This window comes from Haemaphysalis longicornis, unplaced genomic scaffold (genome assembly GCF_048455015.1).
Source record: "Haemaphysalis longicornis isolate Haplotype H1 unplaced genomic scaffold, Haemaphysalis longicornis Haplotype H1 scaffold_25, whole genome shotgun sequence".
Classification (NCBI taxonomy): Eukaryota; Metazoa; Arthropoda; class Arachnida; order Ixodida; family Ixodidae; genus Haemaphysalis; species Haemaphysalis longicornis.
This window is the reverse complement of record NW_027526314.1, coordinates 2,664,623-2,736,711: the sequence shown is the minus strand read 5'-3', so window position 1 is coordinate 2,736,711 and position 72,089 is coordinate 2,664,623. Positions and strand designations below refer to the sequence as shown.

Here is a 72,089-nt window from a genome sequence, read left to right as displayed (position 1 = left end):
GCGGCGCAGCTAGCTGACGAGCTCCGAGAACTCGGACCAGCGACGACTGATGGAGGGGGCCCGGACGGCCATCCAGCACCAAGACACCTTGGACTAGGATGCCTCCCTCGAGGGAGAGGCCCTGACAACATCCTCCCGCCCACAGCACAATAAAATGTCGGCCTATCTCTTCTTCCTCTCTATATCCCACTTTGCCTCATCTTATCCGCCCCCCCCCCTACACTCCCTTTACTCTCACCAGCCACTTAACCTCCATCCCCCCCAAGGTAGGTAACGCAGTTGTGGACCCGCTAACCACTAACATTTCTCGATGATTCCAGGAATAGACAGGCAGACCACAATTTTCGCGCTTACGTAGCCAAGGAAAAAAGCCGCCCGCGTCTTCCCACGGGGGGAACTCGAGTAAATGCGTCGCATCTACTCGAGGCAAGCAAAGCATCACGTCAAGCGAAAGCCAAGCAAAGACGCCCTTGACTGAATTCCGAACGCGCGCTCAGCCGCTTATATACGTTGAAGGGACTGCGTAAGCCGGTCCCAGTCGACGACGTTGGCGTACTTGTAAAGCGGCGAGGACCCTAGGTGTTTGAGCCAAGCGCGGATGTTGCTTCGCCGGAGAACGGCACACCGGTTATATGCGCAGCGCGCCCGAAGGAGAGGTAACCGCGGAAGAGAGAGTACTGCACATGCGCCGGCCCCAGCGCGTCTGCCGCGGCTATGACGCAACGTGCCGCGGCTATGACGCAACACAATCCAACACAATCCACTTTAATCCAATCCAATCCAATCCAATCCAAATCCAATCCAAGCCAAGCCAATCCAAGCCAATCCAATCCAAGCCAATCCAATCGAATCCAATCCAATGCCCCTCGCGAGAGAGTGTTCGCTTTCGCCTCGACTCGACGCGCATGCGCAGTGAGCGTGCGGACTACGGACGCCAACGCGGGTGACATCGTGAGTTACTTAAATGCTCTGCATTTAAAACTGTCGTCTCAAAAACATATTTTCTTGGTATTTTTTTGTGCTAACAGTATACGGCAAAACTAAAAGCTTAACCAACTCTGTTGTTGAATAAAGCTTATAACTGGTCGTGACACATGGCTAGTGTGGATTGGGCTAGTGGGAAGCGAAGAGTATAAATTTAGTCACCATGATATCCCAACTTCTTTGACGTGCAAAGCCGGCCGGACCGACTCCACGGTACGCCGAACACGTCTGTAGGTACAAACATTCCAGTAACAAATTTTTAGCTACAAAAATTCCATTTGCTTACCACACTCTTTCAACGCGAAGACAGTCCGGGCAGCGTGCTTCCGTAAGAAGCATCTACAACAAAAAGAGTCCGCGCACTGAACCTAAGCCAAAATACAGAAAAAAAGCCGACACAAAAGGAATAACTAAGACAGCCTCAGCGCCCTGACTACGACCGCTCTCACGATCGGCGAGGCGACTCGTTTTAAATGCAGAGCATTTTAGTAACTCACGATGTCACCCGCGTTGGCGTCCGTAGTCCGCATCACTTCGTAGTCCGCACCCTACACTATATAAAGAAATAATACCTTCCGGCGCCAGGTTTCGATCCCACGACTCTGCGGGCGGAACGCAAGGTACACGCCACTTTACCGACTGCTCCACGGAGCCGACACAGAATGGAAGGTTTACGCACGCGCCTTATGTCCTTGACTCATTCAACCGTCGGCCACAGGTGCGCCCTCTCCCCCGCGTCCTCCTCGCCTTCTCTCCGCTCGCAACACCCTCTCTCGCCGCGTTCGGTTCGCGTTCCTGTGGTGGCGCGATTTCGGCGCTATAACACTCCCTCGCGAAGGGCATTGGATTGGATTCGATTGGATTGGATTGGCTTGGTTTGGATTGGATTTGGATTGGGTAGGATTAAAGTGGATTGTGTTGGATTGTGTTGCGTCATAGCCGCGCCACGTTGCGTCGTAGCCTCTCCACGTTGCGTAATAGCCGCGGCAGGGGGTTCACGGCACGTTTCACGTTTCACCATCGACTTCATCGACAATGTCTACGCTGGAAGACAACAATTACAACAACAACAACCAATACGTAATCCATAAGACTTGCAGGCACGCCCCCCGCGGAAATGCTCTGCATTTGATCGTGCCCCTCGCGAGGGGGATGTTTACTGCTCGTTTTTTTGCATGACTAGAGAGGCACGCGTGAACAATTTGATGCGTTTTGCGACCCCCCCCCCCTACACGCTTCAACCATGCAGAACAACGGTTTTCCGCAATGGACACCTCGTAATCACGCACATTTTCAATAAAACGTAGTAATGAAAACTCTGCAGTGCATGAGTTTCATGTATTAAACGCTTCAATGCAGTTTGAGCGTTACACTAGACATGATTTTATTAAGTGTGTATTCGGGACCAGCTGACGCATAAGGGTACATCCCCACATATAGCCTGTGGCATTCGCAACTGAACACCACCTTTTGACAATGTATGAAACCCACTTGAAAGTCATTCCGGACGCACTGAGAAACTTACATGTGTACCTACAAATGATATGTACAGTTGATTACGAGTTTCATGTTCTTGTGTGCCCAGCGGCGTAGCCAGAAATTTATTTTGGGGGGAGGGAAAAATAGTGCATATGTTTTATCGAACGTGGGGTTTTGCGGCTTTCATTGTAATTTTCAGGGTTTGTTTTGTTTAACTGGCCACGGTGCCCGGTGGAGGCGTCGCCTATGCACGCTGAGCGCGCAACGACCGGCCAGCCGCCAGTTCCCCGAACCCGCACCCAGCTCTGCCTTCCCTCCACGCACCGGCGGAGGGCAAAAGAAGGCCCACACGCCCCTCGATCGCGCTCTCGTCACCCGCAGTCGTCGGAGACACCGTAGGAGACGAGACTACCGTTGTAACCATCCACGCCGACCAGCGAGCCCGCAGCAGCACTTTGAGTTCGCCCCCACAGCCCTGCAGCATGCGTGAACATCATCGTGCACCAGAACGAGTCCCGAGCTTCCGGGGCCAACAGAGCAATTGCGCACCCCGTGCATCCCGGCACAGAGCGAGAGTCTCCGAGGCCCAGCGCCAGCCGCCTTCCTGACCCGCAAAGAACCCATTCCCGTTTGACCCCTTCCCGTTTGAACCCATTCCCGAAACGCCCTTCCCGCTTGACCCGTCCCGTGTGCGCCCGTTCCCGATACGACCTTCCCGCTTGGGCGCTTCCTGTTTCAGCCCGTTCCCAAAACGCCCTTCCCGTTACAACCCGCTCCCAAAGCGCCCTTCTCATTTGAACCCGCATCGTTCCAACCCATTTGTATTTCTGAAAATATGCGTTACCGTCTTCGAAACTGTTCTCCAAAATGTGCTTTCAAGCAACGGGTCATGCACTGAAAACTTGTATGCAGGAAATTTTCCGGAATCGACCGATGTTTCCGGCCGATAAAAGTTTCTGAATGCCTTAGGCCGATACTTCCCTTTCTACTAAAGATACCCAATATCTTGAGTAATGCACGCATTGGATTTTTCTGCAGTTTGTGTTCGTACGTGCAGCAGAAATTTATTTATCAGCCACTCGTATGCTCAGTGTTTGGAGCGTAGCTTTGTCTTCGGGTTCGAGAGATCTAGATCAAAGATGTCCGTAGGAGAGACTTTAAAAAAGACAAAAACATGTGCATAAATCTGAGAATTGGCTACTAATGCCTTTCCTGCGTGAGTAATTGGCAGAATTTTTATTTATTTACCGATACTTTACGGCCTGGTCGGGCTCATGCAGGAGTGAACATAAAACACATCAGTATTGGTTGCCGTAGTTTAAAAACACCCAACACAAATAAGTAAAAGACATAAATATGTAATAGACGCAAAGAGGTCCGAACGCAAAGGGGTCCGAACAACGATATGAATTCGTAATGTATTCCAATTTTAAAACACCACGATTCAACCAGAACACACATTTCCAATACGCGGGGAAAATTTTTCTAACGATACCGAGTTCCTGTTCGTTCAGTTAACTTATTCCAGTAAGAAATTGCACGAGGAAACAAAGAGAACTTTCGAATAGTAATTCAGCTGATTGGCTGCCTATATTCTTACTATGATGTCTTCTCGCTAAATGTCTGAAAGGCCCTTGGAGGTAGTATTCCCGCGACAATTTTAAGTTTCTGTATTAAAAAAAAATTAGGCTAGAGACGACCCTGCGCTGCTTAAGTTTCTGAAGGTTTGCTCTATTATGCAAATTGAATATACTAGAGTGACGGGAATAAACAGAATCAATAAAACGCAAAGCTAAGTTTATAATTTTCGCCGCTTCTCATGACTGCGATTTTTTGTTAGCCAGATGTGACATATGTGTCCAGATACACAGGGTTACTTTATTTTTATACATGTTTTTATCTTTTATAGTTTTCATCTGTTTCTTTTCGACATTGATGTACACTTGAGCTATTATAACGATTAAATGTGTTAGTCCGCCAAATACAATTTCTGTCATATTGAGGGTGTTTTTGCGATTTTTTATTTGTGCTTCCGCGGCGCTTTTCTGGACTTATTGATTTTATCATTTTTGGTAACGGAGTATCGGATAGTTTTGATTTATTTAGTTCACTTTTAACATTCGTTGTCTTTTTTGGAGGGGGGGGGGTTTCAAATATTTGTTTTTATTAGTTATTTACTCGTCCTTTGAGGAATATCTTGAAGCTTGAGTTAAAGTTAGTTCTAGAGTGTGGATAAAATATATGTTTGTGTATAAACCTTTGGTTGATCGTGTGTTAGTAGTTCCTCTTCAGACTCTTTCGGGACACGGCCATGATAGCGTCGGTGGATCTAAAGAAGCTAGAGACGAGAGTCAGTCGACCGAACAAGTGCAAACGAGGGCAGATGCAGGGCGACCCTCGCGACCTAAATACATTTAGTTAAGTGCATTTAGGTATTTTGCTGTTTTCGTTTTCATAAGCAACGTGTTTGTTAATTTGCTCATTTGTTGTTAATTTGTTAATTGGTGTGTTAATTTAAAAGATTTGTTTGTTAATTTGTTAATTGTTAATTTGTTTGTGAGGCTTTGTTAATTTAAAAGATTAAAATATCTGTTAATTGGTATGACTTGAATTGTAACCAAATGAAAAACAATGTGAAAATGTTTTTATAACGTTTCATAAACTGGGTACGTTATTCCGGGAACGGACCAAAAAGGAAAATACGAAACGGAAGGTTCTTTCGCCCCGGGTTGAAATGGGAAGGAACAAACGGGAAGGTTGAAATGGTAATGGGTTCAAACGGGAACGGGCCAAGTGGGAAAGGGCGAAACGGGAAGGTCGTTTTGCGCCGGGTTGAAACGGGACGGAACAAGCGGGAAGGGCGAAATGGGAATGGGTTCAAACGGGAACCTCTCGTGTTGCTTCTTTGACCCTCTGCTCCGTGAGGACCTACCTAGTTGGTAGCGTAACGCTATCCTCTTATCGGGGGCGTCACAGTGCCCCGCGGCGACGCGCTACGAGGCAACGCCAGAGTAAATCACGCGCCTTCGTGCGTTCGCTGATGAGGCCATCACTTCGTGAAAAGCAGAAGGTATGCGCCGTCCCTCAGAAGACTGCAGTTTGTCCTGCGCACAAATTTCGCATTAGGGAGTATCGTAATCGTCAGCCACATTTTTCTCCGCGCTGCCATCTTCGAACTTCGCAAGGATTGATTCTGTAAAATAAAAAAAAACTTAGTTTATATCTTACTAGGCAAGTTCGCAGTAATCGACATGTGAAGCGAACGATGTGTATGTTCGTGGTTTTCGTTTGGTCGGGAAAAATTGGCATCTAGCCCAGGTGAGGATACTGAGAGGCCTCTGGGGGGCGAAAGGGGGGGGGGTTGTTTTCACACATTGAGAAGGTGGGTAGGGTGGCCCACTTTGTAGGCTCGCCAGAGCTAGTTAAGAAGACAGTAGGCTCCCGAAGCGAACCACAAAGATTTCGCGACCCTATATATTGCATATGTTCACGCCGGGCCCGGGACACTTCAACGAACGCCGTTTTGGCGAACGCCATTTTATCGAATCAGCGGGGCCCGTTTCATCGAACCCGCCAAGGTGGCTCAGGGGCTAAGGCTTTGCGCTGCTGAGCACGAGGTCACGGGTTCGATTCCCGGCCGCGGCGGTTGCTTTTCTGGTGTAGGTGAAAAGCAAAAACGTCCGTGTGTACGAGATATCGGCGCACGTCAAAGATACCCAGGTGGTCAAAATTAATCCGGAGCCCTCCACTACGGCGCGCCTCATCTCCCGCGTTGCGTCGGCGCGTTAAACCCTACAATCAATCATCAAACCGTTTCATCGGAAAGCACGCACTGCCAGCGGTGCATGAAAACGTTTGACACTTTTTCGGCCATCTTGCGGCTGCTTTCAGACCATATGATGACTTCATCCCTCGTCACCCTTACCCAGTTCAGAGCCTTTTGGTAATGAGTCCTCAATGATAACCAGTACACGTCGTGTCCTGCCAAAACGATTTAGCGCAGCAAACTAACAAAGATTACACAGGAGCATACAATAAATTGGGTTTTTAAAACGAAATGAGTGGTGTAAAAAATGACGCAGGTGGGAGAAAACTGGACAGATAACCCACTCAAGCATTCAATCGTTCAGTCAATCTTTCAGGTTACGAGCTATCACCCTTAGGAAACCTTTGACTGGCATCTGTCGGCGATTCAGGCAAATGCGCATGATGCTGTCTTCTCGTGCAGCGATTGCTCTTTTTTGCTTTGGCGGCTTCTGGCTTCGTAGCAAGGACAAGGTAAATATAAATGGTAGCGAAGCTTCGGGCGAAAAGCGGTTCAGAACCTATTGCCAGCGACATCAGCATGGGGGCTGATGGGAGTGGCGATTGAAGCGCGACTAGGTGAGGAGGAACAAACACTAGTAACAGAAAACTAAGTTTTGTTCACCAATAAAACAATATTTATATTTTACGAACGATATTTATTTCTGAATCACACTTATTTAGACCCGCCGCGGTGGCTCAGTGGCTAAGGCGTTGATTTTGCGCTGCTGAGCGTTGCGCTGCTGAGCACAAGGTCGCGGGTTCGATTCCCGGCCGCGGCGGCCGCTTTTCTGATGGAGGCGAAAAGCAAAAACGCCCGTGTGTACGAGATTTAGGCGCACGTTAAAGATCCCCAGGTGGTCAAAATTAATCCGGAGCCCTCCACTACGGCGCGCCTCATCGCCTGCGTTGCGGCGGCGCGTTAAACCCCACAATCCATCTATCCACATTTATTTAGGCAGAGTGTGTAAATAATTTATGAAAATGCTGTTCATTCTCAAAAACCTTTTTTGTAGCGCCCTCTGAAGAATGGCAGATGTCATTGCTCTGTGATGCAGTCCTTGTAGTGTTCGGAAAGGCGCTCCTAAAGTTCGTCTGCTGGGAAACGCCCCTCGCGTGTTTAGGTGGTGCGCATTTGCATTTGTTTTTCCTTTTAAATTTGGTGTGCACTTAATTTTTGCTGTGCGTGGAGTTGCGAGGTGCGTTGTATCATCGGTGTACACTTTTAGTACCGTGCCCGGCGGGCACGGTGAACTACGGGACGATGCTGCCAACGGTTGGAGCGGAGCGCTTTCCTCGGCACATACGGAAACGATGTGCTGTAAAATGTTGCAACAGCAACTCCCGTGCGCCTGGCGTTTTACTCCACCATTTTGCTCTCATTTCCACAGGTAACGCGAAACTGTAGTACTGTTAATACGTGCACGGGGGTTGTGTAAGGGGACGTGGTGGTGCTTCGAAAAAAAAAATGGGCCAAGCTTTGTTATGTCACAGTTATCTCTTGATTTCACCTCAGGCTGGCTCGGAGCAAGTGGTGTCAAGTACTCTATGACTTCTCAGCGTAGTACCACTCGAATTTAAACGAGTCGCTTTAATTGTCTATCTCAGTGTCTTCTCTATTGCATTACAACGCTTGTAGTGCTCGTTGCTTCCCGCACTTGTATGCGCAAGCATTATTTCCATCGTAGTACTGTGTTGTGCTGCTCCGTGCTGCGCGGCTGCCAGATCTTTCCTGCTATGTGCTTTTACATACTGCCGTCGCTTTCGTTTGAATTGACCAATTTTTCCTCTTTTTACTTATCTGTTGCGACATTTGCCTAATAATGCAACCAGAAAATTGCAGGCGTGAATGCTGAGTGAACTTCTGTAGAAACACATGTCCACTTGATAAGACGCCGGGACAGCTGCGGTGTGCTCCCTGCACTTTTGTGAATCGGCATTCCTGCGGCCCGGTTTTCTGCGTCAAGATGCAGTGCCTAGTTCTTTTCTGTTGTTTTGAAGTAGTTCTGCTGTTGGCGCTTTCATTGCTCATAATGCTATGTGTTACGGGTAAAGTCCAGTTTTCGGCGCGTAAGGAAAATCATAATGCATGTAGTGCCTACAAACATTTTGTACTTATTGTATACGTGCTGATTTTGTGCAGTGTGGCAAATTTGTTGTATGTTTATCCTGGAATAAAATTCAAATGTCTTGATTATATAGCATGACTATGCGTTATTTCTTCTCTTAGAACAGAAGTACACAAACTGAGCAAGCATTATATAACCTTGATCTATACTTATAGCACGCACGCAACCTGCGTATGTGCTACCCAATTAAACCCAGCAGTGGCGTTGGTAGAAATTGGTATCGGGTTAAGGAGTGGGCACGTTTTTCATATGAAAGGGGGGCCGGGGAGAGTGGTCAAATGTCATTTTGTGCTCTGTATCCCAAGACAGAAAAAAAATTCCGGTCGGGGGGGGGGGGGGGGGGTACGTTTGCCAACTACTGCAATCAAAATAAACAACTGGTGGCTTTTATACAGCCGTGGAAGACATGACTACAAAATAAAGGTTCAGAGAGGATGCAAGATGTTTTTATAAACACCGAGGCGAATCATACGACAGTATGCTAAAGTACGTTTCTCTATAGTCACGAGTATAAGCTGGCGTTGACTTGAAGCACACACGCCAAGGGCTCGCCAACTTGCGTCAGATGGCAATGACATGAGCCCTCAGCGATCAGAGGCCTGCTAAGGCTATTTTGAAGTCAAATTTTCCCGCTTATGCCACCAAAATGACGTCACTTTCTGACCGGATCTTGGGTCACATCCTGTTTATTTTTTGCTCCGCCGGAAGTGTTCCCTCCTCACACAGATGGCGCTAAGTCCCATGAACAGCTTAAGAGCCGCCATTTTCTGAACGTATGGGCTTCTATGGAAGCTTCGCTACCAGTTATATTTACCTTGGCAAGGATTCTATTTTGCCTTCAGTCGCTGGATGTTCTTGCTGAAGGCAGCTGAGGCAACGGCTGAAACCGGGGTGTGACTAGCCCACAACTTTGAAGAATCGACTGCAGCTCTTCACGGCCTTGTTTTCCCGTGGCTGCCCTAGGCAGAGCACAACTGTGGAGGAATCGTGGAGGCGTCCGAAACACAACACCGCCCGGCAGTTGACGTGCTTTCCTCTTACGATTTAATTCTTCTCAAACCACGAAAGTAGCTGCGACGGCGCTGTGGGGAACTCATTCTTTATGCCGCCGAACGCCTGAAAAAAAAAAGAGCAAATACAAATACTCCGTACATTACTCGGCGGATTCTTGTGGCAGGAACGCAAGCGCGCAGAGTTGCCTTACAAAGATCGAGAAATCGTCGCCACTTGCCTAAAATGCCTGCAGGCCAACCTTCTGAACACGCCTGAACACGTTTTGAGATAATTGAAAAAAAAAACAGCCTAGGTTCACGGCAAACAGAGTTAAGACGCATCCCCTGCAGGGTCCGTAAGGCCCGCACTTCTAGAAAAACTTGCGCTGAACTTTCTTGACGTAAGGCGTGGCCATCCAAGCAGGGCTTCGGTTTTCCACGGATTGTCGTAGTGAACTCCATTGCAGTGTATGCCAACGTTTAGGGGTAAAATATCTGCTATATATACCACCAAACACGTGCAAAGTTGCAAATCACGCGATATCAGCAGAAAAGTTGGCGTCGTCGGCAGTGTTGACCTTGAACGAAAAATCCGCGCGAGCTAAAAATCCTTTACCGCTACTTTTCGGTGCCCATTGAAACATCCCGGGACCAGGCGCTGCCCCAGCGGATGGCGTGCGAGAGCAGCGGAAAGCTCCCACCTTTCGGAAAGCTTTCGTGGGATGCCTACGGGGCTTGCTAACGTTATCGCGTTACGCGCTTAAAGGAGCCATGATGACAAATTACAAGTTGGGTTTATTAGAAAGACTGATTAGTCCCGATAACAATGATACCAATATCATCGCAATGTTCGAACAAATAACGGAGATATGAAAGAAAACGTGTGAAGCAGTCGCGACCCCCTAGCCAATTTCCCGCAACTTTTCTATGACGTCACGGAACCTTGTTTGTGCGATTGGCGGCCGCCTAACTCACCTGTCGCGACGACACATGACTGGACGTCTGTAATGGGGCCTCTAGTTCCATTTGACCGCATCACTTGAATGCTAACGTGCAGTTAACGCACTGAAAATTATGTTTTATTGTTGACCCGTATGACGTCATTCTCGCTCATAACACGTCACTGTGGCGCAAAATTTGAAAGTTTTTAAATACTTATTGCTTTTTCTTTTCGTTAGAAAAACACCTTTTGTGGCTCTAATGGACCTGAGGGAAATACTGAATCCTAGTTCTTTCAAATTAAACGAAGTTGTATTTTCTCTTCATACCCACCGCGGTGGCTCAGTGGCTAAGGCGTTGCGCTGCTGAGCACGAGGTCGCCGGTTCGATTCCCGGCCGCGGCGGCCGCTTTTCTGATGGAGGCGAAAAGCAAAAACGCCCGTGTATACGAGATTTCGGCGCACGTTAAAGATCCCCATACGGCGCGCCTCATTGTCTGCGTTAATTGCGCCGGCGCGTTAAACCCTACAACAATCAATCAATTTTCTCTTCATGGCTCCTTTAAAGGTGAAGCTTGAGCGTCGTCCAAATTTTAGCCTCCTTTTCTGATGGAGGCGAACTCCGCTCGAGCCAACGTGATTTGCCCCCCGAGTAGGTGTGAGACGCCGGCGGGCGGGCTGCTGCGTTTAATAACGGAAAGGTTCTTTTATTTATCGAGCGGGGTATACGCTGGCTGTCCTTTTCAATTTCGAACGAACGACTGCGCCCTTCGCTCTTTGGGCCGCGCGAGTGATCGGGCTCCGCCGTGAAAGGGAGCGTCGGCGCCTGTTACAGCCTGCCTCCGCGATCGGGTCAAGAGATTTGTCGCCCAGTGGGCGGAATGAACGCGCCCCCAGCGAGGACATTAATGCAATTGTCGCCTTATCGCGGCCGCCTGTCTCCCATCCGGCAGCCTGTCCGCAGAAGCACCTCTGGACACTCAGATTGTCGCTCATTTCCCGAGCGCTGGGTCGGAGGATAAACTGCGGTGGATGCGTGGCCGCGTCTTTCTCGGTTTCTCCCTCCTTGGCATCTTGATTTCGCCCTCTCCCGCTGAGACAGCTGCCGAACGGCGCGGCGGTAAAGCAGCTGCGGGAAGAACGTTTATCTCGTGCCCAGCACAGCGGTCAACGGCCGCCCCAAGTGACGTAAACTTTCATGGTCACCCTGTTTACTGCGACTTGCTTCGTCCAGGGTGTGTGCACGCGCGCTGTGTACATGTGGAGCGGGATGAGATGTTGCTTGGACCGATAAACCGTTGCCGCGGAAGCCGCGGAGTTCTTCTTTTACTTCGCATTCTTGTCTTGCCGTCGTGCCAAAAGCTTGCCGTCGAAGATCACCGCTGCATCTGCGTTCTCGTCCTTATACGGAGCGCGATTTCTGCATTTGAGTGCCTGTTTTCATTCATCATCCCTCCTCCCAGTATTCGTTAGATCTGCCTCTATAAGATAGCTGCGCGCGCTGCGCGGTTCAATCGAACGCTGGAACAGCGATAGGCGCACGAATAAGAGAAACAAATGCTAAGACTGCGAAACATGTGTTGAGCGTGTTCACCTAAGTAGGCAGGGAGAGTGCGTGATGATATCGTGCACAGTGAGATAAGGTTGTGCGGCCGTGGTGCCACTATAGAATCCCATATCGGACGAAGGCGTCTTTCTTCGTTCTCATCCAGAAACATAATCTGCGCTACAGCTCGTGAATGCTATCGTTAAAGTCCTTCGCAGCGTCGACTAAGGCAGCAGATTTCATCAAACACTCCGTTGTAAAGGCGTTGAAGAGGGGCATCATGAATGCGTCGTCCACAAATGGGACATCCAACGAATGTGCCTAACCTTGCATAGATCGAGACATATCTCTCGTGCGTGAGCTTTTGGCGACAGAAACGAGGCCGGTGTGGCGGGCCCTGAGGCCTGCTGTTGCCTCGGAGGGGGGGGGGGGGTACTATACCACCTTCAATACTATACCACCTTCAAAAGTACTATACCACCTTCAATCATATTTCATTCGAAAACGGCCATTAGAAATTATGCTGCGGGTGAAACCTTACCCCAGCTCCTAAAGCTTCTCCTGCAAAAGGACCTACTACAAAATTGAACTGATTTAGACTCCTGCCCACACTGGTCTTGGGGGTACAGAGGCGGCACACACGACAGCCCGAGCCCTCACCTCCCGAGCGTGCCCCACCTCTGTGGCCTCTCGCAGAGCCAAATCAGGCGGATATAGCCTATTGAGCTAAGATGAAATTACAGCAAATTATCGCCACTCTCGCCTCAACTAACTCCCGGCCAACCCCTCAGTGTCTTCCTACAGAAGTGCGACTGTGGAGGCTCGCGCAACTGAATACCTCCCCAGAAGGGCTTTCCTTCATCCCATACATTTCTCAATATATCCATCTCCTTTTTGCCCACTATGCGGAGGCAAGGCCATGATACACCGACACACGTGGGCCTGTCTATACGATCCCCTACCCCAAGTCACTTCCTCGGAGCTCTTGTAGGCAGCGCTTAGCTGTTCCGACCGGACACACACACGATCGCCTTAGGTCGGGCTACAAAGGTAGCCGCTAGGCTCCGGCCGCCCGCCACCCCTGTTGCCGCTCTCTCTCTCTCTCTCTCTCTCTCTCTCTCTCTCTCTCTCTCTATATATATATATATATATATATATATATATATATATATATATATATATATATATATATAGAAAGAAATGCCGGCAGTCTACACCGCCAAAGAAGGCATAGGGGAATGGTTAGACTTTTTTTTTACCGTTATTGACGTTACATTATTTTTATTAATTACGTGAGAATGAAAGAAAGAAAAACACGCGCCCAGAGTGGGGACCGAACCTTCTCCCCGTGTAGTCTGAGTGGCGCTGGCTACCACCCTCACGCGTCAGATACACTTGTAGTAAATATAAATACCCCAGAAAGTGAAGCAGAACACAGTCGCCCAGATAGCCGAATTGGTAAGGCATTGGAGATCTAATCGAAAGGCGTGGGTTCGGTCCCCACTCTGGGCGCGTGTTTTTCTTTCTTTCTTTATCACGTAATTAATAAAAATAATGTAACGTCAATAACGGTAAAAAAAAAGTCTAACCACTCCCCTATGCCTTCTTTGGCGTTGTAGACTGCCGGCATTTCTTTCTATATTTCCTAACGAGCCCCTCATTTCCAAACCTATATATATATATATATATATATATATATATATATATATATATATATATATATATATATATATATATATATATATATATATATATATATCGCTGGCTTTCTCGCTCTTACGCCAGCAGCGGTACGTTAAAAGAAGAAAAAAGACAAATCAGCTTTTGAGAAAGAGTACCTTGCTATTATTTGGATCATTTATACGTTCATTGCATACGTTTGCACAGACTTAGGTATTTATACACAGACAGCCAGCAAGCACACAGTAATGCACGCATTCCAGCTCGATGTCGTAACAATCCCTTATCTCCGCGACGACTCCTGACTCACTCCTCCGCAGTTGGCTAGGCAAGCCGCTGGCTGATAAAATCTTCAATGAAAATGACGCATCACGTTGTGATCCTATACAGCTCCTACGGGGCGCAATAAAACCGCGGAAAACACACTCACCGATCAGATAACGGTTCCTGCAGGAATCCGTCGCGGAGTCCTCGGTCACGTTCCACAGGAATCATAACAGCGGGCCCATTTTACATCGTAGCGAAATATCATAGCGCGAAAAAAATATCAAAAAACGAATTCAGGGTTATCAGCAATTGGAGAGACATTTATCATCGTCGTCGTTGTTGTCGTGGTCATTATCATCATCAGTTAGATCCATCCTTAGCGGCCAAATGTTACGTTTCTTTTTTTTGACTGACATCCGAGGCTCAGAAAACGCTGCTAGCGTATTGGCGGAAACTCTTCCCCGATCCACTGCAAACCGACCAGGGTGGGAGAAGTAAGCTTTGATCCCCACATGGTTGTTTCGGTTAACATATTTGTGTAGGATGGTCCGAATGAGCCGCACTTCTGCCCTGAGGCTGCGTGCACGGTGCAAGGTTGGAAAAGGAAAGCACTGCTTAAAGCGTAATATGGCATCTCTTATTGCACTTGTGTAGCTTATAACCCTGGTGGTAACTCGCTCGCAAAGATTCTTTACACAAAGCGCATGCACTGGTGAGGGTGGGGCTTTGACTTTTTCAAGCGGGCCTTCATGCCTGAAAGTTGCTGCTGAAAAGACTTGCTGTATAGAGACCTCCGCGCTGTGGTATGCATCGTCACGCCTGTGTGAAAGAGCCACAAGCGAGTGAAACCTATCCTGAGTGCATAAAAAAAATATTTAAAGGACGTTGTACGCTTATGCTCAACCGGGTTCGCTGCAAAAGAGGCAGCCAACCTGAAAGTGAACAGGAAGAAAGGCCTCCAGCCAGCATCCCCGCGAAGCGTCCCTCGCCCCACACCGTATACAAAGGCGCACAAAATACGGTGGGGGGTCGTCGACGTCGTCGACCGAGGAGGCAGCGCCCAAAAGGGCGGCAAGGCCAGTCGCGCCGCCGACAACGCGGCCAGCACGAGGGACTTGTAGCCTGCTCTCACGCTGACGGGATATGACGTTTCCGACAACGTCAGCTTGCTGACCACGCAGCCAGTGCGCTAGAACGAACCGACCCCAGCGGATGGATGGATGTGAACATTTATGCACTGATATATTACGGAGAGGTAGCTTGGAGAGAGCCGTCCCTATTGGATAGCACCCTCTTCACAAAACTAGGTGGAGTCCCTATTCGGGGACCCCATTGGTCGTGACCGCTGTCCGAGCACGCTGAACCAAGGCCTGTTGAGCCGGTAGGTCCTGGCAGCCGAGCAGGGCCGCCTCCCAGTCCTCTCTTTTGGGGTGGGGATTAGGGGGAAGGGAAGGGTTTGTCTGACATGCCTATACCTTGTGGTAGGTGTCGGCCACCTCCCCACAGTACTGACAGAGGCCAGTGAAAGAAGGTTCGAAGTGTTTCATGACAGCAGGGCACAGCAGCGTATTTGTATAGAGGCGGATAAGTGTTCGCTCGTTGGCCTTGCCTTACCCCATGAGGGGGGTAGGGTATAGACGATGTTTCTCCCTGTATTGGGCGGAGATGTCTTTAAATGATAGTAGTGGATAACTATCTGGCTCTGGGTCCTCTGGGTTTACGCCGGGTGCCCGGTAGTTGAGTGCGCGGGCGGCTGAGTTGGCAGCCTGGTTCCCTGGTAAGCCCTGGTGACCTGGAGTCCAAATGAGATATCGGGGTGCAGCGCGCGGCGACAACGGAGAGACTGCAGTGACGCTGAACGTAGTACGTGTGGTGAGCGCACGAACTGCGCGCGTGCACGCGATGACGCGAGCAGCTGTCGCTGGTCCGGCAGGCCGGCGTGGTCCGGAAGCGTGCCTGCCCTCTCGGCTCGGCTGGTTACAACTATCACGTACTACGCTGGCCACCAAGGCCGCCGCCCCGAGCAAATACTTGCCCGCACTAGTTCATGCTGTATGGTCGGGACCCGCATCACGAAGAGATGGATGACGAGAGGGATTGCTTTATAACAGGGGCGGATCATCAGATTCTCACGTTGGTGAGAAGCCACGTGCGAAATTAGTACAAAGTAAAACGACACGCTATTGTACTAGAGATTATGATCCCCGTCGTTTTAAGGGACATTGATGTATTTTGAGTAGAACCATCATCGCCAGCCTCTTTACGCGCATACTTCAGGACGAAGGCCTTTGCCATAAACGTGCAACCATACCTGTCATGCTGCGTCCAAATCAATTCTTCGTCCCAAAATTTTCTCTAATGATCCAGCCACCGAGTTTTATCTGAACCCGTCCCTGGGCCGTTGTTCTGTTACTCGGGTGGTGGTCCGCTTCTGTCAATACTCTGCATTACTAGTCCGGCCCAATCCCTTAGTAAGAACGAAAATCAAATTGACAGTGCGTACGTGTCTTAACGTGTCGAAAGACTTCGATAGAGTCTCTCATTTAGAGCTAATTAAAAAGTTAGTGCATACCAAAGTATACAAGATACAACAATGAAATCGTGCATTCCTTACGGGAAGAACACAGTACGTACAAATTCTCGGGAGTTCCGCAAAGGTCTGTGCTAGAATCAGCCATTATTAATGCTAATGATATTGCGGAGTGTAATAATGATATAAACGAGCGAGGAGTTTTTTAGTAAAGAAATAAACGACCAAGCAATTCAAAAATTCACAATACTCTGTAAAAAGTTAAACTCGGGTGCGACGTTAAAAATGAAAATCAAAGCAGCTTAAAAACAGTAGTTTTTCGTGTCTCTCTTCACTAAATAAACGCTGGGTCCTACTACACTTGCCGTAGTTAGACAAACGATTTAATCGTACCTATTTTTGAAAGAACATCTCGAGAAAATTTGTTTTCCGGCAGAAAAACTGGATTTTGAGCAGGAAGCTTAGGCTTCGTTAAAAAACGTCAACTGCCTACATATATCTGATATGGCTAACTTAAAAATATGCGTGTGATATGGTATTCTTACGAAAACTGATTGACCTAAAATATTGGGAGTGTAACAGAGATCAGCTCTGTCTCGTTACTCGTGAACTGATGCCGGAACAAAAATGTTGCATGTGCTTAACTTACCTTCCTTACACGAACGGCGCCGCCTAGCCAGACGGTTCCGCTTCTTGCTTTCTAACGCAAAAACTGCGATATTAAGAGCTGAAACAAACCACAGCACTACAAGCTACACACATCGAGATAATTACGTAATGTCTCAAGCACAGGTTAAGGCACATAAATTAGAATTTTTTCCCAGAAGAACAAAACAACGAAGTTTATTACCAACAACAGTTATTCAAAGACAGTTACACAATTTGAAAACAAGCTGAAGCGAATCGTGTGCCGAACGAAACTCTCTTCATTACAGAAGATGTTTATTATTACTAACGTTGCCGTTATGTAGGTATTGTTGCTACTATGTATCATGTGTCCTATGTACAGTCGTGAAAAATGTTAACAATAACGAAGAAGCGGGTGCCTGCTTATGCACGGACCGGCCGACTCCGATAGCCACCGGCGCATCTTCCGCGGATGATAGCCGTTGCTCTCCAGGCTAACTTTCTGCACTTGGAAGCTCCAGCGCATGCGCACAGCCTCTCTGACTACCTAGGACGCTATAGCAAACGGCCGCTCTGGGCATACGCTGGCAACTCGTTCTCTGTTAACATTTTTGATGACTGTACACAGGTTCAATAAGAAAATATTTTGTGTAATTTGTGTACATTGTTTATAAGGCACATTGTTATTTTCAGTTTTTGGTGCCGTACGTCACCCCTGTAACGACCTCCCGGCAAACAGTTTGGGGGAGTCCTAAACTTTGCGGAAACTCCCAAATGGGGATTGTCGAATGCTGAAGCCACTCAGCTATGCAGCCTTTAAAGTCGGCTTCACTACTCCCACGCGCGCATTTTTAGGAATACTTCTCCGGGCGTCCTATAAGCAGTCATATGCCAAAGTTGTAATGCCCTAGTACCTCCATTAAACATCTCAAGACCCCGTGTATCCCTCAGAGACGACACATATCAAGCCCCCTAAAGCCGAGTTCACTGCTAGACAAATGAACTGCTGAGGAGGGAGACTATTTCAGGGATAATTTACGAAGGGATATCCAGGGGGCAGCAGAAGTGGCTTCCTGATCTGAAGACGCCCCCAACTTTTTTTTTGTGCTAAATAAACTTCTTGCTCTCTATAAAGCATCATTAAATACATCCAAAAGCCTCTACGTATCCCTCCGGGGTAACTATACATCGACTGTCTTTAAAGACAGCTGAACTGCCATGCCCAATTGGATGGCAGGGAAGAAGTTTTTCGGGAGCAATAAGGAGGTTGGAATCAAAGTATGAAGGCCCTAGAGCCTTTTATAAAAGCGTGCTCGCTTGCGGCGAAATTGCGACACATCAATGGTGATGGATGGCCAGACAGGTTTCCTATACGAGTCCACAGGGAAATGTTTAAGCACCTAAAAAATAAACGTAAAGAACAAGATACGAACGTTAGGACATACCCTGAGTGGGATGTGGTTCAGCCCCCTGAGTTACAAACAAAGCGCATTAGCTCCTTACCAGACGGCGTTCCCACATACTGTGTGGCTGTTCACAGTGTACACCCTATTCCACCCGATTGTGTTTTGCCTGTCAAGCTCTACACAGCCAATGCTGAAATTTTATAGCACGCTGCGTAGCCTGGCACGTGCAAGGCACGAGTAGCTGCCGCGTGCGCAAAAAAAATGAATAAAGTACAAGCAGTCGTGTAAGTATGGTCGCCCATCAGTCGGCTCTTGAGGAGTTCACTTATCTCCCCCCTTTTTTTTTGTGCTAGTGGCTGTTTTTCGCACTGAACAACACCTGCTTTATTAGGTAGGGGTTATGCATGAATTTAAACCACCTGACTGATATGAAGTTGGCACCTAATTCAGCTTCCAAAAGCAGTTTCTTTCACTAACTTTGGCACGATCAATACTTGCTTTGCAAGCCCTCACAGAAAACAGTCTCAAAAGGGACCGCTCATTGTGATAAACAGCCTGTGGCGGTTCTCCCTTGAACGGACATGTATACCCGGAAATATTTCCAAGAAACAAAGCAGTACGCACCACCCCATCATCACTAGAGTCCACGATTACAGGAGAGCTGTCACTCCCGGAGCTGCTGCTATCCCTTCGTTTGGAAGGTTTCGTCCTTGTCGATGCCTTCGTTGCGGCTGCAACCCTCTTTTTTGGTGGGGCCTGAGCTGTTTCTCCATCGTCTGGATCGAGCTCCGCCTTAGCGTCCCGATTGTCTGCATCGGGCGTAGCCTTCTTTGCCGGTCTTCGGCTGGTACCTTTTGTGGGCTTTGGTTCCCACTCGATCTTTGGTTTTATACGCCCGCCAGTCACTGACGGTTCAGTTTCAGTCTTCTTGGATGTCCCCTGGGAGCAACGTGGTAAGACGAAGATGAAACGTGCACTTTTTTAACGTCTTATAGTTGCCCTATTCCACGGAGTATTTACAGCATCTAGATGTTCGCTACAGCAAGGCCATTCTTGTAATCAAAAACGTATATAATAGTAGTCCCAAGTAATTGGAGGTGGATCGCGTGTACTGTAGCAATTTTTAGCCTTAGCGGTCGTCGTATCCACTGGAGTTTTGTTGCTCAAGCTACCCCTCGGGAACCGAACGCTTATGCCACTGCACGTTATGTTGAAGACTAGCACGCCACCGCTTCCGCACCACTGTGGTGTCCGGCGGATCCAACAGAATGACGTGTCGTGACTGAGGCACACGGATTTGCTCTGCGCTTAAAGGGGCCATGAAGACAAAATGCAAGTTTGGTTCATTCCAAATATTGCCTCGTTAGAATCATGCTGACAACTTTTAACGTAAACTTCACTCAAATAAGCTGTATAATTAGAAACAATCGAATGGCCATGCGACCCACTAGCTCATTTCCCGCAACAGAACCTATGATGTCATACCAGCCAGCTCTGCGATTGGCGGAGGCTGGAAAAAGCAAAAGCAAATTAGTGACAACTTATAAGCTTGCCGAATGAGTTATTAGCGCTTCAATTTAGGGCACATTCTTTTTATATAAGTAAGAATGGTGGGACAAACAGTGGAAGTTACGAAAGCACACGTAAACATAGAAGTGCCGATGCGTAGTGCTGTTGGTACTGCGCGCACTATGCTTCGTTTAGATGCACAGCACTGCGGGGCTTTGGGGTTGTCTCAGACAACACTGGCCGATTGACGCAAGCGATGGTGTCTTACGTGACCATATTTGTCGAGCGAGCACCATGTTTCACGAAACGATTATTTTCTCCATGAACAAAAACAAGCCAGGTTTAAATACGGTCACAAACAAACCAAAGGCAGAAAACGCCTTGCCGCGGTCTGGTGGCGCCATCTAGGTTGACTAACAGTAAGCAAGTCTCCGCTCTACCCGAAGTTTAGCAGTTCTGATGATGGCATTGCCACGGCCGCTGGATGAGAGCGCACGCAAGGTGCGGCCTGCCGCATCACCCGGAATTCAACGGGCGAGGGCGTGAGTGGCGGTGTTTACGTTTGCCGCCGCTCGACTCCCTCGTGGCGCTAGCGTTCGGGGCTCGTTTCTGGACGGATGGGGCGGTCCCCGTAGGCGAGCGCTTGCGCCGACTCAGACACAGGCAGCGCACGGGTTTTAAAGATATGGTTGTCCCTCCCGGGCTACTCAACCGCGAAAACTGTCTGTCCGTATGTATGTATATCTTTCAGTCTGTCCCTCGATTCAGCCGCCCGGCCGTGACTGAAGCAGCCAGAAGTTAAAATCATTCTTGAGTGAGATATAGGCAATACACTTTCAATCTAACCAATCTAAAAAGATGCTCCATATTCGATAACACTGTTAAAAAAGATAATATTCAACAAAAAGATAATACCACCGGTTAGCCTTAAACGCGATTGATTGATTGTAGGGTTTAACGCACCGACGCAACGCAGGCGATGAGACGCGCCGTAGTGGAGGGCTCCGGATTAATTTTGACCACCTGGGGATTTTTAACGTGCGCCGAAATCTCGTACACACGGGCGTTTTTGCTTTTCGCCTCCATCAGAAAAGCGGGCGCCTTAGCCGGGAATCGAACCCGCGACCTCGTGCTCAGCAGCGCAACGCCTTAGCCACTGAGCCACCGTGGCGGGTCAATTGCCTGAAAACGTCTCACACACAGCACGTAAACTGGGTTGCACAGTTTAAAGCCGCAAGTTGATTAGTTACAGTTCAAGCGGCAGGTATTAGGTGGGACTTCATTCATCCGCAATTTCGAAAATGTCACCATTTCACGGGAAACGCGTTGTCAACAAACGGGAGAGCGACGAATATTTGCCGGCGACGGATTAAAGCTTGCCTTAAAGACACTGTTATTGCAAAAACATGTTGGGCGAGCGGAATATTACGCGCCAAAGGACTTCGATACTCTTATACTGGCTCATGTCTTGCCGCGCATAGAGAGAGAATTGGGTTGTTTCATTTTCGCAGGCACGACAATTCTTTGAACACTCTACTGAAAACTTGGTTACAGAGGTTGTATATCAAGAAAAATAACTACACCGTTCGGTGTTCAAGAGACAGTGCGTACGGTCCACTCTCCTAGCTGTTACGCATTTTTTAAACTTTGCGATGAGAACTAGTGCTAGGTACATTTCCTGCGTTATTTAATCGCCGATTTGAACCCATATGCATTCATCCCTGAAGCGAACGGCCAGGCTCCTGGAGCGCCACCGGTGTGTGCTGAAATTAGGGCGCTCTAAGGACGTTGCGGTAGCTTTGCTCTGCGAACATACTGCGCTTCAATTCGAATTAATTCTCGCAGTGTATAGAAATTTTCACATACTTTATTATTACGTCAGCTTTCTTTTTGATTACCGAAGCATAATCTCTCCGTAATGCAAGAAGTGTAATGCCTTGTATCTGCACAAAAAATGCGTAATTCACGCCGTTAGAACATTTATAATTATGATATTCTGGATGCAGATTGTTGGTTTTAAATAACAAAGAAAAGAAAAAAAAAGGTGAAATGGAAAAGCGGTGCACATGTCTGAATGCTTACGCATTTTTGGGCAACTTTTCGCATTTCTGTACAATGTCGTTTTTTTCTTTTGTGTGCGGGCAAAAATTTAGCTTGCTGAAGCTCGAAGCTCACCAAATATTATTTTTTAATTTTTTGTCGACCCGGACATCACAACTGCTCTCCTTAGTTTTTTTTTTTTTTTTTTGAGGCTATAGAAAACAAGAATAAATATCAGGTAGAAACTGCAATCGCTTTTGATTTAACTGTACATATACATTGTCGAAATAAAAAAAGATGGGCCGACATAGCTATGATCTTCAAAACTAAACAACGTGTAATCGAGTCATGTGTGCCGTGAAATAATACGAATTATGGTGTTTCGTTTAGTGCACGAGTAAAAACCTACATAAAAGTTCGGTTATGTCTTAAACATTGACAAGTGTTTTGGCACTCATAAATAACAAGCGCCGTCACAAAAACAATATTTCTGTTCATCCGGAATGTTAAAATATTCTCTGCAGTCGCAGCTTGCACACAAAACGTAAATCTCTGCCAGGCGTGAGGTCACAAAGAGAATGCCGAGTGATGTGAGACACAACACAGCAATGCGAGGCAGAAGGCACACTATCAGCGCGTAATGCTGCTGCTGCGAACGGAATTTAACTTCCATCTTGACGAAAAGGAGCTCGGCCGCCGCTAATAGTCTTTGTCTTTTAACAGGCGTAGCATTAGTGCTGGTCTATAGGGCGTGGAACGCCGATGATAAGCCTACACTACGAAATTAGTGGCCCGAAAGGCGGCGTCCCGCGGGCCTCGCTCGCCGCAACCAGTCCCGGAACGGTGGTGCCGTGGTGGCAGAATTTGGCTCTAGGCGCACTCACGCCGCTTTGGCGCCACGCGTCAGGCCGCACGTCAGTGCGCCTTTCATCCAGCGGCCGTGGCATTGCAAACGTCGTTCAAACGCACGTTTTGGCACCATAATCAAAATTTTAGTTTAAATTGACTAATTTCGCAGTGAAAAAAGCATCATTTGCTTCCGGACAAGCGCTGGGGGCACTATAGAACACGAAATCATTCGAATAAAACAAACTTGTATTTTGTCTTCAGGGCCCCTTCGTTCAATTTGAATACAATACAACTTTGAAAATACAACTTCGTTCAATTTGAAGGCTTAACTCACTCATCTCCACCCCTGCCACGAGTTGTTTAACTTCAAAAAACAAAGGAAATATTGAAACACTTTGAAAATTCGTGCTACCATGACATGTTATAGGAAGGATTGATGTATTAGAGGTCAGTACTAAAAACAAATGTCAGCGTGTTAACCGCACGGTGCATTCAAGAGATACGGACAAACGGAAATAGGGACCGTACTACTATTGAAACTTTTGATAAAGACCTTTTCACAGTGTAAATATGTTGGCGTTTCATCGACAACGGTCTCCTGCCTTGCCCCTCCCTGGAGATTCTTCCACATGATGCCGAAAACCCGGGACGTCAAGCGACATGACGAAGTGAGCCATGGAGCGGAAATCAACTCGCCCGCATTGCTCACCACGAAACGGGGAGATGTCGAGGCAAAGGTATCGGCTGCGCATTGCTCAAAAGAGCCTTTTTAATCTTAATCAGAAGCTTATCGCTGAATTAACTTCCACTCTTGAGAGATACAAAGACGTCGAGGCCGCTGTTTTCTTAGCCAGGCTCCAGCATAGCGCCGACAGACTGAATGAAACCAATGAGAAGCTGGAAACCCTTACTCGCGAACCACGCTTGACGATGAGCACGCTTGAGCGCGAACACGATGACGCTCTACAGTCGTTTAAAGAAGCATACACCGCAGAATCATTGGTTCACTTCAACGAAAGTTCCATGGACGAAACGGAGGCGCCAGACAGGAACAATTTCTCAAAACGAAGGCAGGAGGCAACACCAGTCAATAGATGAATCGAGTAGTACAAGCGAGAGCAGAGATCATGGGGATGAGACTGGATCCTACGTCGCACAAACGACCTCAATGACATCGATGGACATTCCGCTAATCGCTCGTCTACCCGGAGGATCTCCAACCATGATTGCCTACCATGTACTTAAGATGATAGCCTATCAGTTATTACAGATGCGCTTGGTGATAAAGCGGGTGTCCCTCAACACGGGAGGTAATGTGTTCTACCGGATATTCATTCGTGTCATAACAGATACACCCGCTTTTGGCGGGTGTATCCTCGCTTTTGGCGAGAGGATACATTCTCGACCTATGCGTATTGTGCTATTGCTATTGTATGACACTAATAAATACAGATTTCAATTGGTGGCGCCCGCGTTACGTTTCAAGTCTCTGTTCAAAGCAGACAATCCGCACTGCATAGCTTGTTAAACATGGCTGCATGCAGCTGTCACCGTTTAAACTGAAACACTGACACCCCTGTATCGATAACGTTAAACGACCAGTGACGGCTATATATATCGTTAATATCTGATCACGTATTGAAGCTTACTGGCGTATTAGACACAGGACATAAGTGGGCCTTGTGACGTACGCAAGAACACTGGTCTGTTTAGGTTCTTGATAAAAGCAAAAATTGCGTGAGTGGGTATGTAATTAAAATAACCAGCGCAAAACGACGCCACACAAGAAGAATGTTGCAGACAACACAGAGTAAAGATTAAAAAGGGAACAGTAAATACCAGCAAAGAAAAAAAATCATCTGTCTAGCAGCCGACAAGCGGCGGCATTGACAAAAGTTTGTATTTCGCGCGTTCGTTTTTCGCAGTATCGATAACGTTAAACGACCAGTGACGGCTATATATATCGTTAATATCTGATCACGTATTGAAGCTTACTGGCGTATTAGACACAGGACATAAGTGGGCCTTGTGACGTACGCAAGAACATTAGTCTGTTTAGATTCTTGATAAAAGCAAAAATTGGGTGAGTGGGTATGTAATTAAAATAACCACCGCAAAACGACGCCACACAAGAAGAATGTTGCAGACAACACAGAATAAAGATTAAAAAGGGAACAGTAAATACCAGCAAAGAAAAATAAAATATTTTACGGAGAACAGTAAAGGTTGTTTGAAGCCGCTTTTTAAACATCAGGTCTACAGCATGCAGGGCTCATTCACTCATTGTGTAAACCAGAAAAAATAGGACTGCCTGGTTGTTTGATGCACCTTTGTGTCTCTTTAACCTCATATTTCGTGCAGTTACCGTCATGGGCGGCAAAAGGAAACAGCGTCAGATTGAGGTAGGTACCTTCGCACGACCGGCCTTGCCAATTTTCCCCGCTTTTGACTTGCTCGAACTCTCTTCGTCGCGCTCCGCCTGCTCAACCTCGTCCAGCTTAGCCTAAAATACGTCCAGGTCCTCTTTCCATGGGTCCTGGGGAGTTTTCTGCTGCAAAATCTCAAGCTCCTGTGTTTTACTGTCTCTTTTGGCCAAGAGGTCCTCCTTGCGCGCACGAGTGAGGCTCCACAGAGGCATGCCAAGAAGGTAATTGTAGTGCACGCTGCCGCCGTCCTTGTCGGCGTCATGGGGCGTGTCCCCGTCCCCCTCGTCTGCGACCCCGTCTGCGAGTCCGGTGAGTTAGGCTGTTGTTGCTGCTGCTTCCAGATGACCAGGGGGTCTGGATCGTAGCCTCGTGATCGGAGGGTCTCCATCATCTCATTGGGGCGCCGGTTCCCGATCTTGGTGACGTTGTCAATCTTCTCCAGGATGAAGCGCGCCTGGTTTTCTAGCCCCTTTTTTGGTTCGGCCGTCAGGAGACCGATCTTGTAAGCTTTCCGCTTCACGTACCTAAGGACATAAACGAAGATATGGTATGGGTAGAGAACGCATGGGTTTTGTTATAAAGCAGCTGTACGAAGCAGCACTGCTGATGTGGCAAGAGGTTACATCACTGAAAATTCGAAACATGAGAATTGTTCGTCGGTTAACAAGAGATAAGACCATTTGTACGTATGTCCATATATACTAAGCTTTATAACGAAGCGTTCCGCTATGCGCGAAAATAATCCCGCCAGACACGGCGACGGTTGCAGCCCATTTTTCGCAATTTCGATGTCAATTTCGTGTTACAAAGCCCCGTAGTGACCTTTGTACAATAGAGCGGTAAGCTGTTGATAAGTAAGCTGTAGTGGTAGAGCGGGAAGCTGTAGCGGTAAGCCTGAAATTCCCGAATTTAAAACAAAGTGGTATATTATGAACGGGAGTCAAACCCGCGACACTATGCTCAGCAGTTGGCAGAATGCTGGGACAAGTGGAGACGCGGGTCGAGGAGCAATTTGTCTGCAGTGAATATGCAGCACTAAAGCAACTGCGACTTAACAACAAACTGCAGAACATGTTTCCTTTCTAATATTGCATATTTGTACCTGATGTGAAATAACAAACCTACCGCGAAATCAGAACGAAACTTTCGCACTGAGTGTCAACGTGCCAGCATTGAAGACAAAAAGGTTCATGCTTACCTTTGCAGACGTGTCGTGAAGAAGTAGCGCATAATGTCTTCGGGTGTTCGATACGTTTTAAGGACTCCGTCTGCATCGAAAAGGACCATAGACGATGTAGTGAGCGAGGTCTGCAGCTTGAAAACCTTGTGAAGTCTGTCGCTGAGCGCCTTGGAGAGATTTCCCTCGGGACCACAAATCGGACAGTGGTGTCCGTGTGGTACTCTTTGTAATCCGCGATGAGTGGAGGAACCTCAGTACCATGCAGCATCGTCTCCAGAACTGCTTCTTTGTACGACTGAGTCCAACAACGAATGAGAAGTTCGGTGATTTCAATAGTCGTGGAGTTCACAAGGGAAACTTCGCCGCTGATGATGAATCGCTGAGATTCATCGCATCACCAGTTTAACGGTTTAGAGGTTTGCCCATTATGTTTTCTCTTCGTTCAACAAAAAACGTGCCCCAATCGTCTATGTGCTCATCCGTACGGAGACAATGGAGGCTTGACTCGTAGACCGATTGTTGGTCTCAGCCAGCGGCGTTGCGATGATCATTTTGTTCCCTCAGAACCGCCGCCACAAAAAGTTGGAAAGGGGGTAAAGATAAATGAGCAGCCATGAATTATCATTGTAATAGCAACACCGATGCATTTAACTATTGATTTGAACGCGAAATATGTGTAATGTACTTTACAAACATTATTGCGTATAAGAAGGACTTTCGTGCTGAAGGAACGCCCACCTGCCACGCCTCTTTGCCACAAGCTCCTGAGGGGCCCCAAAGTAACCAACGTACAAACTATTCAATGGCTTGGACACCCTTGACTCACCTGATCGATTGAGCCACAGAAGTTCTTAAACCAGGGCTTCAGCGGCGCAACGATCTCAGGCGGGTTGTAGTTTTGACTTTTGGTGCTCCAGCCGGTTCTGATCCCTTCGGCCCCGTTCACGAGTACCATGGGCAGCACTGGGACGTAGTACTCGGGCTCGATCTGCTGGTTGTCGTCGAACAGGTACTCGAGCAAGGGATCGTCGGATGCGCGCATGACGAGCCGTGCAAGCGGGGACAGCATGGTGAAAATGTATCGAGGGCTGGCAGCGTCCTTGCCGCCCTGGAGACGTGCGCCGAACTGGCCAATGGGTTGCAGCAGGTTGATGGTATTGCTGCCGACGAAGTTCTGCGCCAAGTTGATGATGGTGGACATGAGCGAAACCTCGCCGTGGTGGTAGGCCGAGTGCTCGGCCACAGAACCGGCGAGCTGGGCGACCTTGATTTCACGCTTGTCATTGCGTTTGAAGCAGGTGAAAAGGATCTTGCGCGGGCTCGGCTTCAGACCGTCTACGAGAGACGGTATGGAGCGCTCATTGTCCATATTGCTGAACAGAATGAGCTCGTTGTTGACGAAGTCCTCGAACATGACGTTCCGCGTGTCTTTCCCGTATAGGTAAAGCTCGGGAAGTCCCATTTCGCGGCGCTGTTTGCGCTCTTCCATGCCGCGCCTGAGCCAGTCCTTCCGTTGCTCGATCGTCTTCTTGCTGAAGGCAAGCTGAATGGCGTGGTCGTTGTCGATGTCTTGGTACCGGCACAGGATGCGGTGGCGAAGCATGTCCGTGAAGTATTCCTTGGCCTCCTTGGCCGTGCTGGTGCCAAGACCCTTGTAGTTCTTGACCTTCCAGCTCTGCCAGCTCTCGGTGTCGGCCTTCCACTCTTCGAACACCGGCAGGGAGTAGAAGGAGAGCTCGCTGTTTCCTCGGCTGGCCTTCACAATGGGCGTGATGAACTCCTCGAGAAAGGGAAGCCTGAGAAAAGAGGACCAGTTGTGGTGGATGAAGTTCACCAGCAGGCCCTTGATGTGCGAGCCGTCCTGGTCCTGGTCGGTCATGATCATAAGCCGCCCGTAACGCCGACTTTTCAGGTCATCCACGCTGTCGTACTTTTTGTACTGTGAAAAAGAACTGAACTTACTGCATTTTCCATTCCCTTGAAAACGTTCACATTAAAGGAACACTGGAAGGAGTTTGGATCACTGTTTGTAAGCCCTACCAGGTTGAAGTCTATAATACGTAGGCAGTTTCTTTGGTTTTTCGATCCACTTACACGTATTTTCATCCAGACAAGCTAGTTTAGAAGTGCAGTTTCCCTCGCGCCCTCTTACCTGCAGCGTTGCCGACATCGGTTATGCGACTCGCTGGCAAGACCACAGAGCTAAATTTAACAAATTGCTGGCGTGTTCAATCTGCACTGGCCGTGCTAACAAACGAAAAACCAGTATTAACCGACAAATGGGACAAAGTCGAAATTTGGAATGTGTACGCAGCTAAAAACCCGCTGCCAACAGTATTACGCTGGTGCGGCCTTCTAAAGCTGCGCCTGGCGTTTTTTTTTTTCTTTTCTGCCGCTTGAAAAATAAATTTGTGCTCTAGATTGGCGGTGAATAGTCCAATAACTACATGGGTTGAAGTTCACAATGCATCTCCAAATCCATTTCAGTCTTCTATTTAGCCTTGTATATATTCACTGCGCTGTGCAAGTGAAATATGGCACGCGTGATAGCAGTCACCGATTGGCAAACGCTCTACACAGCAAAGCCTCGCCGAATTAAAGGTCGGCCCCACGGTCATGATTTTTTCATCACTGGGGCAGCGGATGGCTATCGGACAGAAATTATTCAACGACCGCCATTCAAAGATTAACCTGTATGCGAATGCATCCGACTGTCCGGTATTTGAATTCATGGCCCCAACACCACTTCGATACTCGTTTGCAAGCGCAGCTGCGAATTTTAGATTAGGACTTAAAGGTACCGGAACACATAAACAGCGACTGTCGACTGTTAGGCACGCAGCGGTACTAAAATGTACCATTATATACATCATAGAATTTGTAGCTTAAATCAAATTATTGTAAGCAAAGAAAATGTACTCGGCGGGGGGGGGGGGGGGGGGGGAGGGGGAGGGATAGAGGGTCTACTAAAAATAGTGTAGCCGTAAAACAAACAACTGAAGAAATCAAAACATCCCCCTCGCGAGGGGCACGATCAAATGCAGAGCATTTCCGCGGGGGGCGTGCCTGCAAGTCTTAAGGATTACGTATTGGTTGTTGTTGTAATTGTTGTCTTCCAGCGTAGACATTGTCGATGAAGTCGATGGTGAAACGTGAAACGTGCCGTGAACCCCCTGCCGCGGCTATTACGCAACGTGGAGAGGCTACGACGCCACGTGGCGCGGCTATGACGCAACACAATCCACTTTATTCCAACCCAATCCAAATCCAATCCAAGCCAAGCCAAGCCAAGCCAAGCCAAGCCAATCCAATCGAATCCAATCCAATGCCCTTCGCGTGAGAGTGTTATAGCGCCGAAATCGCGCCACCACATGAACGCGAACCGAACGCGGCGAGAGAGGGTGTTGCGAGCGGAGAGAAGGCGAGGAGGACGCGGGGGAGAGGGCGCACCTGTGGCCGACGGTTGAATGAGTCAAGGATATAAGGCGCGTGCGTAACCTTCCATTCTGTGTCGGCTCCGTGGAGCAGTCGGTAAAGTGCCGTGTACCTTGCGTTCCGCCCGCAGAGTCGTGGGATCGAAACCTGGCGCCGGAAGGTATTATTTCTTTATATTGTAACGTGGCGGCAGATGACACGAACCATGAGGTGATGAAGCGATGTATTCACACGGCTATTTACAGGCAGCCATTCCGAGCCCGGGCTTGCTGCGCCCCGCACCCATCTTCTTCTTTGTCATCATTAGTGGTGGGCCTTGCTTGCGCGGGTATTGTCCTGTCCCGTGACAATATAGTGTAGGGTGCGGATTACGTAGCGATGCGGACTACGGACGCCAACGCGGGTGACATCGTGAGTTACTAAAATGCTCTGCATTTAAAAAAAATCGGGTATCATGCCTTCTGGGTATCAGCGTTAATGCGGTTGCGGAACTCCCAACTCGTAAAGGCAACGTCGCCGGAGAAGCGAAGCCACGAGACATCCGACCGAGCTTTTTAAAGGAATCGAACACAGTGCTACATGATGATAATGGTGCAGTTTCTTAGCACCTGCTGCTGCGGAGGCAGCAGCACACGCTCTTTTTTTTAGAGTGGAGCTGTATTAGGCTATATTTCCATACAATTTTCGTTGTCCCCGCATCAAGGCTACGTGGGAGTCCGGATCGTTCTATTGCACGCGTATTAACTTGGCAGTAGCGAAAGAGAACGAGCAGAGATGCAACGCGTGGAAGACAGATCGAAACTATTCGAAAGTGCGAGGCGGAAGATGACCGCGAAGCAGATCGTGTCAAGCGGCAAAAGAACGAAGCCTTACGAGAACGCGGTGCAGAAAGAAAGCGCGGCTGGTGTACAATTGGACATTAGGTATCTCCCATTCAGAACCGTTAAGAAGTTGCTTAGGTGTCCTCAGATCGTCCGTTAGCTGATATGACACTACCTCCTTGGTCGCAGTTTGATTCCAACGTGGATGTGTCGGCGCCAAAAAGAGTGGTTTACGCATTTCTTGTTGGAGGCTCGCGATGCCACACCGATTTTCCCCAATAGGCCACCCAGCGGCGTACGCGCATCTATTTACAGTACGGAATTATGTGTCTGCATTTGCGAGTATACCGATGAGTTTATCTCATCACCGGAGTCAAAGTAGTGACAACCAGCGTAAACAACAAAGAACGATTCGTATGCTTGTTCGAGACTAGCAGACGACGAACAACAAAAATATTTAGGGCCATTCACTGTCAGTCATTTTCCGCTAGTAACGATCGATGGTCACAATGGTGTTGTTATCGCTTAGTTTTAATCACCACAGCGACAACAAAGCAATTGTGACCATCGTTACTAGCGGAAAATGACTGGAAATGAATGACCCTGAATTTTTTGTTCATCATCTGCTAGTCTCGAACAAGCATACGAATCGTTCTTTGATGTTGACGCTGCTTGTGATTACTTATTTTAACGCCCAATGGTGACGTCATTCAGCTTTTCATGCAATAAAACGCGTTTAGCGCGCACACTATAGATCGAACTTAACTCTACCTGCCCAAGATGTTTCTTAAACACCGACAAGCGGCACCAGCAAGCGCTAAGAAAATATCAGCTCAATCAGCCCTTGCCTGGATAACGGCCTGCATGAATTTGAGTGCCCTGAAGAGCCCTACAAAGTACACATTTTTTCGCGCTTAAAATCTATCCAGTTTCATTGTTCCGGTGAACCGCTTTCGTGGCGTCTAGGCGAATTTGTTGTCCGTTCTCACCCCTACCTTCTAACCCCGCATCATCTCTTATTTCTGTCAACGCAAATTTTGCTCATTCGAACATTGGCCCAGTGTGTAGCTTCGTACTGGACTTAAATTAACCTCATACTGACATTAGAAAAAGACAGTCAACCATCAACTTTTTGTCTGACACGGAAAGAAGACAAATCAGTTCTATTGAATAAATTGGGTGTCAATTGATCTGAACCTCAGCAGAGACAATAATTGGCTGTAGGGTTTAACGCGCCGACGCAACGCAGGCGATGAGGCTCGCCGTAGTGGAGGGCTCCGGATTAATTTTGACCACCTGGGGATCTTTAACGTGCGCCGAAATCTCGTACACACGGGCGTTTTTGCTTTTCGCCTCCATCAGAAAAGCGGCCGCCGCGGCCGGGAATCGAACCCGCGACCTCGTGCTCAGCAGTGCAGCGCCTTAGCCACTGAGCCACCGCGGCGGGTAGCAGAGACAATAAACACCTCAGCTACACACGTCACTAACCTGAGTTCAAGCAAGTGCAAAAGCAACGAAAGGTTCCACTCATAGGCTCCGCGTTCTGTTCGGAACGCACGTGGAGTAGGGCAACGTGGTTTATAAACGTTTAAATACGGTTTTTCGGAACACGCGCGTCTCCGCCGTGCGGCAGCGGGGCATCGAGTCACCCGGCCCGGAGCAGTGGAACGGGGCAAGCTTATATTGTCTTGAGCAAACCTAGCGTGTTGTCTTGAGAGGGACGAGACGGGATAGGAATAGCATGAGAGGTGAGCGGGAAAGAGAAGGCAGGCATTTACTTGGCAGGGGCGCCAGTCGACTATCATCGTTCGTCGATATTCGCAACAAAAGGAACAGATACCAGATAGGCGGCCATTTTTTGATCTATTTTCTTCGGCTCTAGTACACATCGTGCTTACTCATCTTCCACAGAACTTTCCCCGCCCGTAAAAGAACGACACACCTATAGGCGGTCATTTAAAGGGACCCTGCAACACTTTTTTCTAATCCAGATTTAAACGGTTTCAGGCTCTAGTCTACAAACCCACACAGTACTTAGAATAGGGGATCACCATGGAAGAAATAAAGAATGCCGTGAACGGAACGTTAGGATTAAAACACGAATTACCGAATAATTATGTATTGTTTGGCAATTCGAGACCCCTGTAGCCGAAAGGTAAACTTGCATACAATTATGGATGTCTCTTTTCGCGCACCAAACATTTGCTGCCTCAATAGAAAACTGGGACAGATAGCGTCAACCCCATACGCTCAATCGGCTGTTTTAAAATCATCTGTCTAGCAGCCGACAAGCGGCGGCATTGACAAAAGTTTGTATTTCGCGCGTTCGTTTTTCGCACTGCCTTGATAGTAGTTCGCGTCGCATCTGACAGATGGCGCCACCAGTCCATGGCGCGCGCGCCGCTCGTGGGACCTTGTTCTGGGCTGTTGTACTCGGTCTTTGCAAGAGGTAGCGTCAACATCCCCCTCGCGAGGGGCACGATCAAATGCAGAGCATTTCCGGGGGCGCACGACGTTAAGTAGTTTGCGTTACGTTAATGTTGTTGCACTTGTGGCAACTGCTGACGAGAGAGCGCTCGTCAGCAGTAATTTGAATGAGTCAAGGATATAAGGCGTGTCCGTAGCCATCCATTCTGTGTCGTCTTTGTGGCGCAGTGGTTAGAGCGTTGCGTACATTGCGTCCCGCCCGCAGGGTCGAGGGATCGAAACCTGGCGGCGGGTTGTAATTTTTTTATATAGTAGGGACAACGACGGGGCGGACTACGGACGCCAACACGGGTGACATCGTGAGTTACTGAAATGCTCTGCATTTAAAAGGAAAATCTTCGTTTCACGTTCTTGTGGTTGCAAATCGCAGTGTGCGATATGGCATAGCCAAGAAAGTCATATTACGGTGTTCTGTAACCCCAGCCATTGCTGTCGAGGGAGAACTGGGAAATGGCCGAGCAATTCGATAAAACCAAGAAGAAAAGTTTGTTCTCACCTGGAGCCACATTAACTTGATGACGTTGTTGATTTACGCGTTCTCGAGGATCTGCTTGTGCGTTGCCTCACGAACGTTCAGGATCTTGGCCTTGAGCGGGAAGACACGGAACTTGTCGCGGCCCACCACCGAGAGGCCAGAGACCGCCAGACTTATGGCCGAGTCCCCCTCGGTGAATATGAGCGTGCAGTCGACGGAATCGCGCGTGCCCGCGTCGTTCGCGTCCTCCAGCTTAGGGATCCCTCGCAGCTTGGAGTGCTTCTTGGCGGAGCACTTCTGCCCCAGCTGCTTCTCGGCCTTGAAGGTCACCCACGACATGACGGAAAGGCAACCAGACTGGGTCAAGGTGGCAGCCGTACGCCGCCCCCTACATCCAGCAATGTTGCAGCGCGGAGACTGAGCAGCACTTCCCGAATGGTTGGCAGTAGAGCTCGGCTCTCCCAGAAGCGCTAAAGATCTACCGAGAAAAGGAAATCACAACTATGGAGGTAATAATTTCGCTGACAACCGTTGGCAAAAGGAAAGCCCCATGCATGTGCAATTGAAACGCCAAGATGCAAAAGTGGCTCCGACCTGCCGAGAAGGGGAGGCCGAGGCGGGGAGCAATAGTGGGCCGCGCTCCCATAAAAGGATAGGATGGAGTAGAGAGAAAAGACAACAGAGTTTAGATCCTCATCACGGGGTGGCAACAGGAAATTCAGCGGAGCCTTTTACTGCCACGTACTGGCAGTCACTGGCGGTCACGCCTTGCAGATATATTATCCCACCGTTTTATGTACCGCTTTTCTGGGTCGAGCTCGGGAGTGTTTTCGAAAGACGCGGAGCGCTGGCGGTTAACTTTGTGCACATTCTTAAATTCACAGAATTTGAAAGTTGCTATTGGACAATTTAAAGAATGGGGTTTTTACGGCCGAAGCCGCGCCTGGGCTATGAGCCACGCTGTACTCAAGGGCTACGGAATTATTTGCGGAACGACCTGTAAAGTGGAAGAGTTTCCTTACCACTGCACATCTCAAACGCATAAATAAACGACTCCGCTATTCGGGAGCACGCTATTTTCACTTTAATATTTGCAACTAGGCAAACTCTTGTAGCTGGACACTGTACTTCGTTATCAGCATACAGTCAACTGGTACGGAACGAATGGACTGTCGATGCCAGATTCAGTGCAATAGTGTTTCAGGGCAACACCGGCGTCACCTAAGGTACAGCTCTTTACATGGAACGTGGCACAAATAAGGAACAAATTTCCTCCCGTCAGATGAGGGATACGCGCCTTGATTCTCACAAGTGATTTGACTGCTGGGTGTTACCATCAGGAGATGTTGTGTCCCAACAGGGATATTACGGCTCAGGAAAACCTGGAGTGCCACCATATACCTAGTTACCCGGATGTCTAATAAATATGGCGAGGCGCACCAAACAGCCTTTACAATGCTCGCCCGTGCAGTGGCACATGGGTGCTTCACTTACAGCTTCCGGTTTATGAGCAACGGCAGTCACACGTAATTCTCTCCACAAGATGAATCGGCACATTCTCCACGTGATCATTGGCCTCCCGTGCTTCACAAGGGTAGATACTCTCCACGAAGCAGTTTCCCTTCCACCTCTCCCTAACCTCATGAAAGAGATGAAGCGGTGCTTCCAATACCATCTGGACCATGCGCCACAAGAAAAAACACTCCAGAAATGGGATTACGTAATGGTGACTGACAGCTCCCATTCGCCGCCAGCCATCCCTCCGTGGGAGCGCCCGTGCATCGGAATTCCACATTGGCCCCCGATCAGGTGCGGGAAACGAACGGAACGCAAACACTACGTTGACATTCTCGCAGATAGCACGCGAAGGAGCTGACATCTACCCTGACGCTTCTTTGAATGGAATTGCGGCGGTCTGGGCATCTTCAGACCGGCCGGAATTGAATGGATCTCGGCTTATTTCTAGCACGTATGGCCTCGTACAAGAGGTAGAACTTCCAGTTATTCTGGGAGCCACCCAAAAAATTTATGATCTTCCCGTCCGCCTCCCCACGAAGAAATTTCGCATCATCACGGATTCCTACTTTGCCGTCCAAGAGTTGAATCGCCCATTTTTACTGAACACTGTATACGGCAACCAATATCCTGACCACTATACGAGACATACAACCGAAAGCTTTAAAATTTCCATTTTTTGGACTCTGGAACATACTAAAGGCGCACAAGGCAACCGCATGGGTCATGACGCTGCCAGGGAGAGGCTAAAATCACCTCCCGCGGTGCCCACCGTGACCGTCCTACCTCTCCAAGCAGATTGGAAACTCCAGCTTCGTCACCTGAAACAGGAAGACAGCAAGCGCTTACAAAATAAAACTCCGGTTGGAATCGTTGCCCCTCTCAAACCCTTCTCCCGCATGGAGGAAGTATTGACCAGTTAAGTATATGCCAATGCAGCTTATACCCCCTACGTTATACGCAAGTGGGCAGATCCAGCAGGATCCGAATTGCGCCGATGATCCTCCCCTACACACGCGCACTGCAGTCAGGATGACATACCGAATATCTTCCACTTAATATAGCTTTGTCCCGTATTCGCCCGCAACCGTCATCAGCTTTTAAGTGTAGGTCCCGCACCCGTGACTGAACTGGAGCATATTAGTCATGTCCATGACGATCCCGCTACTCGAGAAGTAATCACCAAGTACGCCATCGAAAACTGTCTTTACGAACTTGCTCTCCCGGACTGACCATAGCTATCCACGATCAATGTCTACACTGTGAACTGAGCGCTTTTGGTGCCACTGACTGACTCAACTGCGCCTTTTGTGAATAGGACCCTAAGACTGGAATTCTTTCTATTGTGGGAATTGTGACCGGGCCCTATCTGCCCCATCCCTACTAAAATGCAGGGCCTCATTTATGAAGTGTTTCACTCCCTCGCATTCCCTTACCCCGCTTGGAACTTTTATCGCTTATCATTGGCGGCGGTGCTCCCCTGTATACAGCCACAAACCTGGGTGCAGAACTTGTCGCTGAGTTCGCACTTGGAGCCGAACTTCTTCGCCGGCAGCGTCATGTTCTCCTCGGTTTGGGAATCAAAGGTTGGATTTTCGATCAGGCAGTTCCCGAAGATCCACAAGTAGTCCTTGACTTGCTTGCTCTGTATCTTCCCGCCTGCCTTGTTTTTCTTCTTCACGGCGTCGATGACCTAAGGACGTCAAACCAATACGAGCGATGAATTCAGACGAAGAGCAGCAGGGATCCTGTTGAATTAATAAGATAGCTACCGTTATAGCCGACTGAAGCTGGAATTTTCCAGCCTCGGTTGACACAAGATCATACAAGGCCGAAGTAATAAACTGTGTGCCGTGATTCGTGCCTCTCAGTTTGACGTATAGTTCAGAAAAACAATTCTCGGGCCTAATCTACATTTTGAGCATATGTATTAATTGTTCACCCAGTTTCATGAAATGAAATGTAACCTCTACAGAAATACAAAACAGAAAGAACATATCAAGTTTCCTCTTCGGTTAAGTAAAACATACTCAAAAAAGTATGTTAGGGCGGGCACCAAGGCAAAAAATAGAGCTCCTTAACTTCACAAGGGGATTTCAAACTGAAACTTGAGCTTTATTAGGTCCTCCGTGCCCTTTGCTCTTCCTCTTTTTCAAGAAAACAGAGGGCAGCGCCGAAGTCTGGAAGTCGTGTGACGCCTACTAATTACTGTGGGACAATCTGCTACACCCGCACGTGTAGCGTAGTGAAAAGAATAAAGCTCTCCCGCCCGCGCCTCGCGCCATGCCCTTGACGTCATGCGCGTGGTGCCGGGCAAGCATTCCTTCCAACATGACACGGACGAGAAGCGGCACGACACCAAGTCCATACCATCGCTTCGCCTGAGGCGGCCAACCGGGAACCGTGCAGCGGCGAGCCGGTCCAGAGAGGCGGCTCCGTCGGAGTCCAAGCAGTAACCTTCCTTGAAAGGGGAGGATGTGGGACAATCCGCTACACCCGTACGTGTAGCATAGTGAAAAGAATAAAGCTCTCCCGCCCCGCGCCTCGCACCATGCCCTTGACGTCATGCGCGTGGTGCCGGGCAAGCATTCCTTCCAACAATTACATGCTGCGCCTTACACGTTGTATCATTCCCTCTTCTGCTAAGAGTTTTCTTACCATCATTTGTCATGTTAACAACTATCGCTCTGAACAGAAATAGCAAGCACTGTCCCTGGCAAAGCTTGTGTCACTTCAGATGCGGTACCTCAGCTCTCCTGTATTTAAAAAGCATTACCTCGCTCTTTACAATTTAAAGCAAAGCTTTCTACCTCTACCAGCCAATGGTTCTTTCGTGGCGTGCGGGACAAGAAACTCCCAACGCGGCTGGGGAGGCGGAGGGCGGTTTTCACACACGGAGCAAAGTGTAGATGGCGCCGCGAATGGTTACCCAGCGTTCACCGCTTGCTGCTCACACCGGCGGGCGCGTTGGCAGCACGGCTTTGTCGTCTGCTTTAGCGACGGTTGTTTTGGGCCTCTTTTGGCTCAGCTTCGCGTCCATTGCGCGCTTTTTTTGCACGACTTGATTAACTTTTTCGAGAGCTTCCCTGGTTACCCGGACTCGACGGAATTAACTTGTCGTACGGCAAAGATACGTTAAGTATTGGTTTGCAGGGCGGGAAAACAAAATGTAGAGACAACATACACACATCTGGCCCCTAGAGAAACGCTACCTTTTGCGCACTGCTTGCCAAGAATGGGACTCCATTTTATAAATTAGTGAATACCGATTCGTTTGTGTGTGAAGAGAGAGAGAGAGGAATTTTATTGAAATGAAAAAACACAGAAAGGTCGGCCTGATGGTAGTATATCTGGCCAGCTATTCTGTGTGTGGGAAGGGAAAGGGGAGGAAAGAGCGTGGATAGAAGACGAGAGAGATGAAGATGGCGGAGAAATAAATAAATGGCTATGTATAGAAGATGCCTTTACCGATACTGTGCAAGTGTTAAAGTAAAGCCGGACGGGCCTCAACTACAATATCTTTGAGAGGCCACTGCTGCGCAGAAATGTCAGCACAACTTTAAATGCTTTGTGGGAACGCTTCGCGTCTGGCCAAGGTCCCAGCAGCACTTCCTCCGACACCACACGGCAGTCCAAACCGGCCTATGTTCTCGCTAATTGTTCTCGAGGATGCGCATAGCGTGGACAGTGGCAGAGAACGTGCGAGATAGTCTCTGATACATGGCATGTCTCACAGTCGGGGTCACTCGTAAAGCCAATGAGGTGCTTGTAGCGACGGGTAAAGGCTACGCCAAGCCGTAGTCGGTTTAACAGCGTGGCGTAGTTTCGCTGAATACCAGGAGGTAACCGAAACTTGCAGTCGGGGTCCAGGCGCTGTAGTCTACTATGACGATTGTCAGGGTGGGACCAGTGACTCGCCGAGGCGTGGCGGAGAATGGTAGACAGAAGGGCGGTCGTGTCCGTCCTTGCGAAGGGCAGACGTACAACATCTGCATTTGCAGAAACCTTCTTTGCCTCCTGGTCAGCCCAGTCGTTACCAGCTAGCCCGCAATGGCCTGGTACCCACTGAATGGTGAGGACATGTCCTTGGCTAAAGGCTAAAGGCTAAAGGAGCAATTGGTTCTGGTAAATTTATTTATTTATTTTATTATTTATTTTAACATACTGCAGCCCCTCTTGGGGCTATAGCAGGGGTGGGTACATCGCACAAAACCATGCATCGAACAAGTTCAACGATGAAACAAAAGCAAAAAGAAAGAAAGAAAACACGGCAACGACGAAACCAGGTGTTTGAAACGCAACATAGAAGGAAGTATACAGTTTTAGCGGCATGGTAAAGGGTTACAGTAGTTCGACCTAATATACATATCTAAGTACAAAAGTGAAAAAGTGCACTCGTACAAAGGGGGAGAGGAAACAAAGCGGTACATGTGCGTAGCTTACAATAGTTGTATTTTAGAAGGAAATGCACGCAAGTCTAAAGAGCGCACGTGGCCAGGCAAGGAATTCCAACGCTCAATTGTTCGCGGAAAAAAGCTATATTTGAACATGTCTGTGCGGGGATGATACGGGGAAACGTTAAGGGTGTGATTGCTTCTGGTCTGAGTGGGGTTTGCATATGTGACATATTTGTTAGATGACAGGCGATATGAACAGTGAATGATGCGGTGAAAAAAGGTTAGTGATTCTATTTCACGACGGGCAGTTAAGGTGGTTAGCTCTAGAGATACGAGGGCTGCGGTTGGTGAAAAAGTACAGTCATACCTGCGACAGATGAATCGGATGGCTTTCTTTTGAACGGCTTCATTTTTGCTAATTTCGCCTTTTCGGTAAGGGTTCCACACGGTGCATGCGTAGTCGAGTATCGGTCGGATTAGTGTTTTATACATCAGGAGTTTGGTGTCTTTCGGTGCTTGGCTGAGTGTGCGCCGTAGATAACCCAGTTTCTTAAGTGATTTTGTACATATATATTCCATGTGTTTCGACCAGGATAGGTTACTTGTGAAAATAATGCCAAGATACTCATATTCTGAAACTCTTTGAAGGTTTATGTCAGCGGATGAGTACGTGAAATTAGACAGGGAACGTTTGTGAGTAAAAGACATGGATACTGTTTTGCGGCAATTTACGGTCATCTGCCACGTTTTACACCACGCGCAAAACCTAGAAAACGACTCGTTTAGTTTTTGGTGACATTGCGGTGAGCTAATAGTGTCATATAGTACGCAATCGTCCGCAGAAAAACGGATTTTAGATTTGATGTTACCAGGCAGTTCGTTTATGTAGAGCAGAAATAGCAGTGGTCCAAGGACCGAGCCCTGGCAAACTCCAGAAGTTACGTTAGATTTATTGGTTACGGAACCATTAAATTCTACAAGTTGCGCGCGATCTGAAAGAAAGTTTTCTATGCACTTGACCAAGACAGGGTTGTTTAATATGGCAGTTAGTTTGCATATCAGCTTAGTGTGAGATACCGTGTCGAATATAAAGATTCGAAATAAAGATCCGTGTCGAAAATAGCGATTATAAAGGTTCCCTCAGCTTTCTCTCCATTCACAAACTTACTAGATTTAGTCGGCATAAATGGGGATCACTATAGGTCACATTCAGAATCGTTTCGGTGTGTGCGCTTGTGATGCGCGGTGGTGTAGTCCCGAGCTAGCCCATCAGGATGGCTAGGTTCCGCTGACTCACCCTTTGAAACACGCTCCTTTGCGTTTGCTTTTTGCGCACAGTGCTACAGCGGCGGCGTCCGCCGCTCGAGCCCAGCCAGGTAACGGGTGGCAGAATCACTGGTTTCACTCTTTGTAGAGCCACGTGTGTGAATTCAAGGGACGTCGCGTGGGACATTGTGGGTGTCGTTTAAAGCTTTGCTTTCTAACAACCTTCACAGCGTGGATTGGAGCCAATTTTTAACCCCCCCCCCCCCCCCCCTTCAATTTTCTTTTAGTTTCGAATGTCTGTGAACTTGTTTATAGCACTTAAGGTACCTAGACGAGTCCCTATAACCATTCTACCAAACGGCGTTCTTTTTCTCTTTGAAACCGCCGCAGCGGCCAAATGAACAACTGTATACACCCTGAATTATTAAAGGAGCACCGCCGCGGTGATAGACGCTTTCACTGTTTTCTTACGAACCAAAAGCACCGCGGAAGCTGTACTTATAACAGGACTCAGCGATTTGCTCGCCGCAGCGGTACTTTGTTTACTTTGCGTTGTGTTTTTCGCAATTTTTTAAAGCTACTATTGAAAGCTTACACAGACGCAAGTGAAGATATGCTGTATAATGGAGGGATATTGCTTCTCTAACGTAAGATAAGCGCAGAAAGAATGCCCGGCCTTTGAACAACATTAAGGAAGAGAAAAATTGTGTGATTGAGTTCCAAAGTTTTCTGATAAGCGTGTGACAGTAACATTTAGATCGGGCACAATAGTAACCATTTACCCTGAGTGCTAGACGCATTTATTTACCATATTTAAAGCGTTTTTGATGTTCAAGAAAGTTGAAGTGCTCCAGGGGCCCTACAAAAGGCACAGCGTAATAACCACACAGATAAGTATTGAATAATCTAATCCCGCTTCTGTATATTTTGTCAGAGTTGCTACTTATCGCTGCGGCAGATATTGTTCAAAGTGTCAAACTTTCGGAACGGCACAAGGAAAATTTAGCCACATTTTCTTATGTAACACACTTAGCCTGAGTTATTGCTAGTCGTCCTTGGGGCACCTTCCCGCTTAATTGTTAGTGTCCGTTCTGCATGCATACAGACAATTAGTCCTTTGATTTGAACAAGGGCTGGAATAGACCTGAGATTCTCAAAGCAAACTGGCGTGTGTTTTTTGAGGTCGAGGCATGTTGTTGTTGGAGCAGAGGCTTAGAACGACGCTAAGTTGAAGAAAAGCCGTTGACTCAATTTTTGAGGTTAGCCTACACCCGTGTAACCTCAACTTGAATGGTGAAGTTAAAGTTTGGACGAAGTCGATAAAACAATTTTGATTGAGGTTATACCAAAAGTAGGGTCGACGCTAGTGAGATTAGAGCCCACTTCTGCTTTAAATATTTCAAAATTAACGAACGATCTAGACGTCAGCTTCATAGATGAATAAAAGAATGCTTGAATGCAGCTACAGCCTCCAGCCGCCGACAAGTGGACTAATTCAATATTTCCGTGTATCATTTCTTTGTTCTAAAGATACTGCTTAAGCAACAAGTTTAACGTCATTCTTGGCAAGGAAACTTTCGCTACCAACTATCGCCTTTTTTCTCTTTCTCTCCGTATGCTCGCGCTCATTTATTTTTCCATAATGACCAGCCAAAAAGATAATTCCTGTGTTGTCCTTTGCACGTCCTTTTGTATAAGCCTTTTTACTTTTGTGAACGCCGCTTCTTTCCGCCGCTACGTTAAGTTACCCTAATCGCTTTTTTTTATAGCTCTAGTCGCTTGAAACTCGAAGAACGTGGTTCACTCCGAGTGGTGACTAGCCAATTTTTTTCTATCCTCCTGAAGTTGATCATGGGTAGTAGATTTCAGAATCTTCAAGTGACACGGATGCAGCCTTTAGTCTGTCTCGAGAAGTTAGCTATTATTGCCCTGACTTTTATAAAACGGTATTTTGTTGTTCGCGTTTTTTTTTGGAGGGGGTTTTCATACTGGACCTACTCCTGGGCTGTCAGTTGCGCAGTGGCGGAGGGCTGCTTCTGTCCACCCGGTGTCCCTCAACGTGCATGCGAACGTGCATACGCGTGCTTTGTATTTCTCTTGCACCAGGAAAACAGCTGCCCGTACCACGAAACTCTTTCGTTACCTTGACTCAACAGCTTAACACCTTAGTAAGTAAATAGCTTTATTCCATGGCTCAGTTTTCCCAGCTTCCGCCTTTCTTAGACGAGATATGCTCCTCCATGCAGCATTCTCACAAAAGGATCCGTTCGCGGCCCAAACGCAGTCCACGTAGGTTTTACGAAGTGGGTTGCATTAGGCGACAAATGGAAACCCCTCGAACATATACGCCACCACAAAATTGAGTATTGCTACTATTGCTGCGCACTAGCCCCGAGTATACAAAAGGGGAATGTAGAAGGAACGCTTGGGAAATAGGCTCACAACGATGCTAAACCAGGAGTACGTCTACTGTCGAACGGTGAAGTGTTAGTAGAATGCAAGATTAGTGTAACGGGAAGCTTTTGGGACAAATACCTTCTTGACTATCTGCTCGGCAACGTAGTCGACGTGGCTGCCTCCTTTGGTCATGGCGATGCCGTTGACGAAACTCATCTGCCTGAACTCCGCAGTGGCGCTGAGTGTGACGTTCACCTCCCAACGACTGCTCACCACCTCGTGGGTGACAGTCAACGGGTTGCCCAGTTCGTACTCTTGGTACTTCAGGAACAGCTGCACGTACTCTTTGAAACCCTTCACTGGCAGCCGCTTGCCGTTTAGGTACACCTGCGATAGTGAAAGGTTCTTGTCAGCTGCACCAGATGAGCGGGGAGCACGTCAATGATGATTGTAGGGTTTAACGCGCCGACGCAACGCAGGCGATGAGGCGCGCCGTAGTGGAGGGCTACGGATTAATTTTGACCACCTGGAAATCTTTAACGCGCGCCGAAATCTCGCACGCACGGGCGTTTTTGCTTTTCGCCTCCATCAGAAAAGCGGCCGCCGCGGCCGGGAATCGAACCCGCAACCTCGTGCTCAGCAGCGCAACGCCTTAGCCACTGAGCCACCGCGGCGGGTGGGAGCACGTCAAGATAACGCATGAAGGCAAGACGGACAGCAAGGCCATCACTATTTCGGTAACTTTACTTTGATACCTTGTATGTGGAATCTGCTTCCACAGCACAGCAATACAGCTGGGTTTTCACAAAACACCTCAATTCCAACATAATGGCCACATGCGTAGGTATAAAAAGCAGGATGGACAAGATTTTTTTACATGCGAAGCTAATTTATGAAGCCTTGACCCAAACTCCGAGAAAGAAATCCCGCGCGGAATAGGTATGGGCTGGGGAGCACTCGGCAAGCTCTCCAAAACAATGAAAAGTAAGCTACCTGTGTCACTCAAAAGAAAAATATACAGCCAATGCATACTTCCAGTGATGACATACGGAGCTGAAACTTGACGCCTTACCAAAATACTGGAAAGCAAACTTATATCGGCCCAACGAAACATGGAACGGATAATAGGAGTAACACTGAGGGAAAGGAAACGAGCTTCCTGGATCAGGGAACAAGCTCGAGTAGATGATATAGTTCAAGTAAAGAAAAAAAATGGACTTGGGCTGGCCATGTAATGAGACGAACCGAACACCGGTGGACAATTAGGGTAAGAAAGTGTATACCAAGAGACGGGTTTAAAAGAAGGGCAAGGCCAATAACACAATGGAGGGCTGAAATACGAAAATTCGGTGGCCAACACTGGACTTAAGCGGCGCAGGACAGGAAAGGTTGGAAGTCAATGGGGGAGGCCTTCGCCTTGCAGTGGGCGTCGAGGAAAAAAAGTTTAGGAGGGAGCGTCACGTGACAATCGTGAACCCTAGTGATAAAAAATAAAAAAGGAAAAACTGATGGGAATTCCACTAACACGTGACAGGCAAGCGGTAGTTCTTTGCGCCTCATGTGGCCCTTCGCCGACGCTGCGTGCGTGCGTCTATCCGTTTGGTTGCCGGACCGTCCGCGTATTCGGGTTTCGGGCACGATCAGCCCGAAACGCGCAGCGGGCTGATCGTGCGGGCAAAGTGGTCGGACGGGAGAGGCAGAAAACATCTTTGCTTATTGAGCTTTAGGACCCGTCGAAATTCACGCCGCATTCGGAGAGTTGTGTGCCGCCGCCGTGGAGAAGTGGTGATAATCTTTTTAACTGGCAAACCCCGGCAAACCTGGCAAACCTGGCAAACCCCGCGCAGCCGTAGGCCGCTGCGTGCTTGTAAATGTTTACGGCGGCGCGTTCGAGCGATCCAACGTCAGAAGTGAAATTCGGCTTGCAGCTCGTGAGGTTGCTTCGTGATAATGCGACCGAAGTCACGCTTTGCTTTGAACAGTGACATCGGCAGCACTTCCACGATACGAGGCTTGGAGCGCAGCGCTGGCGAACAATCTTGTACGGCACCTTCGGCGACGGCGCTCGCCTCGACCTCCACCGGCAGGCAGCCGGAGCCACTAAATGCTACCTCGGGCCTGAAAGTGGTGGATCTTCCATGATGCCTTGTGCGGGAGGAGCCCGAGGAGAGGAGAAAGCGGCTTCAGAGGAGGTTGGCTTGCCGAAGCTGGGCCGCCACACGTCATGCTCCCTCATAACATCTTTCTTACTCCATGGCAGTGGGCCTGAGTAGGCTGTTGATGGTGATGATGATGATGATGCCAGGTTTTGCGTCCATTTGACGCCGCTTTGTCGAAGTGAATTTCAGTTTACGGGAGTCTACGTGCTGCAAAAAAGCGCTGCTGCACAACTCTATGAAGAACAAGTATGTAGTGTGAGCCCCGTCTTGAGACTGCATTCTTAAGTGGCCGTTATCTCCATCGCTTTCACTAGCCAGAAGTTCTATCATCAGCGCCGTCATCTACGCACCGCTGGCTGTCATCACGCAATCGTAATCATCGTCGTTGGTTCTATTGCCTGCTTTTTTTTCCTTGTTGCCAGAATAAACACTGCGCTACCTTAGCCCTGCTTCCGTCTCTCAGTATGGGAAATGATAACTTTCCCAGCTACTTTCCCTTCATACATGGCAACATTTACCGAAAAGGAAACATTGAGCACATTTAAAGGCAGAACACATGAACATAACCTATACTATCGCTGTTTCATTGGACTGATTGTTACGAAAACAAGAGCGAAACCACTGCACCAAAATTTTTGAAAGCAAATTGTAAAAAAAGGTGAGATAAGTGAAAAATATAACGGGAAATTTATTGGTCTATCGGCGTGAGCATCTCAGACAAGCCCCTAGCGAACTTTAGTCTTGCTCCAGTTTTCTTTCTCCAGTTTTCGAAGCTTGCAACACGGTGTTTTTCAAACGCCCCTCGGATGCTGTGCAAACTAAGCTTTGCTTTCTGCTCGTCTCAGTGGCAAAGTTCACTCGCTGTAACAGCGGCAATGGCTGCTTGTCGCTGCTTTTGTTGTACACCGGTATCCAAATTTTGTTGCCGTCATTCCCAATTCACCCGATTTTGCCGCCCACCCGGGGCTGCGCTCGCTAAGCACTCCATTTTACAACGCGTACAAGTGTTGATGGGACGACTCTAGACACCATGCGACATGTTTTTTTGGGTAGACGGGTGGGGGGGCTGACTGTCTGTAACACGATTCAGCCAATCGAACGAAGATTAAAGGGACGGACAACCTATTTTTGTCGCGTGTATGTTTTCTAGCTCATATGAAAGCCAGCGTTCTATATAATAATAATAATAATAATAATAATAATCAATCAATCAATCAATCAATCAATCAATCAATCAATCAATCATTTATTTGCGTGCCCAGGAACAGCCGGGGGGGGCCTTTGTGCTGGCGCACGCAAACAGAAACACACGAAACATAATGTACACAGCTCTCAAATACAAAATAAAATACAAAATACAAAAAAAACGAAAGGATAGCTTATGTCGAAGTTACGGAATGAAAGTCATTTAAGTGCATGAACTCAAGGATAAAAGACAAATGCAGAAAAAGAAAAGTTGGCAGTTACGCCAATACAAACTCACAGACATGTTTGCGAAACAGAGTAGGGCAATCATTAAATATATCAAGGTAATCCGAGTACCGATTGTACGTGCATTGCAGTCGGAACACAGGGCACAAGACACGCAGACAATTGGGGTTGCAAAAGGTATCATCTTTCCTGGTCCACTTTTGCGGCACATAAAGACGAACATGTTGTAGCAGCTCACCACAAGACACTATGCCGTGCATAATTTTAAAGAGGAAGAGAATATCAGCCTTGTTCCGCCTGGAAGTTAAGCATGATAGCGTCAATGAAGAGGGCGATCCAGGGTTATAATTACTACTATCGCCAATGCGATGGTTGAAGATAGATATGAACTTATTTTGGACCCTTTCTACAAGATTACGGGTTGTTATGCTCGTGCTGTTCCAGACAACAGATGCATATTCAAGCTCAGGACGACATATAGTTGTAAAGAGCTTGAGAAGAGAAATCGGCTCCTTGAACTCCTTGGACACGCGACAGACAACGCCAAGCGATCGAAGAGCTCTACGAGTAATTACCTGAATATGTGGAGAGAAGCTCAGTTTACTGTCGAAAGTGACGCCTAGGTCATTAACCTCTACCACACGTGGGAGTAATTCACCGTTGATGTTATAGGGAAACAAGATGTTGTCAGTCTTTCTTGTGTATGTCATTACCTTAGTTTTAGATGTATTAATGAGGAGTTTGTTGCATGAGCACCAATGCGAGAAGGACGAGATTGCTCTCTGGAGAGCGGAATAATAATAATAATAATAATAATGATTGTAATGAACAATTGGAGCAGGGAACGGTATGTGCGGAACCATGGCCAATCTACGCGCGGGTGTGTGCTGCGGACCTGCAACAGTCATCATCAGTGCCTGTCTGTGCGTCTTGCAAGGTTATCTCTGACTTCGCCGTTTTTTGAAGAGACTGCTCTTCCTCGCCTCTCGCTTGGACAACTGATCGAATTAAACACCATTGGAAGTGGTGGAGGTGCGCTTTCAACGTCAACCAGCACGAATCCTGGAGCTTCGAAGCCGCAGGCTCCCAATGCCCACTACCCCCGTTGACGCTGTTGATCAACAAGCCCCAGCGATGCCACAGATCGTCTGCGCTGGTTCCATCCGTCAGCGCGATCCCCCATTCTTCAATGGCGAGGGCGATCATGATGCTGAGGATTGGCTGTCGACATACGAGCGGGTGAGTGCTCACAACAAGTGGGATGATCCCGCCAAGTTAAGCAACGTCGAGTTCTATCTCAGGCAATTGGCTCAGACGTGGTTTTTGAACAACGCACGTGACTTCAAAATATGGGGAGATTTTAAGACCCGCTTCCTTCAAGCATTTGGCAGCCCGGCCGTACGCAGACTACAAGCAGAACAACGCCTCCGCGGAAGAGCTCAGACGCAGGGGGAGAATTTCATCAGCTACATCGAAGAAGTTGTAGATCTGTGCAGGCGCGTCGACGTGGCCATGTCTGAAGCAGATAGGGTGAAGCATATTTTAAAAGGCATCGATGATGATGCGTTCACTATGCTGCTTGCCAAGGACCCGAAGACCGTGACGGAGGTCGTGAGCCTCTGCCAAAGCTTTGATGAGCTGCGCAGGCAACGAGTGCTGGTCCGGCGATCTCTGGGGACAAATGCAGAACTCTCCGCTTTGACTTTCACTTCCGAGCACTCTTAACTTGAGACGAAGATAAAGGACTTTGTCCGCGAGGAAGTAGCACGCCAACTATCGATTGTGCCGTTCGTTCAAGAGCCACGCCAGCGGACGGAGGCACCGCCTTCATGCCTTCCTTCGTCTCTTCAGCGCACCATCCGGGAACAGGTCACCGAGGCCCTGCCAACTAATCGCCAAGTGGTAGCAGCTCCTGCTCCCCTTACTGTTCCCCAGGTAGCTACTGTTGCTCTTCCCCTGGGTTTACCGGCTGCATTAACCGGTCCCCTGACGTAGGCTGAATGTGTCACAGAGCCACCCCGACCGTTTACCCATTCGTTCGAACCAACCATCCCAGTGACTGTGCCGTCCAGCTATCAGCAAGTTTCCCAGTTTCGACGTCCAGTGCAAGTGGTCGCGCAGCAATCCAATCCGTGGCGCACGCCGGACAATCGCCCCATATGCTACTCTTGTGGATACGCCGGACATGTCGCCCGTTACTGCCGCCGTGTGGTGCCGCATCCTGAGGTTTTCAACACTCCAGGATACACGCCTAGGCACGTTCAGCATCGCGTATCCTCGAGGCCTTCCCCAACGTCATATGAGACCGACCAGCCGACGTTCACTAGTCGCCGATCGCCTTCTCCCCGCCGCCGCTCCCTGTCACCTATGCGCCATCAGCCTGCTCCTCCGGAAGTGGGAAACTAATACCCGCAGTTCCAGAGGCACGAACTGCGTACTCAGCGAAAATTCAAAGTCCTCGTGCCTATCCACCGAACGTTATTGATGTAGTTGTTGAAGGAGTCCCTGCCCTCGCTCTAGTCGACACCGGTGCCGCCATATCTGTTATAAGTGCTACACTCTGCCGCTCGCTGAAAAAAGTAATGACGCCGCTTTCTGGACTTTCGCTTCGGACTGCAAGTGCAGCACACGTGTCCCCGATAGCAGCCTGTACTGCTCGAGTGAGTATTCAAGGCACCTGCTATCCCATTGAATTTGTTGTCTTATCTTCGTGCTCCCATGATGTTATCCTTGGCTGGGATTTCCTCTCATGTCATCACGCTGTTATCGACTGTGCCCGAGCTGAACTGGAACTTTTTCCACAGTGTGACGTCTCTGGTGACACAAAACTCGTACTTTCCGAAGACGTCGATATTCCGCCGCGAAGTTCAGTGTTAGTGGCTCTTTCTTGTGGTACCCTGCCGGATGGCCCTGTTCTATTTACGCCATCCGACCTTTTTGTTCGCCGAAAGCATTTATTTCTTCCGTTCGCCGTCCTTACGCTGCGTGCTGAACACACCACGATGTTTATTACCAACCTCACAGACAACCCTGTCAGTCTGCTTCGCAGCGAGTCGATTGGCCAAATTGAACCTACTTCCTCCATTCTCAGCTTCGACATTTGCAATGACGCGCCTACCCTGCCGCTAACCGCACTGACGTCATCCCGTCCCACCGACCAGCTTCTATCCGACGACGTGTTCACGAAGTCTCTCGACACCGCTTTGGATTCTACCCAGCGCAAGCAGCTACTGAACCTTTTGCACGCGTTCCGTTCTTCATTTGACTGTCAACAAGCTCCCTTGGGTAGAACGTCAACGGTGGTCCACCATATCGACACTGGGACGCACGCACCTTTGAGGCAGCGACCCTACAGAGTGTCGGCGTCAGAACGCGGGATTATTAATGAACACGTCCAAGACATGCTGCAACGCGACGTCATTCGTCCGTCACAAAGCCCCTGGTCGTCGCCAGTAGTTCTGGTTACAAAAAAAGATGGGTCCCTAAGGTTCTGTGTCGACTATCGACGCCTTAACAAGATTACCCGTAAAGACGTTTATCCCTTACCTCGGATCGATGACGCTCTCGATTGTCTTCACGGTGCCGAATTCTTTTCCTCCCTGGACTTGCGCTCCGGCTACTGGCAGGTGCCGGTGGCTGAGTGTGACCGGCCCAAAACGGCGTTTGTGACCCCCGATGGGCTTTTCGAATTCAACGTCATGCCCTTTGGGCTATGCAACGCGCCAGCCACCTTTGAGAGAATGATGGACAACATCTTGCGCGGCCTCAAATGGCATATCTGCCTCTGCTACTTAGATGATGTCGTTGTGTTCTCTCCTGACTTCGAAACACATCTTGCTCGTTTGCACCAAGTACTGAGCTGTCTCACTGCAGCTGGACTACAGCTCAATCTCAAGAAGTGTCGTTTTGGTGCCCGTAAACTAACCATCCTGGGCCACGTTGTTTCGAAAGACGGCGTGTCACCCGATCCCGAAAAACTGCGTGCCGTTGCCAACTTCCCCAAGCCTAATTCAATGAAGACCCTCCGCAGCTTCATAGGGCTATGCTCTTATTTCCGGCGCTTCGTTCGCAATTTTGCTTCCATCGTCGCCCCACTCACGCGGATGCTCAACGGCGACAACAGTCTATCCGCGTGGTCTTCTGAGTGTGACGACGCCTTCACATCCCTGCGACGTCTACTAACCTCACCCCCTATTCTCCGCCACTACGATCCCAGCGCTCCTACTGCAGTGCACACGGACGCCAGTGGTGTTGGTATCGGTGCCGTGCTCGTTCAGCGCAAGCCTGACTGCGACGAAAATGCCGTTGCGTATGCGAGCAGAACTCTCACCAAGGCTGAGCGCAACTATAGCGTTACTGAAAAAGAATGCCTGGCGATAATTTGGGCCCTTACAAAGTTTCGCCCCTACCTTTACGGCCGGCCCTTTGACGTTGTCACCGACCATCACGCCCTGTGTTGGTTGTCGTCCCTAAAGGATCCCACGGGACGACTGGCCCGTTGGGCCCTCCGCTTACAAGAATATGACATTCGTGTTATCTATCGGTCTGGACGCAAGCATTCTGATGCCGACGCACTCTCGCGCTCCCCTGTGCCTGTTGATGCTACATGCATTGACACAACGGCTCCCCTATTGTCATCGCTGACCCTCACAGACATGGCCTCCCAACAAAGGAAGGATCCATGGATTGCTGCAATCGTTGACTTCTTGTCGGCAGCTTCAAAACGAATTCCGTCTAGGTCCATCCGTCGCCAAGCTGCCCACTTCTCTATTCGAGACAACCTCCTCTACCGCCGGAACTACATGTCAGACGGTCGGAAGTGGTTGCTAGTGGTGCCACGGAGCTTACGAAAAGAGGTGTGTTTCGCCCACCATGCGGATCCGCAGAGCGCCCATGCAGGAGTCCTGAAGACTTATACTAGGCTGCGCCACAGGTATTACTGGAGGGGAATGTACGCCTTCGTGCGCAAGTACGTTCGCGCATGCCCCGAGTGTCAACAACGCAAGACACCTGCTCCGAAGCCAGCTGGCACGCTGCAGCCCTTGCCGTGCCCCGTTCGTCCATTCGAGCGAGTCGGTATCGACCTCTACGGCCCTTTACCACACACCCCTTCTGGCAATCGCTGGATCATCGTGGCTGTAGATCACCTCACGCGCTACGCTGAAACAGCCGCGTTGCCCGCTGCCGCTGCGCGTGACGTCGGGGGATTTATTCTCCGTTCCCTTGTTCTACGCCACGGTGCACCCCGGGAACTGCTCAGTGACCGGGGGTGGGTATTTCTCTCTGAGGCTGTTAAAGCGCTTCTGACCGAATGCAACATTGTGCATCGCACCACGACCGCATATCATCCGCAAACGAACGTGCTCGCCGAAAGGTTCAACCGTACGTTGGGGGACATGCTTGCGATGTACATCGCTTCAGACCATTCGAACTGGGACGTGGTACTCCCCTTTGTGACGTATGCATACAACACGGCGGTACAGAGCACAACGCGTTTTTCACCTTTCTTTTTACTTTACGGCCGCGAACCATCTTGTACCATGGACACTATCCTACCATACAGCCCTGACGCTTCCGAACGCCGCCATCTTTCCGAAGTGAGGCATCATGCCGAGGAATGCCGACAGCTTGCCCGTTCGTTCACGGCAAATGACCAGGGTCGTCAGAAGCAGCATCATGACCAGAGCCACTCCTCGCCCATTTTTCATGCTGGTGATCTAGTTTGGCTATGGATACCTTCTACAACGCCAGGTCTTTCTACGAAGCTGCTTTGCAAATACCACGGCCCTTACCGTGTCATCAGTTCTCCATCCCCTGTAAACTACGTGGTTGAACCGTTAACTCCGTCAGCCGATCTCCGCCGTCGTGGTCGCGAAACTGTTCATGTCAGCCGCTTAAAGCGATACTACGACCCTCTCGTCCTGGACTCGCCGTAAGTCACCAGGATGGCTCCTTCTTCGGTGGGGGGTGATTGTAATGAACAATTGGAGCAGGGAACGGTATGTGCGGAACCATGGCCAATCTACGCGCGGGTGTGTGCTGCGGACCTGCAACAGTCATCATCAGTGCCTGTCTGTGCGTCTTGCAAGGTTATCTCTGGCTTCGCCGTTTTTTGAAGAGACTGCTCTTCCTCGCCTCTCGCTTGGACAACTGATCGAATTAAACACCATTGGAAATAATAATAATAATAATAATAATAATAATAATAATAATAATAATAATAATAATATTAATAATAATAATAAAAATAATACATATTTATTTGTATTCATGATGGGTGGAACCAGGCGTACAGGGCCGCAAAAGGCAGAATTGCCCATACATGTCAGGCTTGCGTACACAACCTGGGACCCAAAGCCCGGTAATCACAAGCAATTTATAAAGAAATTGTCAGAAATAATTTTAATTTGGCAGCAAACTTTCTGAAATCGGAAGGGTGGCGGTTCCTAGTGTCGACACTTGACACTACAATGTGTCCCGGTCACGAGACCTGCAAACCTGGCAGCTACTGTAACTGCTGAAACGTTTATTCACCTATTGAAAACCCTTTAACAAATGTATTGTATAAGTTCAAATTGTATATGTAATTTAAAATATTATTTTGAAAATTTTTAAGACACGCCGCCCGCCGCTATAGGGCCAGTATATTCTAGGCACTATACCGCCGCCGCTGGGTTGCTCTCATGAGCCTGCATGCCCAGAATCAACGGCAGCGTTAAGTAAACAAACCCAGTGAAGGAGCTTTGGCGATTCTGTCTAACTCAGGGGCGTTTGTTCTGCCAAAATATTAGATTTCAGTTTCCAAATAGGCCAACAGCAGCTTAAAAGAAAAAAAAGGACACGCCCGGGGAGAATCGATCTTCCGACCTTCAGAACGTGAAGCAGGCGTGAAGCCAAATTCTACCTATCGTCCATCCCAACAGATGGCGCCTTCATGCAAAATAGATAGCACGCTTATCACACCCCCCTCCCCGAAAAATATGGAGAAAGACTCTCGCTTATTAGGCAAAAGAGAAGCACCTTTCCTACTCCACACAAGGAATTAAATGCTATAGAAGCTCAAATCCTGAGGCAAATACAAACAAACACGTACCCACATAAATCACGACTGGCAAAAATGTTCCCCAATTCCTTCCAAGAAACGTGCACAAAATGCGGAGAGATAGCCACGCTATTTCACGCAACCTGGGCGTGCCCGCTCATCTGGCCCCAGGAAAACAATAGTATACAGATTAATCCTATCGAGACATGGGAGGCAGCCCTTACCAGCTCATCTCTCGCAGATCAGCTACGTCTGATCCAGAGAGCCAAGGTGGGAGCCGTTGCATCTGGAGCCCTGGACGTTGGGCCCCACCCATGAACTCCCTTTCAACTTTTCACCCCTGCCCCCTTCCCCTTTCTTTTCACAATAAAAGTTCTACAACAACAACAACATAGAGTTCCAGTATATAGCTCCCCTAGGGGAGCAGAGTTGCGCGTCCATCCACCATCTTGACTTCCAAGTGGTGCGGGAAAGCCACCCGTCTCGCATGCAGGAGCTGCCGCCAGGCCGCCGCGCCCGCTGCAGCGGCGAGGAAGAGTGGTGACGAGCTGCGCGGACAAAAACTGGAGCACGATAGTGGGCTGGTCGGCGGCTTATCAGCTGAGCGGCTGCCGCGGCCGCCGCTTCCGCAACCACAGATGCTCAGTTGAGCAGAACTGACTGAATACGGGGTCTTGTGCGCAGCACTGAAAGCGGGATTCTCTGTCGAACTGGAACTTGCGGCATGTGGCAATCAGACGGGCAACTCTTGCGCTACGCGATATACAGGAACTCTAAAATAGACTAACATCTTTCGTCGATGACTTTCTTCTGTTTCTGTGCTCCCCTCGCTAACTGATGTGTGCGTGTGCGAGCACCGCGCGCTCACCGTGAAAAACTTTTCGGTGTGTGTGTGTGTGTGTGTGTGTGTGTGTGTGTGTGCGTGTGTGTGTGTGTGCGTGTGTGCGTGTGCGTGTGTGTGTGTGTGTGTGTGTGTGTGTGTGTGTGTGTGTGTGTGTGTGTGTGTGTGTGTGTGTGTGTGTGTGTGTGTGTGTGTGTGTGTGTGTGTGTGTGTGTGTGTGTGTGTGTGTGTGTGTGTGTGTGTGTGTGTGTGCGCGCGCGTGCGAGCGTGCGTGCGTGCGTGCGTGCGTGCGTGCGTGCGCGCGCGCGTTTCTTTTTTGTAATACCGGCGGGTGTGTGGGTGTGTGAGTGTGTGTTAACTTGTAAATATGCCCCTATCTCCCCTGTGTTCTGTAAATATGTCACCTCTATCATCTGTCTCTCCTCTATGAATCTGTCATCCTCTGCCCCAACCCCCACACCGGCAGGCGTTCCGGTGTCCACCGCTAGGTGTGACAATTTACGCCCGCTGGTGGTCTTTCCTTTCCTTTTTCTTGACAATATATTCATTCATTCTGAAACACCGGAGGGGTGTCCCAGCTGGTGTCCACCCGCTACAAAGGGTCAAGCCACTGCATCATGATTATCATCATCATCGTCATCATAGACTGGTGAAGTAAAAAATATTAGCTGAAACACATTTAAAGCGGTCATCCCACGGTGACGTGTATAGATATTTGTCGTCAGACACACTCTAATTATGTAGCTTGGCCTCTAACGACGTGTCTAAGCGAAGCATAAGACGAGGGACAGAACACAGAAGAAGACCGTCGTCTTGTGCTGCGCTTCGACACGTCGCTATGTACCAACTCTCCCAAACCACTACTCTGTTGGATTGGATTGGATTGGATTGGAAAAAATCAAAACATACCCCTCGCGAGGGGCACGATCAAATGCAGAGCATTTCCGCGGGGGGCGTGCCTGCAAATCTTATGGATTACGTATTGATTGTTGTTGTTGTAATTGTTGTCTTCCAGCGTAGACATTGTCGATGAAGTCGAGGTGAAACGTGAAACCTGCCGTGAACCCCCTGCCGCGGCTATTACGCAACGTGGAGAGGCTACGACGCAACGTGGCGCGGCTATGACGCAACACAATCCAACACAATCCACTTTAATCCAACCCAATCCAAATCCAAGCCAAGCCAAGCCAAGCCAAGCCAATCCAATCCAATCCAATCCAATCCAATCGAATCCAATCCAATACCCTTCGCGAGAGAGTGTTATAGCGCCGAAATCGCGCCACCACATGAACGCGAACCGAACGCGGCGAGAGAGGGTGTTGCGAGCGGAGAGAAGGCGAGGAGGACGCGGGGGAGAGGGCGCACCTGTGGCCGACGGTTGAATGAGTCAAGGGTATAAGGCGCGTGCGTAACCTTCCATTCTGTGTCGGCTCCGTGGAGCAGTCGGTAAAGTGCCGTGTACCTTGCGTTCCGCCCGCAGAGTCGTGGGATCGAAACCTGGCGGCGGAAGGTATTATTTCTTTATATAGTGTAGGGTGCGGACTACGTAGTGATGCGGACTACGGACGCCAACGCGGGTGACATCGTGAGTTACTAAAATGCTCTGCATTTAAAACACACAAACGAATAAGAAAGCCCGCGATTCGCGCATTTTAGCTCGGGACAAGTTTTTAAATCTCGCTTTTCATTTCGCATACAGACAAAAGAATGTTGCCTCGCTACTGTATGTCATGATTGCCAGCCTTGTTTTTGGCAGGACATATACGCGTCGTAGATCTAAAAATTTAGGTTTAAAACGTTTTATGGCGTTGTCAGCAAAACCGCTTCTCGTTAAGGTGCTTTAAGTGATGCCCTTTCATTTGGAATACAGAATATATACTCGACAAAAATCGGTTGTCTGTCCCTTTAAATTTTAGCCGGTTGGCTGAATCGATTTGCAGACAGACAGACAGACAGACAGACAGACAAAACTTTCTACGCACGCGAGGCGAGAATGTCGTACTGAATGCGCTTCGCCCCGGCGGCGAGCTTCTCAAGATCCTTGAGGGTGTGGCGCTGCAGTCGCCGGAGCGAGCGGACGTGTGTCGCATCGGCTCCGTAGATTATGACTAATTGTGCGGTGCTAATTAGCTTCTTCGATGGACCATTGCTACTAGTCGACGCAGCTTGACCGGAGGCATCGACCGATACTAGATTTGGTGAGGTGCATCGAATTTTCACCAATTTATTTGAGTGCAAAGTTTCCCAGCGTGGCCGGCCAGCTAAGCCTAACCTAGGCCCAGTTCGAATTCGGCCCCGGGCGTGCCGGCGGTGGCCGCCGAGAGAGGGAGATGGCTACTACCCCCCAGGAGACGTCGGCGATGGATACCGGCGGTGCCCCGCTGGCCGGGGAAGACTTTCGGGCATCGAGTGTGAGTGTGAACTACGACGAGGGACGAACGGCGGTGACGGTCGACGGCACCGACTTGCAACCATCGGACACGGAGGGATGGCAGGCGGCTGGCAAGCGACTTCGGCAGCGAGCGGCCGGTGCGGCAAGCGGTGAGTCGGTTCCTACCCTTGCGGCCCCCAGAGTTGGCAACGCGCAGTTTGCCCAGAGGGTATCTTCTAGAATCAGTAGCGCGGCCCGCATGCCACGGACGCGGCCGAGGGAGGAAATTAAGATCGTGCTTAGGCCGCGCGGTGGGCTCAACGTGGGCCGCATCGACGCGTCTAGGCTAATGTCCGCTATTTTCGCGGCGGCAGGGACCTCGCTCCAGGAGTCGAAGGAGGACATCATGTGCACTAACGTGGCTCAGAACATTATCGTAATAAGTACCCCGCACGAGGGAAGGGCTAGCAAATACGCAGGGATCCGGCTGCTGAAAGTCGGAGATAGAGACCATGAGGTTAACGCTTACTTGTCGGCGCCCCACGGCACCGCTAAGGGGGTCATTCGGGGAATATCGCTGTCGGATTCGAACCGGGAGCTTCAGGACAATATTGTAAACGACGCTAATCCACTCGCGCTAGATGCGCATAGAATCGGAAAAACGACCAAGGTCATTGTGGTGTTTGAAGGAACTAAGGTGCCCAACTACGTAAAGTACGGAGCCATGTTGGTGAAGTGTAGTCTGTATAGACAGCATTTCGAAGTGTGCCGTTGCTGCGGCAAGGTCGGTCACAGAACGGACGTGTGCCCCTTTCCGGACACGAAGGTGTGCTTTGCGGGTAACGCGCCGAACCCCGGCCCGGGTCACGAGAGAGAATGCAAACCTCGATGCAGGCTGTGTAACGGAGTGCATCCCACCGGCGCGGCGGGGTGCAAAAATCGGTACAAAGTTCCGTATGTGGTGACGCGCCGCCAGTGGGAGCGCAGGCACGTGGAGGCGCAGCAGCCCCGATTAGGCTTAGCGGCGTTCCCGCAGCTGCAGCCACGCTACCACGTGATGGCACAGGTGGCGAGCGAGCGCGGGCGCTTACGTCAGCGCAGGGGGAGCTGGCGGCGCTCCGGCAGCCGGCGGCGCAGCACGAGCCGCAGCACGAGCCGAAAGAGAGAGTCTAAGTCGAGAGAGCGCGTGGCGTGGGCCGACGTGGTCGGACCACAAGCGCCAGAGCGAAAGGCCGTTGCGCAGCAGACGGCGAGTCAACCGCAACCCAGCCCCGAGATGCTCAAGCTTCGCAACAAGAACGAGCGCCTGAAGAAGCGTATCGCCGAGCAAGACATGCGCATGCTGGAGATGAATAGGAAGCTGGACCTGCTTCTTGCCAACCAACGCCAGGAGCAGGCGCAAGCGCAGGCGCAGGCGCAGGCGCAGGCGCAGGTGCAGGCGCAAGCCATGGAGGTACAGACTGAGGCGCCGGCCGAAGAGGCGGCGAGAGAGGAAACCACGACCGAGGGTCCCGAGCCCCGAGCCAAGAGGCGGGCGATCGAGACGAGGGCGATCGACAGGCGCATCCAGCGGCTGGAGGAGCGTTTCGACAAGTTTGAAGAGTCTACGAACAGGAGGCTAGCGGCACTGGAGGCGACGACGGCCGACATCGTCGTCCGCCTGACCAAGTTGGAGCAGATGTTCCAGGCGATCCAGGAGACACTGGTGCAAATGCAGGAGGCCATAGTGAGACTGAGCGCAGGAACCCAATACCAGCACCCTAACCAACGCCCATCATGGCCCGAGCAGAGTGAGACATGAGCTCGTTGTGTGGCAGTGGAACGCGAACGGCTTGCGCGGCAAGAAGGCGTCGTTACAACAGTACATTGGTCAAGCCGGCCGGCGGCCGGACGTGATTCTGCTGCAAGAGACGCACAGCGAGGCTCCCCCGAGCATGCCGGGGTATCGCTCGTACGCTAGTCCGCCCAGCGCGAGAAGGTTCGGGAAGGGTTCCGGGCAGGGAGTGTGCACCCTTGTGAAGAAAGGGCTCACGTACGTGGAGCACGAGCTACTGAGCAACAGCGCCATCGAGCACCGGGCGATTGAGGTCGTCAAAGGACGGAAGAAGAAGGAAAGCGTGTTTGTGATCAATGTTTACAGTAACCCAAAGCAGTACCAGCACAAGTTTCGGACTATGATGCACAAGGTGGGTCAGCTGGCCGGGGACAGCGCCGCGCTGGTGTGCGGGGACTTTAACACTCCGCACACGGCGTGGGGGTACCCGACGACGACGGCAAAGGGGCGCAGCCTGTTCGAGGAGACCACGTACGCGGGGTACCAGCTGTTGAACGACCCGTCGGAGTACACGAGACACGGCACGTCCGTGCAGCGCGACACGAACCCGGACCTGGCGTTCTACAAGAAGGCCAGAGTGCGGTGGCGAAACACGGGCGAGACGCTGGGCAGCGATCTCTGTGTCCTGGAGATCGTAATACCTTTGCGCGGCAGGGCGCCGACGCCCCGGAAGCAGTGTGTGACGGACTGGAGTGCGTACAGAGAGGCCCTGGGTGGGGTGCCGGAGCGAATTGACGACATCGACGAGTGGACGCGAGCACTCAACGCGGCGGCGCAGGCGGCCACGACGAGACCCCGCAGGTCGACAGCCGGCTGGCGCACCTGCTGGAGGCGCGGAACTCGCTGAGAGACAGGTGGAAGCGGCAGCGCCACAACCGCAAGCTCTGCAAGCGGGTAGCACAGCTCAACCGGGAGATCGAAAAGCACAGCGCGGTGCTCTGCAGACAGCAGTGGCACGCGGTCTGCCAGGAGGCGGACGGTCAAATACACAAGAGCCGCACCTGGCAGCTGCTGCGCCACTTGCTGGACGAGGGCAAGACCAAGGGGACGCACCACCACATCCTGGCGTGCACCTTGCACAAGGCAAAGCGAGAGCTTGACGAGGCGGAGGTCCGCCGGCGCCTGGACAACAAGTACCTTCCGTCCACTCCGCCAGACCCCCTCCCGAGCTACGCGGGCGCAGCCAACGCCCGGCTCGACGCAGACATCGAGGAGTGGGAGGTCCGCGCGGTGCTTCAAACGATCAACGGCAAGTCAGCGTCGGGGCCGGACAAGGTGTCGAACAAGGCGCTGCGCAACCTCAGCGACGCGGTGGTGACGGCGCTGACGGGGTACTACAACGGGTGCTGGCGCGCCGGCAAGCTGCCCAAGAGCTGGAAAGACGCGCGGACGGTGCTGATCCCGAAGCCGGGCAAGCCACCACACATCGAGAACCTGCGGCCGATCTCGCTGACGTCCTGCGTGGGAAAAGTGCTCGAGCACGTGTTACTCAACCGCAGGCAGACGTACCTGGAGGAGGAAGGGCTGTACCCGGACACGATGCTGGGCTTCAGGGCCAACCTGAGCACGCAAGACGCGATGCTGCTGATAAAGCACGAGGTGATGGACCAACCGACCCGTTCCATGGACAACCGCGCTTTGCTGGGCCTGGACCTGCAGAGCGCGTTCGACAAAGTCCACCACTCGGCGATACTCGAGCAAGTGTCCCAGCTGAACATGGGAGAACGCATGTTCGCTTACGTCAAAGACTTTCTGACGGACCGTACGACGACGATCGTGGCCGGCGACATGGAGCTACCGAACAAGACGCTGGGGAGCGTGGGCACGCCGCAGGGCGCCGTGATCTCGCCGGTTCTGTTTAACATAGTATTGATCGGGGTGGCCGAGCGACTGCGGAGTCTCCCGAACGTCAAGCACACTATATACGCCGACGACATAACACTCTTGGTGACCAGCGGCAGCGACGGCGAGATCGAGGCGGCACTGCAGCGGGCGATCGACGAGATCGAAGACCAGCTGCGGAGAACGGGGCTGGTGTGTTCGCCGGCGAAGTCGGAGCTCCTGATCGTACCGCCGCGCGGGAAGAGCCGGAGTGACACGACCGAGCCGGATATCAACCTGAGAACGAGGGACGGGACGGCCATCCCGCACGTGAAGACGGTACGGGTGCTGGGGCTGCACATCGATGCGCTGAGGCACAACGGCCTGACAATTGCGAAGCTGGACGCGAAGGTGTCAACGGCCATTCGGCTCATCAGGAAGGTGTCGACGCGGCACGCGGGGATGAAAGAAGCCAGTCTCTTGAAGCTGGTGCAGTCGTTTGCGGTCAGCCACGTGGCCTACGTCGCGGCTTTTCACGACTGGAAGGCGGCGGAGCGCCAGAAGGTGGACGCGATTATACCCAAAGCATACAAGGCGGCAATGGGGCTGTACACGCACACGAGCACAGAGCGACTCCTGGAGCTGGGGGTGCATAACACGCTAGATGAGATAGCCGAGGCGCAGCGAACGGCGCAGCTGGCTAGGTTAGCGCGAACTAGGACGGGGCGTTCGATACTGGAAAGAGTGGGATACCGCGGGGGGCTGCAAGGGAGTGTGGGCCGGTCGCCGTTACCGTGCGGCCTGCTCCGCTCGTTGCAGGTGCTGCCGATCCCGAGACACATGCATCCCGAGGTGGACCGAGAGCGTCGACTGGCGAGGGCGAAAGCTCGCACGGCCACGTACGCGTCGGACAACGGAGCCTTCTACGTCGACGTGGCGAGGTACTCGGACCGCCCCGGGCACGTACGCGGCGGCCGTGGTCGCAGCGACCTCCGGGGAGCTGTGCACGGCGTGCAGCGTGCGGGCGCGGAGCCCGGAGCATGCGGAGGAGCTGGCCATTGCGCTGGCGCTGACGAACCCGAGGTGTACGACGGTGATAAGCGACTCGCGGAGTGCGATCGTGAACTTTGCGACGGACAACGTGTCCCCGTGCGCGGCGAGGGTGTGCGGGGCCCTAGGACACAGAGCGGTGCCGGTGACGGTGAAATGGTTTCCGGCACACATGGGCCCGGTGAGCACGGGCGAGAACCGCAACGAGGCGGCGGACCGGGCGGCGCGCGCGCTCACCAGCCGCGGCGCGAGCCCGAGCCCCCGACCTGCGGAGGACGACGACGAAGTGGTGCCGATCGCCTCGTACAAGGACGTGTTGGACTGGTTCCGGGAGGGCAGGCGGACGTACCCGCCGCCGCACGAGACAGGATGCGGTGACGCTGCGGCAGCTACAGACGCGAGCGGTGTGGACACCGGTGGTGACGAAACATGTGTGCCCAGAGGTGTACGCCAGTGACGTGTGTGCGGTGTGTGGCGAGGACCGAGCCACCATGGCGCACATGCTGTGGAAATGCAAAGTAGAGGACGGTGTCACAGACGCGTTGCCGCCGCGCCTAGCGAGTGCGGTGGCGAGTGTGGACTACGACTCCCAGCGCGAGGCCGTCCAGCAAGCGCTGGAGGCTCTCGAGCGCCAGCGGCCGACAGCACGTTCTCCTCGGAGGCTGGGTGCGAGTAGGTAGCGAGCGCCGGGTGGCCGTCCAGCGTGACGTTTAGGCCGCGTCTTTTTGCCGGACAATAAAAAACGTTGTTTCTCTCTCTCTCTCAAGATCCTTGAACCTCCCTCTTCGAAGTAGGCCATAAATGTCGGGTGCGCCTGTCGCGTCACGCGATCGACCTTCTCTGCGTTTGTCGCTCGGGGGTCAGCAAGGCGATAGAGATCTTCCATCGCTCTCACGTACTCCAGCAGGGATTCAATTGGATGCTGGGTACGCGGCTCAAACTCCCGGCGCAGCCGCCACTCGTCGTTAGCGGGGAGAAACTCGTCGCGGAATTTCGCTCGGAAGCCCTCCATTGTGCGCTCACGCTCTCCCACCAGCTTGAACCATCGAGCCGCCTGGTCCGTCATGGAAACGGGGACTATGCGGCTGAGGATTTCGGCCTCCGTCAGCCTCGTCGCCTGCTGGTAGTGTTACAAACGGTCCAGGTAATCGTTCGCGCTGGCACTGTCATGGTAGCCACTGTACTTGGGGATATCCACCACCTTTAAGCGTGGCTTCTCCGCCTGTGCTGGGCTGTGGAGGCTATTCATCACTACGGACGCCATATTCTCAACCAGGCGCATCGCGTCCTGCAGGAGTGCCTCTGTCGTTGGCAGACTAGCGCCGACCGGAACGGTAGAGTCAGGGGCGGCGTTGAGAACCAGCGCTGGCTTGCCTCCGGGCTCAACCCATTTCCCGCCAAAACGTTCGCGGCAGCGTCTTCCGTACCGGGCGGGAAAATTCTGTAATACCCGTTGTCGGTGTCAACCTCGGAAATGCCTGACCAATTGGCGCCGTCCAGAAAACGACGCTGAGCCGATAACTCCGTAAACACTCGCGCGGCCTGGAGGTCAGGCTCGCTCGCCATTGGCCTTTGTTCTCGCGCCCGGGTTCGTACGCTCTAACAATCAGAGTTCAGGGCGGCCGATTGCTCCCCACTTTCGGGCTCCAAGATATGGGGTCGCCTTACTTGCTCAGCCTGGCCTGCGGGCTTCGCCTAGCGGCTCCCGCGCGAGAAAGATAGCGATCCCAACCCGCGGCGCGCTCGACAGCGGCCACAGTGGGTTCGGGCGAAAACGGAGATCCAGACTCTACCAAACACATTTAATGAATCACTAAAACGTACAAAAAAGTTCCGCCATCTCCACGAAGTGAATGATGATGAGAGGGGCGAAGCAAAAATGCTTATGGGTAAAACCGTGAAACATTCGCCCGCACATCATATAAAGACTCGACACGTCAAGCTTTCCACCGCTCCGTTGACAAGCCCGTCGACGACGTCGATGTTTGTGGTGCTTATGTAGGGGTTGTTTTGGACGATGAGAATCTCCATGGGTAAGTTGGCGAATCCGGTGCGTGACATTTTAGCCATCTTGGCCGTCGCCTTCTGCAGAGCGTCTTGTATCGTGTACCCCCGGTACGTGTCTTGAGCTCGCAGGCGACGAACGACAACCTCTTCTTCTTCCTCTTCTCCTTGTTGGGTAGCAACGAACGCGTTGAACGTTTTGTCCTCTTCGGCCAATCTTTGGTTGGCCAATCCCTAGGGGGATCCTGCCACAATCATCATTAATGGCCGTGCCGTATACAACAGCAACGAGGGACAGGACAGGGCCCGAGCAAGAGGAGCTTCGCTTCTAAAAACACAGTGGCTAGCTCTGATTCCACGTACATAAAAAATAGAAAGGCCGGTCAGGCTTACCCGGGCTGGGGGTGCTCCAACAAAGAACAAAGGGACACTGGTCGACGGAGCAGGGGTGGCCTACTTCTGCCTCCTTCGGTGGTCCGAACGCGAGAGAGCATGCCCTCGGTTTTTTGGCGGAAAAACAGAAGTTGACCCCCCCACCCCCCCCCCACCCTTTTCTCCACTCCCCCGACGGACAGCAGCGCACCCCCGCGGGCTACGCGGCGCACGGGAAAACGAAACAGCCGTGCCTCGCCTCCCGCCGCTCATGCACGCCGCGACACCCGTCGCGAGAGTGGGACCGCTTTGGAGGAATGCGGGAATAAGTGAGCATTCCCACAGCAGCAATTGTTATATCCCATTGAAAGTTTGTCCAAAAGCCGGATTGCAATCGGCCTAAAAACTTGTTAGGGCTGCATAAAAAAGAGAAGTTGGCGTGGGAATCTCAACTCAAGTGGAATTGCAAAGAGGAACCTAAGAGGGATGTGTAAAGATGGATTCGTAAACACGAATGAATTCCGAGTGTAATATTGCCGCGAACCACGTATGGGTTTGTTTATTTATTGTTTGTTTTTACTGCCCGGCCACGCCCGGCTCTGTTATCTGTGTCCCAAGCGAAGCGCGTCTTTCATTCTTTATTTTTATGCCGCAAGGGCTATCTCATTCAGATAAGCAGACTGTTTCGTCGTAACGACACTAGCCCAGAATAATCTTCTCTGATCTACAATGTTCTGGATGTAAATCGACGGTTCCAGAAACACTCACGCCGAAAGATAAAAGCCTGCAGAGCAGACGTCGCGGCATTCCTATCGACGACACTTGCCTGCGCAAGTCAATTTGTTGACCGCTGCTTCGCCGCCTCTGTATTCTTTTGAGTTGTTAGGGAAGCAGAAGTTCGCTCCAGTAAACTTGTTTTCCTTGAGGACAACTGCGTTGTCTTTGGCCACATGACCATATTACAGACTGAGTGACACGAAGAATGTAGTAAAAGCCATAAAGACTGCTTTGTATAAAACAGGGCTTTTGTAATAAATGTTCTTTCTACTTTCCCACATTCTGCGTTTTCTTTTGTGTGGAACCATGACAATAACGCTGTACTGGGAAACTGCACATTTGAGAACCATGTCATAAATATAGCTCAAATTCGAATTCGTCTTAAATTGTTCAGTGGCAATATCCAAGCAATTTGAAACACTTTGCATACATCCGTTCAAATATTGAGGTAAAGAATCTGTATATTTGGCCATAGTTGTTAGGCTGCTCATGAAACATTTGTTAAATAGGTTTAATGAGGATAAATGAATAAACCTAATTTTACTTCAAAATCTAAAGCAATATAGGAAATGTCCAATACTCATTAAGGTACGATAATAACTTTGGGGTGGTTCGCAGCTTTGCTTTTTAACAAATAACCGACAGATGTTTCATAATTATCAATGGGATTGTTCAAAACGACTGATGCCAAACTTCTGGAAATGTGCTTTTGTTAAATGTGCAAACATGTGTGCCTGTACTGCAACTCTTTTTCGATAATCCTGACCTAAGTTGTCACACAAGAGTTTTGGCTTAAAGCTATGTTATCACAACTTTGGCGTCCTTTTGAAGCATGCTATCAAGTGCATGTTTCCACTAAAGCTTGGTTTGACTAAAGCTTAATGTTGTTTAACTAAAGCTCAAATTCATGCCCACAATTTACTAAAAGAACTATCATGCATGTTTAATGCTCGTTTCTTTCACGGCACAAATCTGATGCAAACATCAAATTTAGTTATGCCTGTTCGTAAGACTTAAACGTTGCGGATACTCGCGAAGATTTTTGAGTGGCAACCTGGGTAACAATTATCGACCAGGTAATGCAAGGCATGTATATTAAGACCACATTTTCAAGCTTTCTGACACCGCAATTTTAAGAATTATAAAAGAAACTTTTTTTAGCCACAGCCATGTGACCGGCAGTTTATTCAAGGGACGAACAAAAGACACCTTAGGCTTTCTGAGTTTATAGACGGTGCAATGGAGAGCATGGTCGCACATATCGTCTTCCACTTCCACTAAAGCGCGCGTGGCACCCAACATGACGCCTTCCAGGTGTGTGGCCTTCGACGGCGGTAGATGTCACTTATATAAAGGTATACATGCTGAAAGCTGCAAAGTAACCTATAAACTAAGCAACCCTTACGTGTATACGTATATAAAGGTTAGTAAGATATAGGTTACTTTTGTACCTTATAAATTAGAGTTTGCAAAAATTTGAAAATGTGCACCTCTATAAGGGGTTACCCAGCTTAGAGTGTAGCGACCGGCGTGTCACGGGTCCGCCGCGCCGAATACGACTACGACGAATGTATTACGCCATCCATTCACAATCCAAACTTGGAGTCGGCCACCCAAACGGCTTGCGAAGAAGTCGAGGTCTACCGATGCGAGGGCACACTACAAGAGGGTTTGCTATACGCGGCTGTACCGTCAGACGACGACGACGAAAGGGATAACGACGATTTTTTTTTATTGCGGAAGTGTGCTATTCAGCATAAAGGGAAATTAAATGTACATATACACTCCGGATTCCCGAAGGAATCGGAGCAGGGGGCCATGATGTGGTCCTTGTATCCACGCCATGAAATGTGGCGGACGTCCGGGATGCGGGCCGCAGGTGGCGATGTGCACAGCGCGTAAGCTTCACAGAGCAGGGCAACTCCACACAAGGTGTTCTGCTGTAGCTGGTCAACTGGAGCGGGGCAAAAGGGCAGGTGGAGTTGAATGGGGCATGAATTTGAGGTGGTCAGGACCTCGTCACAGCTGGCGTGAGGGTGACTTCCAGGCGAAGACGTGTGAGCAGGACCTCATCTTTGCGAGACAACCCGCCAGGGAGATCCGTACCGCGCGGGGGCATGAGAGCACGCGCGGTGCGCGGTAGACGTTCTTTTTCACTGGCAATGCGAACACCGTTTGACGAAGGTGCAAGATGAGCTGGATATTGCACACGCACGGGGTGTGTTCCGGCATCTGCAGCCTGCATTGCGGGGTGGCTGTTCCGCTGGCGCCATGAGACGCGCACACGACATGGATAAGTGTCCACTATGTCCAGGATTTCTAGCAGAAGTTCGTTGGACGGGAGAGTTTTCCGAAGCTCTCGTACACTGTTATATACTTTAATGGTCTTTGTTTTACATTGCCGTTTTTGCACTTCTGGGGTACGGGTGCCCCCTCCATCCTGGGATCCGCTGTCAGTGAGGGCAGAAACTACCTAGGTCGACTCGCAGCTCTGCTGTTTCTCAAGCCTGGCCACGCTAGTTCAAGCTGCGCCAATTTTTTTTACTGAAGTGACAGAGTGACTTGAAATTCCACTTAATAAAGCATTAATTAGCCGGTCACAGCGTTCGAAAGTGCTGGTGTTGGTACCAACGATACGAAAAAAAGAAGTGCGGGAAAAGTACTCTAGGCCGGCTGAGGGCCTAGTGGACTTCACCCGTATCCGCAACTTCCCTGCCAACTATTTGCTCTGGTAATGTCCAGAACTTCCTACAGTTCACCAGAAGTGCCTATCCCAACACACCTACACCTCTCCGCAATGGATCTCATCAATGCAGGATGTGACACGAACTCTCCTTTAGCCCTCTTAAATTTAACTCTGTCCGTGTGAGGGACGCACGTGTATGGGTACAGGCATCTTCCTGAAACGGTTCCCTTGTCCCCACTGCATCGCCCCTTTCACACCCAAATTGGCAGGTGTCAGTCTTCCTTCAGTATAATAAATTTCTTCTGTCTTTCCGGCTCCTTTTACATGGGCACTGCCGGAGCAGAGCCCCTTCCTCATGCACCAGCTGTGCTCCTTCAGCGAACTATTGTCCCGTAAATTGTAACGGTAAACTAGCAATCGACCTAAGCAAGATAAATTTCCACTTAGCACGCTGGCAGAGACCGGAACCTTCAAGTTCCACGTTAAACGTAGTTTATCAATGTCCAGTAACTGCAGCAGACAAATCCTCCCCATTCTCAGCTTCACATTCTCGGTCTCAGTACAGGAGGCTGATGCATGGGTAACAAGTGGGCCCTCCTACAGCGGCAGGACCAGAGTGCCCTTGTGGAGTACAAATGTCCCATGAATGTCGCGGTGGATGGGCCAACTTTCTTAACCAGTCCAACATGAATTCTAACAAGAAGCACTATCGCTACCACCCGCGTGATGCCTGACCTTAGCTTGCCACCTAAATGCGCCAGGCAGTCGAAGAAGAGGAACGCATCCCATGAACAGCCTGAAGAGCAGAAATTCTTTACAAGAGTTGGTGTCACGCAATCTTCTGCAGGATGGGAGCCAATCTCTCCGCCAGTTCTAATCAGATACAAGGGGCCGGTGAGAAGCAGGAGCTCAAATTTCCACCAAGGTTTACGTGTTTATCAATAAACAGTGCTGCAGAACGTGAACAATCGCTGTCCTCGGCTTAGTATTTTATTGCACAGGGCCGATTCAGAGCAGGGATAAATGTGTATTTTCCCCATGGAGTTAGCGAAGTTAGAGCTTTAGATGCGGCCCTTTCGGTTAGCCAAAAAGCTGTGGTTGTGGCGGGGGACTTCAACTCGCACCACGTATCTTGGGGATATAGGACTGACACCTCAGGGAGACGTCTTTGGGAATGGGCAGGGGATAATAACCTGCACTGCCGAAATGTAGGCAATGCCACATTTATAAGTGGTCAATCTCGTTCTGTCCTAGACCTCACTTTTGCGACCTCAGGGCTTGTATCCTCGTGGTCCACAATTGACTGCGAGACTAACAGTGACCACACCCCGGTACTGTTTGACATCGTTTGCGCTGCAAAAATACCAAACCACAAAGTACATTCGTTTGTCAATGTTAATAAGTTCTCCTCGGAGCTGTGCAAAGCCATCTCAGCTTTTTCACCTATGGAGCAGACAATCAGGGCTGAAAGCGTTGTCTCTGCTATTAAGGATTCCATCCTTCGAGCAAAATTTACGGTATCCTCAGTCCATAGCACCGCTTGTAGCCCTTGGTGGAATGAGGAATGTACTAGAGACTTCCGGCGTAGAAAAGCCGCCTGGCAGCAGCTTCTCCAGAATCAAAGTCCGGCTAACTGGGTTAATTTTAAATTTCACCACGCAAATTTTAAGCGAACTGTATCACGTGCGAAGGATACATTATTGGCCGATTTTCCGCCCTATCACAACCGAATCGTCGACAAGCTTTATTCAAGTTTCTCAGGTCTAGGAAATCATCCCCCGTCTCTCCGAATACACACCCTCCCTGGTTCGTACGCCAGAAGAATCCGTTGAATTCTTAGAGACCATAGCGAGTGATCTACAGCTGCGGTTTGCGACAAGGATTCCGTCGACAGGCTCTCGAAATTTTGGCACGGCTGACTTTGAAGAGGTCGCTATAGGCGAGCTAGATAGCGTAATTTCCCGTCTTCCAGCGTCTGCGCCTGGTCCAGATGGTATCACCGCAGCGATGATCAAACTGTTGTACAATGAAGCCCCGGCAGACCTGTTGAATGTGGTTAATATTTCTCTTAAAAACGCGTGGATACTTCCTGAATGGCGCTTGGCCAAGATTTTACTTTTTTTAAAGAAACCGGAGCTTGGATTTACAATTGATAATATTAGGCCAATAGCACTAACATCCACCCTTGTAAAAGTAATTGAGCGCGTTTTGCTTCTCCGTATTAATACGTTTTTGCGTACAAGGAACATACTCAACTGCAGACAAATTGGTTTTAGGGAAGGATGCTCTATCTGGTGGGCGCATATAGACTTGGAAAGTCGCATCCACTGGGCCCGACGAAATAAGCAGATCGCAGCATTGGTCACCTTGGACATTTCGAAAGCCTACGACAGTGTGGAATATGGCATCCTTCTAGATCTCCTAGCTCGCTATTCGTTTCCGGAGTACATTACTGCGTGGGTAGCGGCTTTTCTGGAAAACAGAGAGTTTTTCTGTTCCCAAAATGGTTACGCATCTTCCCGGTATAAGCAGACACGTGGAGTACCCCAGGGGTCTGTTATCTCCCCAGTGTTATTCAATGTGCTTTTGAGCTCCATACCCATTCACCGAGATGTGCATACATATGTCTATGCAGATGACATCGCCTTTTTCTCTTCATCGCAAGACATCCATTCCTTATTTCATTCCCTTCAATCATATTTAAATGCCCTGGAAGCGTGGATGGATACGTTGAAATTTTCTTTAAACATTGATAAGTGTGCCATCCTCGTGTTCCCTCTTACGGACCAAATATCGATTTCGTTATCGTATCACCAACAAACCATTCGTCAGGTTGATTCGCTAAAATATCTTGGGGTCATATATGACAGGAAATTGAATTGGCGCCTACACATTGAACATATAGCTGCGAAAGGCTCCCGTGCTGTGGCTCTACTGAGGGGTCTTAGCCACAAAAGAACAGGTCTGAGGGCAGATACGCTCTTGATGATTTACAGCATGTATGTTCGACCAATCTTAGAATTTGGGTGTGTTGTATTCTCTGGCGCTGCGACATATAAGCTCATGCCTTTGGTGAAGCTGGAACGACAAGCTTTGCGTTGCTGCTTAGGTCTACCCGGTTACGTCCCGATTCGGGTATTATACTTGGAGGCCGGAGTCCCAACGCTGAATTCCAGGTTTAAATATCTCACCATCAATGCATTTGCAAAGTTCCTAGAGTCACCGCTGGCCAGATCACAGGCTGTGTTTGTCCAACACGCATTTGCGTTTTTCGGCACTAATTGGTCTCGTATCCGGCGCCCGCAGGTCATTTTTGCCAATTCTTTACTTCATCCATTAAACTCCACGCTGCTATCAGTCCCCCTCTTGCAGTCTCAACCCACAGTAGTGGAGGTTTCTTTTGATAACATTTTCCCAAAAAATGCTAAGTTGCTTCCAACCAACTTAATTAAAAACATTCTCCTGGCTCACCAATCCGAATACCCATCGCACGTGGTTATTGCAACCGACGCCTCTGGAAAAAATGAGAAAGTTGGGGTGGGTATCTTCTCTCCGGCATTGAATTGGTCTTTTTCATTACGTCTACCAGATTTTATTCCCATATTTTATGCAGAATTTCTGGCTATTCTTCTTGCTGTTCTGAAACTCGATTCGGCGCAATCATCAGTGATGATACTTACGGATTCCCTCTCTGTGTGCATGGTCCTTTCTTCAGAAACTGTCAGTCCCATGCTTAAAACTTTTTACTCCTTCGTTCCCATGTATGTGCGGGCAATTAGGCTTGTCTGGCTGCCTGGCCACTGTGGATTAGCCCTTAATGAAGCCGCGGATACACTAGCGAAAATGGCATTGTCGTTACCTATTGTGGAGGTGCTTCCCCCGTTTGCTTGCGTGTTGCTAGCCCGTTATCGACAATACCTGTTGGCCCAGGACGTGTCCGATCACGGGCTGCACACCTCTCCGGAACTTGAACACCTCAGGTTTCGGTGGAAAAGAAGCCTCTGCCAAACTCGATCGTGCGAAGTTTCGCTGACTTCGTTTCGGTGTGGTGTTCCCCCACTTAACAGGTATCTTTACCGGGCAGATCTAGCAACCTCACCCTTGTGCCACGTCTGCCATGAAATTGAATCGGATGAGCATTTCTTCCTTTTTTGCCGCCGATTCTCGCATCACCGGTGAAGACTGCTGGAGGCTCCCCTGCGGCGTCTCGGAATGCCACTAACCTTGCCAGTGCTTTTGTCGTTTGGAGGCACACAGCTAGGTCACTGCCATGGGGATGTCTGTCAAGCCATTCATTCCTTCATTTCAGATACAGCTCGTCTGCCTTGTTAAAATGATTCTGATCAGGCTCTCTCACTCCTCTTTCTCCTTCTATTTCTGTCTTCAACCTATAGTCTAAATTCTTTCTTCGACTGCACCTTTTTGCCTATCTGGATTTTAGTTAAAAAAATACACTCTTCTTGGCCAATCCCCCTGAGTGGGTATGCGCCACTTTATGGGCCACCACCACCACCACCACTGA

At 49.9% G+C, this 72,089-nt stretch overlaps 1 pseudogene; it reads right to left on the bottom strand.

Annotated features, from left to right (window-relative positions):
- Positions 1-25,172: 25,172 nt before the first annotated feature.
- LOC144172686 (DNA topoisomerase 2-alpha-like) lies at positions 25,173-45,405 on the bottom strand (annotated as a pseudogene).
- Positions 45,406-72,089: the final 26,684 nt, after the last annotated feature.